This window comes from Ambystoma mexicanum, chromosome 6p (genome assembly GCF_040938575.1).
Source record: "Ambystoma mexicanum isolate Mex_15411 chromosome 6p, UKY_AmexF1_1, whole genome shotgun sequence".
Classification (NCBI taxonomy): Eukaryota; Metazoa; Chordata; class Amphibia; order Caudata; family Ambystomatidae; genus Ambystoma; species Ambystoma mexicanum.
Genome location: NC_090935.1, coordinates 1,237,080,809 through 1,237,152,897, shown reverse-complemented (window position 1 = coordinate 1,237,152,897; position 72,089 = coordinate 1,237,080,809). Strand labels below are relative to the sequence as shown.

Genomic DNA, 72,089 nt, shown 5'->3' with positions numbered 1-72,089 from the left:
CATTGGGCTAGAAGTAAATAACTGTAAGTGGTTAAAGGCAGAACATAAGCATGTTCCTACTATGAACGATGTCTCTGGAAGAGGTGTTCAGTGCAGATGAGACTGAACACCCCCCATTCTGCACTTCAGGAAAGACCTGAATACTCTATTCTTCAAAGAATGTATCACCAATTGCTGAGCACCCTCTTCAGCCCTAATTCTCCCCCTCTGGAACTCACCCTTCCCTTGCTTCCCTTTACATAATCCCTTTGCTTTCCCTTTGCTAATCTGTGTTTCCAAGTAATAACAATGCAGTAGACTGCATTATTTCAGAAACATTGTTACTTCCTGACAACCCAAACAGCCTTCTCACCATATTCCATGACTAATAGTATTTACCACCAACCTAACACCAGTTTAGAAGATTTGGGCAAATGGATGAATGGTAGGTCAGGAAAGTTGGAAGCCTAACATAGTTTTAGAAACAATGGTTTGTAGATTTACCTGTATCACAAATTACCACCTATGCAGCCCTACCTGTAACAACCTGGGTGCATCCCCAATGTAAAGCATTTCATTGCTTCCCAGCTAGGTTTGCATTTCATGCAGTCCTTAAATGCATGCATGCATATGTTCCCCAGGCTTCTTGACAGGTACGGTGTTCTAATGTCTGAGGGAGCGCAGACTGCGAATGCTTGTTTCCACATTCTTTCTAATTTGCAAATATTCTGCTCTAGCCTGGCTAGTGCCTGGCTTCTAGCGATGAACTGACTGCCAGAAATTGCACTCTGCCTGTCGGTAGGTGGCAGCATGAATGATGACAGCTTTGTATTTTATGCAGTTTCCTTAAAGGTGATCCATACTCGTTCTAGTAGCCAGTGAAGTTTGATGAGTCTCAGGTTTGTGCCGGAGACATTTGATGAGGCAGATAGCGTTGCAGAGGATGTCTCATATAGATACTAGGTTTATGGGGAGAAAGTCAGTGAGCAGAGTGGTCCTTTTTTCTATTGTGATTGGACTAGGGCTTGGATGTGGGCTCTAAATCTGCTGTTTGGTAGGATGAGCTTGATTGTCTGCATCAGTTGATATGATATTGTCTGAGTTTTCTTTGCTACATGTTTTTTGAAGGAGACATGGCTTTCAAAATGGACTCCCAGACACTTGATCAGGTGTCAAATGAAGGGTGAAGCCCTTGATCTTTGTGGTGTACAGACAGGTCTGGATGTGGGGGGTGTTCTGGAGTTGTTGGTGAGGCTCAAGAATTCTGTTTGCTGTTTTCTGCACATATAGGTCTTGATCAGTGTACAAGGTTGGCTTTGAAATGGTGGATCTCTATAATGTATATTATGTTCTGGTTCAGTTTTGTATTGACTATGGCCCTCATTACGACCCTGGCGTTGGACCATGGTGCTAATAGCACCATGGTCCATGCCGGTAACTTACCGACTCTGCCATGGCGGAATGGGGAATTACTGCCCCATTCCGAGGTTGGCGGGGCGGTAATTTCCCATGCCGCCATGGCCCTTCCCCATTCCCATTTTTGCCCCATAGGGCTCAATGGAAATGGGGAAGGCGCTAAGTACGGTGCCGCAAATTGCGGCACCGTACTTAGCACCAAGGTCTCTTTGCGGGTTGGTTTTTAACACCTGCAAAAAGCAGGCGTTAAAGTCTCCAACCCGCAAAGGGACCTCGTAATCAGGTGCTAAGGGATTACCGGTATGGGTACCCTTACCGGTACCGGTAATCCCTTAGCGCCAGGGTCGTAATGAGGCCCTGTGTATTGGTGGATGTGGATATTGTGGATGATAAGGAGTGTTTCTGGAGACTCCAGCTAGATGTTGAAGATCATGGGTGAGAGACTTCACAAGTGACAAATCAAAATGGTGATCTGGAGGTTTCCATATGGACAAACTGGTGGCGGATTTCTCAGCAACCAGCAGAGGAAAGTCTCCCTGATGCCATGGCAGTTGTACAGCATTTTGATGATGGCGGGGTGATCTTCTGTGTAGAAGGCTTCAGAAAGATACAGGAAAAAATCACCACCTACAAACACGAACACTAACGTCCAGTAACAGCATTTGTCTCTAACTGTAACAATGTACAAAGCACACCTTTGGGGTTCAGCATTTTCCTGCATAGCCGTAAGACTCTGGAACTCACGCCCAATGGAAATACGAATAGCAGAAGACCACCTAAAATTCAGGAGACTAACATTAACGCACAAAGGTAAAGAAAGAAAATGGGAGAGAGATGAAATGCCAACGCAACACATTAAGAATCTGCAAAACTGCATCCCCGAAAAAACTCAACCACAAAATTGATATGAGAAGACTAGACCACTGGATCAACCCAACGCACAGAAAAAGGCTCAGAAAACCCCACTTAATTTACTAAAAACTCTCTAATACTTTGCATACTGTAAGGAACTCATGGTGGCAACAGTAAAGACAGACACAAGTGATCACAGTTCAAGGGTGTTTATTAAACTGTATATGTGGATTGGAAAAATGCCTAAACTAAACCTAAATCTAAGATGGGAGCAAGCTACAACCATCAAATAATAATAAGGCAGTCCTAGTGGCTTCTTGTAAAAAAGAAAAAGGGCCTATACAAAAAATCCTATTGCCAATCCTTGCGCTAAATACAAACAATTAGCGTGGGATGAGGTTCACAGGAAAGAAAGAAGTGTTCACAAATAATAAGTCAGGATGTGGTATTCGAGGTCTCCCTTCTCCGTGTTTTGAGCAAGGGACAAGGTAGGACTCCGGAGCACAGTACACGCTCGAGCTTTCCCAGCACGAGCTAACAGTTCTGCTCTCAACTATCCCAGCCTTCGGTGGTTAGGTCTCTTTTCTACAAAAAGTCTCTTGCCTTCGAGGATCTGATGTGCTCCATAAATAATAAACAAAAGTTCCTTGCTGCTTGCATGTTGAGTGATGCCTTTTCACCCCTTTTCATCCTCCTCTTACGGGCACAGATCCCTAGAAAGTTTCTAGCAATATCAAGCCATTCAGTATTCAAGCTTCTTGTTTCCGAGGATCTGATGGGCTCCAAAAGATTAAACAAAAGGTCAACAAAAAGTCCAAAGTTCTTCTCTACTGGTTTGTGGATGTTAATTCTTCACCCCTGAGTCCCCCTCTTTCGGGCTCAGACTCTTTTTAATTGTTAGCCTCCCTCTGCCGGGTTCATTATGGCTTTCAACACAATTTCATCTGTGACATCTATTTCACCAATCTTCATGTCTTTTTGTACAGTTCACTGTGACATCCCTCTTCCGGGTTAACTCCTGTCAACACACTGTTAATCGGGACTTTTGGTTCTTAAGCGGCATCCCTCCATCAGATTCACTCTTGCCAACTTTTTTAATTCTCAAATGCGGGATTAATTTCCCTTACCTTCACCTTCACTTGTTGGTCAAAAAATTCCGACTGTACGGAGGATTTTGCTAGACCCCTGTATGACCACTTCGACCCGTCTCTTGCACCGTTTCCAAGGCCTTCTGGTAACAGTAGTTTCAAACATAGGGTATTCGCCCAGAGTTTCTCAAGCAAGAACCTGCATGGTGCCTGTCTCCCCTGTAGCTGGCTTTCCCCTTTGTATGGAAATAACAGTTCTTTGTACTTTCTTCAATTAGCTGGTTTTGCTACTTTTGTTCAAACACAGTTTGGTTTGTTATCGGTTCTCCCTTCGACTCACCGGCTGTGATGAACTGCTCGGCTTTGCTTTTCTCTGGAGTCAAGGCCGGTACCACAATGTTAAGCATCTCCCCTCAGCTTGCTTACCAGCGGAGGAGGGCCTTGTGTACAGTTGACATTTGCTGCAACACACGCTGGCTATTGTTCGCGGTCTTACAATTCCTTCTGTGGAGGTTTCCTGGGCCTGGCTCGGAAAGGGCAAGGTTGCTTCTCTCCTTGTCACCCTGTTTGCACCGTCTATCTCCTCCACTTGAACTGCCGTGCTGAGTTAGCTCTCTCGTCGTGCTGTCTGCCTTGCTTGTTTTGTGCTCTTGTGCTCCACCTTTTATCCCTGTGGAGAAAGGCAATGGACGTCAGGTGTGTGTGTGTGATTCTGGTCAATTTTCTGACTTTGCCTGAACCTGGCATTGGGACATGTCAGGTAAACGGCTTTCGTGTTTGTCCGTCATCTTTCACAATGGGTGAAAGTGTTTGTGTCGGAAAGGGGGGGTAGAGTGTTTGCGTGTCCTACGGGGTAGGATGGGGAAAAGGTATAAGAAGGGGGATACCGTGTCTCACCCATCGATGTCCCACTTCCACTCCCTGAGGACCTCCCATCCAGGTAATCTTCCCTCACTAGTCAACCCCCAGGAACTGGATCCAATAGCGATGGCTGTGTCCTGGCCACCTGGATGACAGGTCCCCAGGGATTAATAAGTGACACACCTTCAAGTGTCTCAAAATACCCACCACCCAACACTGAAGAAACAAGACACATACCTACGCCACAAAACACCCCAAACTACAGACACTCTACAACTCTCCACAACACCCAAGATGCACATAAAACACCAGCATACAACCACTCTCCAAACACCACACAAACATCGATCAACCAAAAACATACCAGCACACAGTGATCGTTTTTCCAGGCTGAATCATCCAACAGCACATCAAAGCTCTCTTAGGCTTTTCTCTCTCAATCCAACTAACCAACCTATCCTACCCTCTTTCCTGTTTTTAGATCTGCCAGGGTGCCCAGAGACCATGGCAATGGCAGAGATGTGCAGTATAAATCACAATAACATGACATCAAGGAAGCAGAGTACATCCTCAAACACATGGATGTTTGTTGTCGCTATGCTGTGTCTGAAGCCTGCTTGACATGTCTGTAAAAGTCATCAATGTTTGCTTCAATTTGGGTAGTTATGGATCTGCCAATGATTGCTCCCAATAAAAGAGGGTGTGTGATGGGATGGGAGTTGCCGAGGTCATCACTATCCAGCTTTGGTTTTTAAAACAGGAGAGGAATCGTCCTATTTTGCAGATGAATTAAAATATGACCCCCACAATGAATATATTGTTCTCTTCTTGCAGGATCGATGCTGCTTTAGCAACCTTGTGGCATGCCAGAGATAATTAGATTGTTTTGATAGCAGACTGTATCAGACAATAATGCAATCCCAGCAGGCTAAAGGCTTCATATCCTGCTGCATCTGTTCTCCTCTACTAGCCACGTACCCATGATAATTTGTTTAAACAAAGAAAGGCTTGCAACTTAATCATCACCCCCTCCCACCCACATCTCCCTGTCCCATTGCTGCTGGCTGCACCTCTTCCTCACAACCTGGCTGCTATGAAAATAGAAAAGTGCTCTTTCTAGCTCTCCAATTGCTTTCTTTTCATGATGTCCACCTTTTTTATTATTCTTAGTATTTATGGTTATAATAATACAAACCTTATACTTGAAATTAATTCATCAATAAAAACATCCCTTTAAAAATGGCATCCTCCGTTAAAAAAACTTCACAATCGTAACATATTAATTATACTTTCAAAGTCACATATTCTATTTCCAATCTCAATAAAGTGCTGTATTCAGATGGCATTGAAGGCACTTTCACTAAGTGATATAGTTCAGTTGACAGTCTATGATCCCTCATAATCAATCATAACATTTACTTGCACCTATATGCTTTATTCTAAGAATGGGAATGAGCTGAGTGTGTGCATGAAGCAGGAGTTCGGTTCACTGTGGTCAGTCTTTCTTCTGTCCGCACTGCTTGGAGGTGTGCCAAATCATTCATAGTTTTCAGTCACTGCGGAGCGAAGCAAAGTGAGCTGAGTGTTTGGAGGAAGCAGGAGTTAGTTTCACTGTGATCATCTTTCTTCTGCCCGTACTGCTTGAAGGCTGGCCAATTCATTCGTAGACCACAGTCATCGCGAAGTGGAGTGAGCTGAGTGTTTGCAGGAGGCCAGAGTTTTTTTCACTGTGGTCAGTATTTCTTTTGCCCATACTGCTCGGTGGCGGGCCAGTTAATTTATAGACCTCAGTCACTGTGGAGCGAAGTTGAGTGAGCGGAGTGTTTGCAGGAAACAGGAGTTCATTTCACTGTGGTCAGTCTTTCTTCTGCCCGCACTGCTTGGAGGTGGGCCAAATCATTCATAGTTTTCAGTCACTGCGGAGCGAAGCAAAGTGAGCTGAGTGTTTGGAGGAAGCAGGAGTTAGTTTCACTGTGATCATCTTTCTTCTGCCCGTACTGCTTGAAGGCTGGCCAATTCATTCATAGACCTCAGTCATCGCGAAGTGGAGTGAGCTGAGAGTTTGCAGGAGGCCAGAGCTTTTTTCACTGTGGTCAGTATTTATTTTGCCCATACTGCTCGGTGGCGGGCCAGTTAATTTATAGACCTCAGTCACTGTGGAGCGTAGTTGAGTGAGCGGAGTGTTTGCAGGAAACGAGTTCATTTCACTGTGGTCAGTCTTTCTTCTGCCCATACTGCTTGGGGGTGGGCCAATTCATTCATAGGGCCTCATCACGAGTTGGGCGGTATCCCGTATGGGATACCATCCAACTTTATTTGCGTTAGCACCGACCCGTCCGGCAGCCTCCGGATCACGGGTTGGCCACTAACCATTACTCCCCATTCCCCATTGGGTCCATTGGAGGGTCACCGCAGAGAGAAGCGTAGTCAGCTGAGTGTTTGCATTAAGCAGTAGTTCGTTTCACTGTGCTCAGTCTTTCTTCTGCCCATACTGCTTGGAGGTGGGCCAATTAATTCATAGACCTCAAGCACCACAGATCGAAGCGGAGTGAGCTGGGTTTTTGTTGTTTGGCATGTTGGCGGCAATGGCATTTGGAGGTTCAATTCCTGTGGATGGACGCTGAGGTGAGATTGTGATCGCGTATGATGTTCTTACTGAATATCATCTCTGTTGACGGCTGCTTCCCTGCATCCTTTCCGTGCCTGTTTGCTGTTCAACTTTATAACCGTAGGCTCCTGGTGTGCGTTTTTAAAAATTATATAACATTGTTTTTTAAGTTGCACTTTCTTTGACTGCTTTCAATGCATGTCTATGCCTTAACAAACAAGGTTTAGCACATGAAGTCATGTGGGGTCTATCTGGTTCAACTAATGGATCAGGCAAGGGTGCGCCCTCTCCTAGTTTCGCTGGCAGAGGTGTTGATTCAAGGTTAATGAAGAGTGACATTGTTAGCAATGTGAATGTTGTAAAAGATGTGATGAGTGATGGTAGCACTTTTACCCCTGGTTTTGTGCTATCCTCTAACGGTTGGGCCTTGGAGAGTCCGATTGTTATCGTTTGGATGAATGTCTCGATGAATAGCTTGGAAATCATTGGGCAGGTAAACCAAGAGGCACCTGCCATTCAGGGCAATTGTTTGGGGAACAATAATGAGAATATGGTTGTTACACTCCAATACCAACTGTTATTGGTATAACGAAGTCTCAGGAGGAGGAAGGGGTAATACCCTGTGCAAAGGTCGGGGTTTCTACTAGAGTATCTTTGATTATCATGGCGCCTAAAGGAGGTGGGAAACAGCCTAAAAGAATGAAGAACTTGCAAACGAACAAGGTTAATTTAAACTCCTCCAGACAATTCTTTGAAAACTTGACAGTGCCAAAATCTTTTTTCTCCAAACATTTGGAGGTGGGGGCCAGCAACAGTGGAGGTGATGTTCCCATAGCTGTTAGTGTAGAAGAATTTGCAGCAGAGTAGACAATAGCTCCCTGTGTACTGATTGCTCCTTCTAAGGTCATAACAGATAACTCAGTAGTGGAAGGTAGGGTGGCGATTAGGTCTCTTATTCATGACGTAGATGAAAAGTCACAGTCTGACCATGCCATGATATCAGAGTGCCAGTTTAGGGAGCACAAGAATTTGATTAAGGAATTAATTGATAAACTGGAGCCTTCCCATCAAATAAATTGTGTTATTCCTGAAATGCATGTTGTTGGAAAGGGATGACATACCAGACCTGGACCCCCATAAAAAGAAGGTTGGAAGATTGGGTGAGGAATCGCTAGTTTTGGCTTCCTTAGGACTGGCGGTCTGTAGTCAACATCATGGTAAGGTTGATGGTGGTATGAATAGATTGGGTGATCAGGGTTTCGTAAAGAAGGTTTTATTTTCCTCACGGGTTAATAATGTTTAAAAATCTGGAACCTCATGTTATCCTAAGGTGTGCTGTATATTACTGGTTTATGTTGAACATGGTTTTAATAGAATGGATGATCAGAGGCCCCTGAGAAAGGTTATGTTTTCCTGAGATGACAATCATTTTAAGATGGCTAGAACCACTGTTCCCCTCATGGCAGCCCCTTTGGCTGTTTCAGATAGGAATACGCATGACTCCTCATTTAAAAGTATTTTGAGAGGGGCTTGGTCTGTGGATAGAGAGAGCCTGGCAATACTTAAGACTGGTGTAAATTGGCCTGAAGATGTGAATGACCACTCTGCTATTAGGACTCACCAGTGTAGTTTGATATGTGAATACAATGGCCTCCTTGGGGGCGCATTTCCTATGAACCATGGTAATATCTTGTCGCTTTTCTCCAAGATCCCCTGCTTAAAACCTATCAATTCTAGGGACATGAACTGTATCAAATTTAAGTTTGATGGCAGAATTGACATTGTGGTCATAGAAATGGTAACAGGCTTAGCCTTTGATATGATAATAATTGAAGTGGAGTCTCTCAATTACTTTGGGGTGCGGGTCTCCTCTTGTAGTAGGGAGGAACTGGGTGAGGATAAATTTGAGGCCCGATCCAAAGATAGCAAGACCAGGTCCATTAAGGGGGCCCCCTTTGGGTGGAAAAAGCGGGGGACGCCAGTTGGTGAATCACTGGAAGGGGACACCTTGCATTGGACCTGGCTAAGTGCGGCTATAAACACAAGGTCAAGGAAATCTTCTCTTTGATGTAAATCCTGAGTGTGCAACATTGTCTTTTAGCTGAACCCGAGTTTGCTAGCTTTTTAAGGCACTTTAGTATTATTTTGCTTCAGGAGACATGGTTATCAGGGTCCGCTATGTTGAACAGATTTGTGGTGTTTTTTCAACATGCCCTTACAGGGACCCTGGGTCGACTGACAGGCGGGATCCTGATAGCTGTAAAAAACGAAATTATTTATCCAACTGTTAAAAAGTTTGCAGGGGCACTTTGGCAGTGTCTGTCCCTGTCATTATAAATAACCTCTTATGGAATTTCTTCATTATAAATATGTACTGGAATGAGGGGATTAGTCCCCTGAAGGAATTGGTAACTTTATTAGAAAGTAAAATGTTGAACTGGCTGGACACGAAAGGGAATGAGCATTCTATCTTAGCTGGTGACCTGAATTCAGATTGCCTTATTCTGCAGCAACAGTGAAGGGGCGCACTGTTGGGGCAAAGTCCTCGAATAAGAAAAATGTGGATGCATATGCTTACTTCTTTGTGTCTAGTTATGCTTAATGGGCATAAATTATGAGATTACACCCCTCCCCGGCCCCCACCCGAGGCATAAATGGAACAATGGTTCTTTGGAATCAGTCATTGATTATGTCTTTGTTGACTATTCTATGCATGCCTTTTGTAATACTTTTCATGTAAGGATGACTGAGGCAAGTGATCATAATATGCTTGCTTTCTCAGCTGATGTCCCAGTTAGGAACAAAGAGGTTATGATGGCTGTCCCTTTGAGGGCTAGCCAGGGTAAAAATAGGCTATATATAAATAATGGTACATTGAATGCTCTTAATGAAAATGTATAACATGTTTGGAATGTCAGTACGCTTAACTACTAAACTAAGCTGGAAAATCATTGGATTGTAAATAGATCAATGACCAAATCATGGAATTTAAGTGATTTAATGCTGGGCTGAATTCATTAAAATGCATTAAACATGCCTTTGCTTGCTCAGGCCTAGCAGCATTACCCCACAGAGTATAGTTTATGCCTAAAAGTACTTTAAGTTCTTTAAGTCTTTAAAGTACTTTAAGTAGTCAGGAGTAAACCAGTCAATATGTGAGAACAACTCAGGCTTCTGGAAGAGGAATGAGCAAACAGGACTTGCTAGATTAAAATGGAAGGTGTGGGAGGGGTTGGATGCCAAGACACATTTTACTAAAGGTAATACATTTTGGTATACCCCCTTGACCTCCATAAGGTAGCAGGGGCAAAGGACAGGCTATACTCTTCAAGAGAAATTCCAGGTAGCACACAAGCTTGTCCAAACAACAAATGTCCTCTGGTACCAAATTAAAAAAAAAAACTTTCACTTAGAGTTCTCTACAAATACGATACTTTAATCAAACCTTTATTCTTGCTTTGCAGGATTTTTGGCATCTAATCAGCAGTCTGTCTGCTTTTGGCACACAGCTAGGTTCGAAAGGGGAGTGGCAATGATCAGATCACATGACCCAGTCCCAATCAGCAGCGGTGATATTTTGCAGGTCAAAGATACTGGGAAATAGTAGGTGGTGTTGTGTCGGCAGTGCTGGAATGCTCAGTGGCATTGGATGCAGAGTTGCAAATTGTGCCTTTTGCGGCAAGCAGGCTCAACTGGCTTTAAACTTTTATTTTTGCTTTGAAGGATTTTCATCATCGAACTGGGAGTCTGGGTGCTCTCTGCGTGGGGCTGGAGTCGGGCAATAGAGAGGTGCATTGACCAGATCCCATGTGCGCTATATATAAGTAAATAAACTAAACTAAACCTGCTTAGGTACCCTGTGTGACTGTGAGGGAACCATGCCAGCAGTCAGGACAAGCAGACAGGTAGATTAGCAGGGGAGAGGGAGAGAGAAGGAAGAAAGGAAGATGAAGGTCTTGAGCGGTTTCTCGAACTTCAGGTGATCCTGCTCAAGTCTGAGAAGGGCGGTGAGGCCATTCCAGAGAGATCTACCCCCCACTCTCTGTTTGGAGACGCGTCTGACCCACAGAGAGTTTGAGGTAGCTGAGCAGAGGACTCTAGAAGGAAGGAAGGTATTTAGGAAGAGAGTGTTAATATAGAGAGGACCTCGACCCCAGACAGCCTTGTGGATGATGCATAGTGTCTTGAACTTGATCTGCACAGCCAGAGGATGCCGGTGGAGGGATTGGAGAGATGCAGTCCCCAGGCTTGAGGCCAAGGATAAGTGTTGTAGTCCTTTTCTGGATTAGTTGAAGAGGGCGAAAGGTAGATTTAGGAAGATTAAGAAAGAGGCTGATGCATTAGTCCAGCCTAGAGAGAACCAGAGCTCTTAAGACAGTGAGCATCTGGGGGAAGGTGAGAAAAGGTACGATACCTCAGAGGAGGTGCCGCTGGAAGTGGGCCTTCTTGGCAAAATCTGTGATGTGTTGAGAGAAGGAAAGAGTGGAGGAGTCAAAGATGACAACAAGGTTTATTGCCTCACAGGAGTGTGAGAGGAGTGGGGCCCAAGGAGGGAGGGCAGAGGGAGAGAGAATCTAGTGGTTTCCTTCCAGAAGCTTGGACAGCATTGAAGGTGCCCAAATTGCCATTGAAGCAGTTGAGAGATGCAAGAAGAGCCAGGGTTGCTTCCTTTGTTCTTTGGTTTCTAGGGGAGCTTATTCAAGGCCTCCAGGAGAAGGGCAAGCCCTTTCCTTTGCAATTCCCAGCACCCAGGCCATCACAGTGCCCCTAGTGCCACCTGACTCACTAGATGCCACCTGCCCACCTCCTCCCTGCCAGCAGGTACAGCTGTACCCCTCCTCTATGCCCTTCTGTATCCTACCCCCCACTGTATATCTGGTCTGTTGTTACCTCTGAAAAGCACTCTGTTATGCATATGTACGGTTGTATACCTCTGTAAAGTGCTCTGTTATGTATCTGTATTGTTGTATTCCTCTGTAAAGCGCTCCATTGCATCCCATCATTGCAAGGGCTTTGAACTACCGTGACTGAGATATGTTACTCAGGGCAGCGAGGGCCAACGGAGAACACTTCCTGGGATCCTCCGGGATCCAGTTATATACTGATTTCTCGGTATCCGTCCAACAGGAACATAAAACTTTCTTAGCAGCCAAGAAAAGATTGCGAGAGTTGGGGAAAAATACTCAATGCTATAACCAGCAAAGCGCAGGAAAAAACATTAAAATCAAGTCTTTTTCTTTACCATTCCTGAAGAGGCCTCCAAGTTTATCAATGAGCATTTCCCTGGATGACCATGCCTATCCTGCTGACCACCTCAATGCTATGTATGTCACCTGGAGATTTACGACGGGTCCGGGACACCCTTGAATCGTGTTGTCTTGAGCGCTATCATTCTAACTTTGCATTGAACTCTCATCTCCATTCATTCATAGTATAACCCCATGGTTGTGTTTTTGCCACCTGTTTTATTTGCTACCTGCATTCAGTATCATGACAATCCTTAAGTTGTTCCCAGCTTCGAAAGCATTGCCGCCCATGTCCAGTGCACAGGCCCCCAGGCGTTGATGCCGCTGTTTTTGGTTCTGTTAGATGGGAGTTGGGTTTACACTCCTCTGATAGGGAGAGGGCTGTGAGTGGGGGAGGGGTGGGTTGGGAATTCTGTTAAAAAATGCTTGACATGCAAAGAGGAAGTAGAGTTTGAGATTATGCCAAGGTGTATGCACTCTGACACAAAATATGATTACTGTTTTTTAGGCTCTCACCCTCGACTACTGATCCAACATCTTGTGCTACTGTGTTTCTTGACTACCCCAATGGCTGATAACAACCTGGTTTGCATGAGTTGGAATGTAAGGGGATTAGGTGATTACAGGAAGATGCAGAATGTACAGTTATATGTCGAACGACATGGTGTAAAAATACTTTTTTGCAGGAGACGCATGCTCGTGCTGAGGGGTGTGAGAGATTTGCAAAGATGTGGGGCCCCAGTGATACTACACAGATTACTCCACTCAAAATAGAGGAGTCATTATTCTGATTCACAGGAGTATCAAGTTTCAACACATCATATCTCACGTAGACCCCATGGGGCGATATGTTCTCCTCTACGGCACACTGCACAACAAAGATGTGCTACTCAACATCTACGGGCCCAACATTGATGACCCTGAGTTTTACACACACTTGGCTTCCCTGCTGGCCGGATTCCCGCTTGTACCGATTCTTTAGGGAGGGGATTTCAATACGATCCTTGACGTGAACGGGTATAGGTCTGGCTCCACCCCCGTCAACTTTCTAGAGCAGCTAAAGTTATTATTGATGTTCAATCTCAGCTGCCTGTCTCGGATGCATGGCGACTAGTGTATCCCAATTCCCGAACGTATTCCTTTCATTCTTCGGTACACGATTCGCATTCTAGGATCGATAGGTGGCTCACATCAGACATAATTATTAGAAACATCACACACATGTCAATCCTTCCCAGGACGCACTCAGACCACTCCCCAGTGACCATCTCCCTTAGTTGGTGTGCAAATCACAATAAAACTCGATCATGGAAAATGAAGTCTCTGTCAGACACAGCCTTTAATACGGACCTAGAATCTGCCATAGATAATTATTTTGAATTAAATACCGGTTCGGTCTGCACACAGGCCACCCTTTTGGAATCGTTCAAAGCTTACATTAGGGGTATAGCCATATCCAAAGAATCTAGGATTCTCAGAGCGATCCGCAGAGACATCTCGCAGACAAAAACTACACTCTCCTCCCTTGAGGCCAAATACGCTCTGTTCCAGACCCCCAATACCCTTTCCAACATTGCTATTGAACTGGATACATTCCGCATACATGCAGAATGGGAAAGGAAATTTATCGATAACCCCTGTCTTGCTCGGAGATATGGGGAGGGGGAGCGCCCTGGCCGTGTTCTGGCTAGGCTCCTCCACCAAGAGACGGGATCTCCTCACATCCCAGCTATAGAGAAATCTGATGGCACTTTGGCCCATCTTCCGCAAGATATTAACACAGAATTCCTCTCTTTATATCAATCCCTATACTCGAATGTAGATACTGTTTCTATGGCTGAGATTGACGCGTACTAAGACAGCCTACCTCTCTCCATTCTCTCTGACGAGACTAGCAGCTGTCTCGACATACCTATCACGGCTGAAGAAATATCAAAGGCCATTGACTCCCTAGCTTCAGGCAAAGCCCCTGGTTCCGACGGCCTCCCGGTCGAATTTAATAAGCAATATAAATCCTGACTGGTCCCCCAATTGCTGGCACTATGGAAGGAGTCCTACGAGGATGGGACACTTCCCCACTCCCTTCGCAAGGCAATTATATCTGTTCTACTAAAACCAGGAAAACAACCCACTCATACCTGCCCCTCTCCCTCAATAACTGTGATGTTAAGATTTACGCTAAAATGTTGGCCCTTCAATTGACCCCATACGTGTCCTACATTATCCACCCAGACCAGTCGAGATTTATTCCTGGAAGGTCCACCTCGCTCAACCTGCGTTGTCTGTTTAACATTACCAGCCAAATTGATCCAAATGCTCAGGCAGTGGCGGCCACCCTCAACATACAAAAGGCTTTTAACTCCTTCTCATGGAGCTACCTCTGGCGAGTCCTTGAACATTTTTATTTTGGGCCCGTTTTCGGTCCTGGGTCAAACTGCTATACTCGGATCCGATGGCCAGGGTCCACACTGAGGACAGGTGTTCACTTCCCTTTCATATTGCCAGAGGCACGAGACAGGGCTGCCCCTTTTCCCCTCTGATTTTTGCCATAGCCATAGAACCTCTGGCAGACAGGATGCAACAGATCCATTCTCACTGGAGCCTGAGATTGTCTGGGACGCCGGACATTATCTCCTTATAGGCTGATGACACCTTACTCTTCATTCGCTCTCCACCGCATAATCTTGCCCCTGTCCTGGAAGACGTCATACATTTTGGAGAAATGTCGGGACTCAGGGTAAACTGCTCTAAATCTACTCTATTCCCACTTACTGAGGCCACGCTTCCCCTCCCCGATCCTCTGGGGTTCACCTTTTCACAAACCGAAATCACCTACCTCGGGGTGGTGGTCGCCCACCAATCTAATTTAGAGTTCGAGGCTAATTAACAAAAATACTTGACTACGCTCACCAGGAAATGTTTGGGCTGGACAAAACTCTCAATTTCCATAGCTGGCAAGATCGGCCTTTTTTAAAAATGATTGTGCACCCTCAACTTCTTTACCGATTTCTCAACCTACCCATATGGCCCGGTAAATAATGTTTTCAATCACTTAACAGTACAATCAACATATTCATGTGGCACTCATGTGCAGTCTGCCTTAAACTTTATACATTGGCCACTCCCATGGATGGTGGCGGCTTTGGTGCTCCCCACTTTGGTAGATATTGGTTCATACTGGTTTATCATTATAAACGTCCTCAACTTGCTTGAGCGTCTTGCGGTCGAGGGACGGGATATCCGCTCCCTGGTCCTTTCTCCCCCATGTCTTAAATGTGACCCACTTGATCCTGTATGTACCACGTTCCTAGCTCTATCAAAAATATATAATCTGCCATGCGCTTCTCGTCCCTTTCACAGCAGCCTACCTCTCTGGAATTTCCTCCCAGGAGCACCCTGTATTCCCTCTTCTGTAGTGCGCCAGTGGGCTGATACATGCTTTGAGACCATTTAAGATGTCTTTGACAATGTAACTGACAATGTAACTTCCTAGAATGGCCGGACCTACCAGAAACCTTATGGCAGAAACCATCCGTCTGGCTTCAATACTCGGGCCTCTGCCAATTTCTCAAGGGGAGGTTTTTGAATTTTCCCACCATACCCCCTGATGACTCTATACATGCTGAAATCCTAAATGTTAATGCTTCCAGAGGGAAGGTATCCAGATTATATGCTTTAACACAGTCTAGGGCTACTCCTCCATTTGATAAACTCAAATGCTACTGGGCGGAGGACCTGGAGCTCGATATGACGGACCAATGCTGGAACCGTATATGTGCCCGCACCCACAATGTACCATTTAATTCCCGCTTTAAATTAATCCAATTTAAAATTTTACATAGATTTCACTACACACCAATTAGATTGCACCGCATGTCATAAGACCACTCCCCCAGATTCCCCAGGTGTGGATCCGAAGATGCAACATATATACACATGATTTGGTCCTGTCCAGGGCTGGCTCAATTCTGGGAGACGATCTGCTCCACCATGTCTAATATCCTTGACTACAATATTACCCCATCCCTGCTAAAGTCTCTTTCATAAATTCCCTGGTCTTGGACGTGACTCAAAAATATTGGCGGGGCTCTGCATGCTCCTTGCAGCACGTTGTATCCTGCTCTGCTGGCTCCGGCCCAGGGTGCCCACGCATTCACAGTGGCTCAATGCCATGACCTGGGCCTCCGACACAGAGGAGGCCTGGGTGGTCCAGCAGCCCCTGATGTCGAAACCCAGGAATATCTGGTCCCCGTTCCACTCTTACATTTCCTCTATCTCAGCCAATGATGATGATAGATCAACTGCACCTTCTTCTCCTATTAACATCTCCACTTGAACCAGAGACAGTGAGTGTTGCATTACAGGTGTCGTTTGGTGGGACAGTACCTTTACTTGATTGTTAGTACCGCATAACAACTGTTTGTGACAAATTGGTAATTGACAATCGTTACTTACTGCTCGCTCTTCTTTTGTTATGTCAAGCTCAATAAATAAAGTATAAAATAATAATAATAATAATAAAGAGAGCTTTTGCACGGTTCTGTCCCCTCCAGTAAGCAGGTTTTCTGTGAACCAGTATTTTCAGCTGCAGTGGGCATTCTTCAGCCAGCAGATCACTCCAAATGTTCCTCAGGCATGGTTACGGGGAAAAGCCTTGCCCTTTTCATGGAGGCCTATGTCTTCACTTCTATAGCAGAGGGCTTTGGAGCAGACTGTATTCCCAACATAGTTCCAGATGAAATCCTTCTTCCAATGCCCACATTCTCACTCACCCACATAAGCAATCCTTTTCAGCAGATGTTTCCCCTTCTGTAAGGGGTCCAGTCCTGGCTGCTTTTTCAGAATCTTCATCCTGGTGATGTCAGACCCAGAGTCCTTTGCTGGCAGGAAGTGGGTGGGGGATACAAGGAAGTTTAGGAGCCCTCAGAGAATCCAATTCTGTGGACTTATGCTTCTGCCCTAGCTTCTATAACTCCTTCTGCCCCCACCCCTGGCTTCTGTCTTCCTACATCAAAGAGCCTCTGTTAATTACCACTCTCATGTGATTTACTTTGGACTGGTAGTGCATGTCCTCTGAAGCACTGGACCTCTAATTTGCCTCTGGGGGCAGTTACTGTCTTCCAGGAAAGGTATAAACCTTTCTGAGGGAATTCATACCCTTTTGCTGTGGTATAGCCCAATTGGTTTCGAATGAAACTCAGTCTCAGACAGTGACTGCAAAGGAGGCCCTAACAGAAAGGTCACTGTAAACCAGGGTAACAAACTGTTTTCTCTCTCCAGTACAATTTTGGATTCCCTTAGACCACCGAGTCATAACCAGAAATGGCATATATTTAGATAAGTCATCTGCCACCAGGTTCTGGGAGGCAGATTATATGATGTATTTTAGGATCAGGCTTGCCTGTAGTTAAAATCAGATCCCGGCTGTTGGACCTTTGTGTTCCAACAGTCTGTTGGCAGGAATGTGCATGTTACTTTGTACTGTTATGTTGTCAAACTGCAAAGCAGCTTCTGAGAGGTGCCTGTAAAATAGAGGGGCCAGGCAGTGTTACATGCTTTCACTATGCTTCTCAGCATAGAGAATTATGAAATGGGGGTCTGAATAGCAAGCATCCCTTTCAAAGATAGGTAGTAAAAATCAATAAAGCTCAGGCTATTCTGCCCTCACAGATGGTATTTTTGTGGGTGTGGGCATGGGTGTGTGTGTTTTTTTGTCAACACAAATGTGTCTCTTTGTTAATTTGTACTTGACTCATATCAAAATGAATATTGAGTTTGAATAATATGACTTGTGAAGACACATAGAATTTGCTACACTAATGGGAGTGAGATAAGGTGAAAGTCCACTTGTAAAGTCTGAAGAATGTCGTTTATTCTGAGATACTCTGTGTAAAGTATAAGGAATCTACTAATCGAGTTTGGTGCTAATTGATTAATTGCTTGTGGGATGGTCTGTGGTCGTTGACTTAACTGTGAATAGATAATAACTGTCTTTTATAAATGTATAGATACTGTACATACTCCAATGTTCTGCTATGTCATTTGATCTTTGTATAGCACCTACTGCCATTGTTATGCACCTTGAACCAATAATGATGTGCCCATAATATCTGTATACTATCATACTATGGCAGTAGTTCTGATATGAACTATGTGTTTGTAGAAAAGATAAAATGACTTCTCCCATGACACCCTTAACAGTTGGGTGACACAAGTCATATGTCACCTACGTCTCCATGCCCTGCCTGACATTGTTTTTAAATCTTGAATGAAATAAAGGGTTTCTTTATAGTTGTTCGCTCTTGGACTGCCTCTCGTTTTGTGTTGAAGCTACCTCTCGTGTTAAGGGGAATGTTCTGGTAAAGGCTTTTATTGTCTTTGCGGCATGAGATAAGTCCTCAGAGGCAGTACTAAGTAAGCAAGTAATTATATCTGACAGAACGCTGTCTAATGTTCTCGATACTCTTGCAGCGTGTGTTGTGGCATTGCTTCTGAACAAAGAGTGTGCATTCGGTCTATAGATGTTTCTCTAATGATACGCTGTGGAAGTTAGCTGTAGTGCCTGTCAGTGGTCATATTTGTCTGATTTATTTTCGACTGCTCGCAGCTAATCTGGTTTCTGCTTCCAAGACTCCGGTGCATTCCATTGGGCACCAGGCTCTGGCCCAGAATGCTTCCTGGAGGAGCAGTCACGCTGAAGCAGCTTGACACACTGCTGTATGCGATTCATCCCACAGGGATGGCATTTGGGAGTCACCAGGGGTTGCAAATGCGACCTCTTAGAGTCCCTTGCGACACCTACTTAAAAAGAAAATGTGAAGTTGTGAGTGACTGGTGGGTGAATGGGAAGTGATGTGATGTGTGTTTCTGAATGTTCTGTGTTGGCGGGTGTGTGCCTGTGTAGAGAATGCAATGTGTGGATGTAATAGAAGGTGTGAGTGACTGGTGGGTGAATGGGAAGTGATGTGATGTGTGTTTCTGAATGTTCTGTGTTGGCGGGTGTGTGCCTGTGTAGAGAATGCAATGTGTGGATGTAATAGAAGGTGTGAGTGACTGGTGGGTGAATGGGAAGTGATGTGATGTGTATTTTTGAATGTTCTGGGTGGGTGGGTAGATGGGTGCATGTGTAGAGAATGCAATGACTGGATGGGTGTGTGCCTGAGTTGAGAATGCAATTAGTGGATGTAAGAGAATGTGTGTGTGAGTGACTGGTGGGTGAATGAGTATGACTATAATGGTGTGTTTTTGAATGTTCTGGTTGGGCGGGTATGTGCCTTTGTAGAGAATGCAATGAGTGCATGTAAGAGAAGGTGTGCGTGAGTGACTGGTGGTTGAATGAGTATGAATGTAATGGTGTGTTTTTGAATGTTCTGGTTGGGCGGGTATGTGCCTTTGTAGAGAATGCAATGAGTGCATGTAAGAGAAGGTGTGCGTGAGTGACTGGTGGGTGAATGAGCATACATGCGGTACTGTGTTTTTGAATGTTCTGGGTGGTTGGGTGTGTGCCTGTGTAGAAACTACAATAATGGATGTAAGAGAAGGGTTGAATGACCTGTGAGTGAATGATAAGTGATTTGATGTGTGTTTTGAATGTTCTGGGTGGGTGGGTGTGTGCCTGTGTAGAGAATGTAATGAGTGGATGCAAGAGAAATGTGAGTGACTGGTGGGTGAATGCGAAGTGATGTGCTGTGTATTTTTGAATGTTCTGGGTGGGTGGGTGGGTGTTTGGATGGATGGATGGATGGATGGATGAATGGATGGATGGATGGATGGATGGATGGATGGATGGATGGATGGATGGATGGATGGATGGATGGATGGATGCCTGTGTACAGAATGCAATGACTGGATGGGTGTGTGCCTGAGTAGAGAATGCAATTTGTGGATGTAAGAGAATATGTTTGCGAGTGACTGGTGGGTGAATGAGTATGACTGTAACGGTGTGTTTTTGAATGTTCTGGGTGTTGCGTGTGACGCCTGTGTAGAAAATGCAATGGGTGGAGGTAAGAACAGGTGTATTATTGAGTGACTGGTGGGCGAATGAGTATGAATGTGATGGTGTGTTTTTGAATGTTCTGGTTGGGCGGGTGGGTGGGTGTATGTGTGCCTGTGTAGAGAATGCAATGAGTGGATGGAAGAGAAGGTGTCAGTGACTGGTGGGTGAATGAGAAGTGATGTGATGTGTGTTTTTGAATATTCTGGCTGGGTGGGTGTGTGCCTGTGTAGAGAATGTAATGAGTGGATGTGAGAGAAAGTGTGAGTGGCTGGTGGGTGTATGCGAAGAGATGTGATGTGTATTTCTGAATGTTCTGTGTGGTTGGGTGTGTGCATGTGTAGAGAATGCAATGAGTGGATGTAAGATTAGTTCAGAGTGACTGATTGGTGAATGAGAAGTGATGTGATGTGTGTTTTTGAAAGTTCTGGGTGGGTGTGTGCCTGTGTAGAGAATGCAATGAGTGGATGTAAGATAAGGTGTGATCGACTAGTGGGTGAATGAGAAGTGATGTGCTGTGATGTGTGTGTGTTTTTGAATGTTCTGGGTGGGTGGGTGTCTTGGTGTGTGCAGCGCCTGTGTAGAAAATGCAATGGGTGGAGGTAAGAACAGGTGTATGATTGAGTGACTGGTGGGTGAATGAGTATGAATGTGATGGTGTGTTTTTGAATGTTCTAGGTGGGTGGGTGGGTGGGTGTGTGCCTGTGTAGAGAATGCAATGAGTGCATGTAAGAGAAGGTGTGAGTGAGTGACTGGTGGGTGAATGAGAATACATGTGGTAGTGTATCTTTGAATGTTCTGGGTGGGGTTTGGTGTGTGCCTGTGTGGTGAATCCAGTGTGAGCGAATGCGAGAGGAGATGTGTGGGTGAGTGACTGGTGGGTGAAAGGGGATGCATGTCTGTGTAAGGCCATAGGAGACTGGGGATCACTGGAACATTTTTGCCAAATCCTTTATTTACTTTGCATTTTTTACTGTTATTTTTGGGCAAAGGCAAGTTCATGTGTGCCATTCCCTGGATCGACTGGCATTTTGGTGCAGTCAGTCTAGCCATTTCTTAATGTGGCATGACATTTATTACTCAGCATCTTTTAAAAAGCAAGCATTATAAGTAGTATTACCTCGCTAGACTGATGTTTTGGCTTAGCAGCCTCTATATTCTTCACTGTAGGCTGACTTTTTATTAACTGAGTATCTATGATGAATCAAGCAAGATAAGTGTTCCTATGAGTCTAGACTGGTTTACATTGGAACCAGTTTTGACAGGTTTTCCTATTGTGACATGTCACTTTTAATGGCCAAACCAATGGGAGTATGGACTTACATAGGAGTACTGGCATATATTGGCAGAGCCAGTTTTGTGCCCAGTGCCAGTAATGATACTATAGAAAAATGTCTTAAAGCGAACATGAGTATGGTCTTATTTGGGAATAGTAGCACATGTTGGTGGAACCAGCATGGAAATGTATGGGCACAGCCAGCATACAAATGTTTTTTATACTGACATATATTGCAGGGACTGGCATGATAATGCATTGGGATATGCCCTGGGCACTTTTGGTGATTTATATCCATTGTACTTTTTTCATGATTTACCCTACAAAACCAATTGTTGGTTTTTTACCCACATTGTTGGCCTTTTACCCACATTTTCCCTGAAAGCGTGCTTTGTAATGCACCATTTTAACCCATTATTCAAAACATTTACTCTGAGGAGAGAGAAGAATCCCCCTGGTCCCAGCCCAACCAATTTTCGTTAGTTCGGGCTCCCTCGCTATGCTCAGTCACAATCACATACTTGTGGCAAATATTTACACTCTCCAAGAAAACAACTCACCAGCCACCAATGGTGGCTAGTATATTTATGGACCAGGCACCACCCCCTTCTCTCTATGTTACGTTTAAGATTTAAGCTTTGATTGAAAAACATATTTACTTCTTTCACTTGCAGTAGTACATGCCCCTGCAGAGGTATAATCATCATGGACATTCCGTACATGTGGTGGTCCGGACCGGCCCATAGTGTGGCATGCCCTGTGCTTTGTTAAGGAGCTTGCACCCCCCTACAGCATGGCGCACAGGGGAGCTGATGAATATTTTGCTATGCCATTGAGCACCACTGGGTGCGACCAAGGGGTAGCGTGCAGTGCGCGCCTTGAAGATTGCCAGTGAGTGACCGTGTGAGAGGCAACTCGTGGGTGTTTTCAATTTTAAATAACTCTGTGGTGCAATGTGTGCAGCAATGATATTAGATAAAATGGTGTTTTTTTTAAAGTCCTCTGGCACCCATTTTTACGCTTAGATAATAAACAGTACAGAGGGGTCTCCGGTATATTGAAATAAACTTTCCCAGGTATCATACTCCAGCAAAGATAATATTATCAGGTGTACTCCCCTCTGTGCATGTAGACCAATCTAATAGGTTTCTTCTATCCTAGTGGTAGCTGAATCATATATACATTTATAACCAGGGAATTTTGTTGATACAAAATCCTGGTCTATGATTTAATTTTCAGGCTACGCTTGTGCAGCATTTTTCTGCTGGTTAAACAGAGGTGAATGCATCCCCAGGTCAGTGCTTTTTTGGCTTGTTTAACACAGCAATGCGACAGATAACAAGTACTTATGTGTCCATTGATTTATAGATGTTTCATACACTAGCTGTAGTCTGCGTTACAGATTTCAGTTACCCTGTTAGAAATACTGCATTATGTATGTTTTACATATCGACCCCACATCGAATCAGGAAAAAATGTAATTCCCCAAATGTGTAATAGTGGACAAATCATGCCTCCTTCTGTGCCTCGATTCTTATATCTGGCTGAAATGAGAGCACCGGGAAACACGGGTGCTAGATGCATCTAAAAAATCTGAAGGTCGTTTGCCATCACTTCCTGTGATGTCACTTGGGGGGTGGTAACAAATTACATCACTTCTTGTAATGTCATCAGGGTCAAGGGTTGTGTGATGTCACGGCCACTACCCTTGGCATTTTGGTGAAATGATGTCCTTGCCACACCCGTGCATTCCAGTTCCCCTCCCCACCCCCGTGTTTGAACATTGCTAAGGTGGGAAATATTCTGTCGACCATTCTGTGGGGAGCCCTTTGGGGAGATTGAAAGAAGGAGTTCAGTGTCCCATATGTACGTGTTCCCCCACTCCATGTGCCAGCAAACTATCCCCAAAACCTCACGAGCAAGAAAAACATTACGGTGAGACTTCAGTCCCTTCCTCCCCTACCATCCATGATGTCCAAACTCCTAATTCCCCTGTATTTGTTTTAGTTTCTAGTTCCCCCTCTCTTTCATAATTATTATACTTTTATACAATAATAAATTATTAAGTCTGTTGTTCGTATATTCCTCTGTGTCTTAGGCAGTTAGGAAGTTAGGGAGTCTGCAGACAGCGCCGCTGTCCAAGATGTGCTCAAGTAACCAAAATGGGGGTGTCCCAAGGATACTATACCTGTTTGTATTGTTGGCAATCAAAATGAAAGTGTCCTTAGGACACACAAGATGTACGCCTGTCCATAATTAACCAAAATGGGAGTGTCCAAAGGACACTATACTTGTTTGAATAGGCCGTAGTCAAAATGGGGGGTGTCTGCAGAACACTAAAGACATCCGTATGTTTGTAGTTATGCAAAATAAAGTGTCCTAAGAACATTTCCCCTCTTCGCATTGTCCGTAACCAGAATGAATATGTCAGTAGAACACACAGCCTGCCCTACTGTCCGCAAAGTTTTGATGCACATTTATTTTGGTCGGGGACCTGAACACTGTCCGTAAAACACCTGCGCGCATGCATAGCACACCCTTGCCCCTACGAACATCGTGCCTGTCCGCAACTGTCCTCCGCACATGTGTCAGAATTTGTATTACTTCGGGGACTGAAACACTGTCTGTAGAACACCTGCGCGCATGCGTAGACCCCGCGCATTTGGTGTCCTACAGACAGCCGTCCCATTTGCCAACATGTCCTGAACCTCATCATATGACCGCCCCAGCATCAAGCGTACCAAACACTGTCCGGGCCCCCAGACACCTAAAAAGTGTCTTTTTCAGCAATCCAAGGTATGTTCCTAGGAAAATTCACCCTTGCACATCTCCCACACTATGTCCTTGGTGATCTGCATACATTTGGGAATTTTTTTAGCCCTTTTTAGTGTTTGTAGTGTCCTAGGACAGTGCGGGTGTCCACAAAGCACGCCCTAGTACCCCTATAAAAGGCCACACCCCAGAGCTGCTCCTTATTCTATTTTTGGGCTTCTTGTTGCATTGGATTGCTCCTGCTCTTTGAAACAGCTTTCCTGGTGGCATCCATGGCTGGTGCTGGTGCTACTGCTGTCTCAGCAGCACCCCCATCCCCTCCACCACCAACCCTTCCCGACGGCCTGCAGAGGGGAACAACCGTCAGGATACAGAGGAGATTGATGAAGAGGATGAGGTAGTGGAAGTCCCTACTCCTAGTTCTCACCATGAATCTGCGGTGTGGAGGTTATTTACCACTGTTGATGGAGTACCAAAAGCACGTGCACAGAAGGTGACCTGCAATCAGTGAAAGATGGTGCTGAGTCGTGGGAAACCGGGTTTCTACAGCTATGGTACTACCTCAATGAAGTGACACCTAAAACCGCTCCACGGTGAGGCTATTCGTAAGGTTGTACCTTGCGATAAACGTAGTAGGTTCAGTTCCCCTACAACATCCTCCGTTTCCGCTCCTGCCACCACAAGAGACATTCCTGTGGGGCAGCACATCCCTCCAGCTGCCTCGCAGGCCATACATGATGCTGTTGATCCTTACCTTTCGAAGGTGACAGCATTGTGCATGTACTGCGACACAGTACTCTGCAGGGGGGAGAACCTTCAAAGTGCTTTCAAGACTGTGGTCAAGGAGCATGAGAAGAACTGCTACCTACCTGAATAAGGCCCACCCTACATCTTTCTCTCTCCACCTACCCTTTCTTATACCCGGGATTGGTGTCCCTTCCTTACCCTCATTTCCCTTTCTTTCCTTGTGTATCATGTTTAAAAAACCCAACAAATATAAAACAACAAAAAACAAAAAATAAAAAGACTCTTTTCAGAGCCACCTTTCACAGTACAAAATGAGAAGTGTCAATGAAATGCGCAGGACCCTGTGCATTTTTAGAAGTCCGCGGACAGTCCGCGGACATCCAAAATCTGTGGAGTGCTGCCCTATCACAACCATTGCACTTTTCTCTGGGAGGAAGTGGTGGCTCTGAAAAGAGCCTTTCTCTGGTGTTTTTTTGTGTTTCAAAAACTTCAAATGGTCAAAACCTAATGCACAATGGATTGCTCTAATTCCAATAAAGGTTGCAATGCATTTCGTATATTTCGCAGAAGAAAAATCTGATTGCCGGCATAAGTAAGCTGTAATCCATCTCTGCGGAAAATGTGTGTACTATGAAACATAATGTTTCCATTGTGAAAAGAGAACATACCAACATCTTGCAAAAAGGCACAGACAGCCTTGTTAACATTGTGCCTTGCTTTCTCCATTTGTGGACCAAATGAAGAAGAACGCAGCCACATTTGTCTCTACACAATACAGGAAAAAATGACTTTGGATACATGTCCATGACTTTCCCATGTCCTTCTTTCATTGCAAATTGCAAAGAGATTCCAGACACATGTCCTAAACTGTTCCCTCCACAATGAATAATAATAATGTCTGGATGACACTGTGTCACCCAAGTAGCACAGAGAGGTACCAAATCCAGCCACTTCATTCCATGCACTCCATGCCAGTGCACTTCCACATGAGGGAATCCAAGATGTACAGCCACTCCGCAGCGATCTGCATGCACCTCCAACCAATTTATCCATGAATCTCCCAAAATCCAGACAATCTGCTTTCTGAAACACGCAGCCATAGATATCTCCTCTCTTTGAAGGAAGAAGACTTTCTGACAAACTCTCTGCTCACACGCCACACCCAGTAAACCCTATTGACCAATCCCTTCCTGTGCTACGTCTCATTTGCATCCCTCTCAACCTCGAAATCCCTGTTTGTAATACGTGCTGCCCGCGATAACCACTCTGTCTGTGAACACATCGAAAAATCTGAGGGTGTGGAATTAAAATTTAAATAGTGTGCCCCACCTCCACTTTGAGGTTGCCTCTGAAAAGAGCCTTTTGTTGTTTTTGTTTTTTATTTTTGCTGATTTTTTCAGGCTTTTTCAGATTTTATCTGTTACATGACTTCACAACAACTCACTGATTGAGGTCTGCATATTACCAAGAAATATTGCATGACCAAAATATGTGAAAGTCATTCCATTACATGAAAAAATTGCACCATCTTCCAAATGGTTCTCATTTTGGAATGATGACATGCCCACAGAATACATAAAACAAGATATTCCTTCATTAACAAGACATCTTGCTATGTCTTGTTGAGGATTAAATACATGACAAGGCATCCATGCAGGCCTAGGTGGTATTTGTGAAAAAAATTATCTTAGCAGATGGAAACAGGTGCATCAGTTCCTTTAGCAACTGCTTCAGTGCACCCAGCAAGCCTGTTGCACTCAGATAGCCCAAATACATTGTTCCACAATTCACCACCAGAATATCAGGACCATTAAAATAAGCCATATTTCTACAAAGTATATAAACACCTTGTAGTGCGCCCAGTGTTTAGTATGTGTGCTGACAACCGCGGTCACAGCGGACACCATGAGCACATCACGGCCTTCTCCCACCTAAACAAATACAGCATTTGACCCATATCTTACTCCCCCACCCTCTCCAAGCACTCATACACACCAACACACTGCCCAATATTGGATTTAGGCTCAATTCCAGCGAATGTCCGCGCATCCAATATGGCAGGCGCATCGAAACAATTTGACGCACCTCATGCCTCATCCCATGCCAATCAGAAAAAATAATGTGTGTCTGCGGACACGACGTAAACCGATTATCCAATCGGTGTCCTGTCCGCAGAGCGGACATCAATATCACTAATTTTGTTGCCTTATATTTTGGTTATTTAAATAAAAACTACTGGTCGGATTCACACCAGATTAACAAAAGCACGCTTTCGGGTCCAAGCCACTGCTCCTGCCACAAATCTGGTGAAAATCCGTCCAGCGGTTTGGGCTGTAGCCACAACAGAAATGTTTTCCCATTATCTCTATGGGAAAAAAAGAAATTTTAGGACCCCACCTATAACTTTGCCCCCCCTTCACCAAACCTCACCACACTGGCAAAACTTTTCCCTACTCCACCACTGTTTGCCTATAACAAGAGCAGATCAGTTTGAGACCATCTGATCAAGTCAGATTTCAGCCATAAGAGAACAAAACATAATTAGGGGAAACTACGTCAATCATCTCCACAAAGGTCATCGAATTGCACTGAAACATGCATCATCTTGTGATACCAACAATGTGATTTATAGTATAAAGTGCCCATGTGGGCTATACTTCGTTGTACCCTCTGGGAAGAAAGCCAAAACCCGGTGGGGGGGAACACAAATCGAATATTCATCAAGCATCCCTAAAATCACCTGTAGCAGAACATTTTAAAGAACTGAAACGTACAGTTGCTCAAATCCAATTTATAATCCTTGAACATGTTACCTTGTCTAGGAGGGGAGGCAATTTACCAAAGCTCCTTCAACAAAGAGAAATGTACTGGATAGACAAACTTGACTCTATGCGCTCACGAGGGATGAATCTTGACTGGGATCTTAATTGCTACCTGTAATTCTGAGTATCTGGATACATATTTCACATCAATGTTACATATAACAAACCAAAAATGTGGTTACTGACTGGAAAAATCTTGTCTCTTTATTAATTGGGGGAATAGAATTGAGAATTGATGTAAATCAAACAGTTGACAGATATATGTAACTCGCTGAATGTTCAACCCATATAATGTTTCCTTGCTGAAGTATGATGATATGAAGTGAATCCCCTGTGCTTACTGTGACAAAAGACTATGGCCCTCATTACGACCCTGGCGGAAATTGAAAAACGATGGCGGAAATGCAATACCGCCATCGAATAGCGCTCGGTGCGATTATGACCCGTCACCGTAAAGAACGATGCCATTAGCGACACCGTAGTGAACGCCAACGCTAACTGCACCAAGTACGCGCACGCGCGCCATGCCAAACCGTAATTACCACCATGGTGCAACGGTACGCGAATTCTGACCCTAGCGGACATTTACCTAACGCCATCAAGCATGGCGGAAAGTACCATTCCGCCATGGTGAGAAGTACGGCATCGCGAACCAACCGTAAAAGGCCCTACTGAGTGCCTGTACACCACTCCCTGGCCACATTGCACAACTCCTCGTAGGTGCAATGAAGTCACACAATGCAACCAGTGAAATGTACAAGTCACCCATGCATGCCAACGAACAAATGAATCTAGGGGCTCCAAGTGCCTTGTGAGTGGCCATCCATATTTGCCATGGCACCATTGCCGTACTGATGCAGCACAGGCATGTGAAGGTTCAAGTACAGCAACATGAACTGAAATATGAGACAAACAAAAACAGGCCCCTCATCGCCTGACACCAGTGTAAGGCAACATTCAAAGCAGTATCCTGAGTGAGACTGCACCAGCCCTGTACTCCTGCCAGTAAACAAACCAACCATCAGCATAAGCATGTACCACACAAGTTGGCAGAGTGACTGAGCAGCCAGGCTCATCTCAAGAGGGGCCAATGGGAGCTGCAGGGCACAGATGGCACGAATACAGAAGCTATTCCAATGGACATGACCTCAGTCTCCCTCCAAGAAACGCACGCAAACACAGGCACCTGTGACCAGCCATATTCTGATAATCACATCATTCCACCAATCCACCTGGCTGACCGGCATCTGTTACACAAAAGCTAATCCCCCGCCCCTGAGCATGACATCATTAAAACAGTCATAATGGTAGCCCCTATCCCTGACCTCACTGGGCTTCGAAGGCAAACGCGCCCAGTACAGTACCACGCAACTATACTCAGAAGCCGGAACCCAATGCAGATCTTCTCACAATACATCGCTCCACAAATAGGAATATGCTACATTACTTGCAAATAATAACGCTACACGGTCAATATCATAAACAAAATTTAATGCACAACAAAATCACCAAGCCCATACAGCTATTAGGTCATGAACTCCAAAATATATTTCATCATTGTGGGCTGCATCCGCAATAAATGACCAGCTTCTTCTTGTGTGACGCCCTGTTCCTTCATGGTACACAGGGGCTACATTCACGTTCAAAAAGGCAACATGGAAGCGCCTAGAACCGCAGGGCCATCCCATTAGGTAGGCACTAGTCCAGCTGAAAGGTCGATATGTTGCTCCTAGCCACTAGTACTGCGTAAGGGCATGTGGCCCATTGGCGATCGTCCCATAAGATCGTAATGGTGCTCCACTGATTAACACGAAGCAGCAGGTGTCGGGAGTAAAATCCATCTGCAGGAGTGGCATACAGATGGCAGTGGCAAAAGGGGAGGAGATACCTGTCATCCAAATGAAATGAAAAAGAATAGTATGGCCATCAGAACTTCATTTGAATTACTCACTTCAATGATCACACTAAATCCACAGCCATATGCATGCTAGCCCACTCAAAAGGATTATTCCTACCCAAAAATCACTTGCGAATCATAACTATATAAATCGAGGTGAAAACACTATTACAAACGAGTGTTTGTGTGCATGCGTCTGTTAAAACAGAATACATTAGATGGGATTAGTAACGTGCATAGACACAAGTGTTTGAAGGCGCGTCGAGACAGGGAGGGTTCAACAAGGGCAGATAGACGATGGTCCCACTATGGCAGCCCTGCATCACATAGCGCAGGGGAAGTGGATAGATTCCAAAAAGCCATGTACATGGCAAACTCACTATTAAATCATCTGTCCATGCATCCATACATCATTCCCTCATCCCGGTATGAAAACGCCTTATTATTTACTCACATAACATGTGAAATTTCCATTGAGTCTGTGCGTAATGCAGTCTGCAAAATCCACTGTGCTCCAGCCCGGAATTCCAGTGTTGTGAAGTAACATGTATTTGGGAACGTCCTGCCTTATCGTCCACTACGCTATTGCGCATCCCATACTATTCATATCAATCATTGCATTCTCGCCATGGCCCCTGTCCGAAGGACATTAAACAATAGAACTTTATATCTGCAGTCAGACCTGTGGGCGTCTCCTCGCCGCTAGCTGAAAACCGAAAGCGCTGTCCTTCGAATTCCTCATTTGCAACATCACGTCGAAAAGGCATCTGTGACCGCTTGAAATCACAAATCCATCCGTGTAGTGCGGCAGTGTGTGAAAATGGCAACTGGCTTCACTCACAAATGGGACGCCCCGCCCGTCGGTGAACCTCGGTACAGTGCTGCATGAGGGTCCACCGTTAATCGAGTACTACATTCCACTGACCCTTCACAAGTTTGTTCGCGACTGCAAAGATAGTATGTGAAACAATGGGACCATGGCAGAATGAACATATGAACCAATATTTCACTGCCATCGGGATTAAATACATGATTGTAATAGCAAGATGCCATGCGTCGAATTGCAGCGTTGTGTGCGGGACGTGCTCGCCCAAAGGGGATAGCAGCTTGCACAGGTGGAATGAATCACCACAGGTGGAGGCTATACAGCCTGAAAACACATAAATTGCACACCCAACCCCCTCCCACAACCACACCCACTCCAAAATGCTACCGGCAGGACTAGCGATGTTGGCCCTGGGGGACCTGATAGCACTGCAAGTACTCCAACTTCAAGAAGAAGACGAACACCAACTACTACAACAACCGACCGCACAGAGGAGACGCAGGAGGAGGAGGAGGGCAAGGCAGGGCCAGCAAGGCCCACCAGCACAGCCACTACCACCACGCAGGCAGCCCGCAATCCCACGCCTCCGAGCACATCCGTTCAACCTCACTGATGAGCAGATCCACACCCTCTACCGTTTGGACCGGGACACCATAACCGCCATTGTGGACATGACACACGCTGACCTTGTCAGCATGATAGATAGCCCAACCGCCATCCCACCCCTACTGAAGGTGGTGTCTGTACTCCACTTCCTGGCCACAGGCACCTACCAGCACACAGTCGGACAGTTGCATGGCATTTCACAGCCACTGTTGTCACGGACACTATTGCAAGTGCTCGATGCCCTCCTGAAGCACGCAGACGACTACATCTCTCTACCACGCTCGGAGCAGGAAATTACGAACACAAAAGTGGGATTCCATGTACTTGCCGGCATACCGGGTTGCATTGGTGCCATCGACTGCACCCATGTGGAATTGGTTGTCCCACATGCCATGGAGGCCCAGTACCGCAACCGAAAACAATATCATTCTCTTAATGTACAAATGGTGTGTGACTCCAACAGGATCATTACACATTGTTGTGCCCGATTTCCTGGATCAACCCATGATTCTATGGTCTTGAGGAACTCTACAATACCACGCTACATGGAGCGACACGCAGGGAACAGATCCTGGCTACTCGGTGAGTCTCATTTCATGCATGATTATGTGGGGTATGTGATGCGGCAATAACCTGGCAGGAAGGGGGGGATGCGTACGTAGCAATGTCATTCCACAAACATCCTTTATTGTCCACATACAGGTGATGCCGGGTATCCACTGAAGAGATGGCTCCTTACACCACTCCGGAACCCACAGAACCAGCATGAGGAGGACTACAACCATGCCCACTCACGTACCCGTGTAGTCATAGAACAGGCATTCGGCCTACTGAAGACTCGTTTCCGCTGCCTCAGCAGGTCTGGCGGGGCACTCCTGTACCGCCATGAGAAGGTTGCAAAGATGGTCATGGCATGTGTCATGCTACACAACATGTGCGTACGTAGAAATGTGCCCATGCCCCCTGACGCAGAACTGCAAGCACCTGAAGATGGTCATGATGAGGGTGGGGATGTGGCAGCACCTCAAGGAGTCCGCGAGGCACAGGAGGGCCGTGAAATTCGTCAGATTCTCATAGATTCATGCTTCTAGCACTCACGCCTGGTGGCTGATACATGGACACGGGACTTGAGGCACTGTGTGTGTCTGGAACATGCACAATATGGACTGTACGCCTATAAAGGACTCATACACAAAGATCAATGTCCACACATCTCATTGGATGATTGTGAAATGTTTATAGCATATGTGAAATTATGTTACACACCCCATCGACCCGCCACCCAAGTAAGCCCAACACACCCCCTCCACCCTCCTACCTCCCCCCCGAACACCAGTGTCCAAAGATGCTCATTGTCAGTGGGCAGACGCTATTGCAAGCCCCCTCTCCGGGTATCAGGGGCACCCCTGCCTGTGGAGCGCAGGTTCCTCCCAGATCTACGTTGGGGGCTGCCCTGGACGGAACTTGCAACGGATGATGTCTCTGCCTGCTCACGTCCATGCATGTCCCTAAGGGTTTGTGAGAGCTCAGTGAGCACACGGCGCACAGCGGCAAGTTCAGCACATACGTCTTTGGACGTCGCATGCAGTTCCCCCCTCAGGCTCTCGGTGCTTCTCTCCATTTGTACCCTCAGGCTCTCGGTGCTTCTCTCCATTTGTGCCCTAAGTGTCTCAGTAGATGTTTCTATGGCTGCCTTAGTACCCCCACATTCATCAGCATGGTCCTTGAGGAGCGTGGCCAGTTGCTGCTGTTGCACGATCACCTGGTCGAGGGACTGTTGCCTCTGCTGGGCCATGGCCATTTGCGGTGGTGTCACAGAGGGGCTGATCACCTCATGTTGCCTTGACACAGGGCTTGTGGGGGATGGCCAGTCGTCGTCTTGTGGGTGCCCCTGCGTGGTATCCTCATGGTGTACGGGATGAAACAAACAGGGGGATTGAGACAGGTCATGGATGGATCCTAGATCGACATCACCGTTTTCTGTGTCGGAGCATGCTGCCATTAATGCAGTGTCACCTATGGTGCTGCTGCCACCAGAAGCAGTGCCTTCTGTGGCATCCATTGGGGGGACCTGTGGTGGTGCTGTTGTGGGCATGCTGGCTGCTGGGGTGCCTGTTGAAGTTCCCTCCTGTGTGCTGCCACTTGATTTGTGCTGCTGCCGTGTCTTGATCCGTGCAGCTGAGGTGGAGGGTCTTTGGCCGTTGGTCTTGGCCCTCTTTGCAGGTGTGCTGGTAGGGGTGTCCTGGAGCTCGTCGTTTGAATCGGACCCTGTGGTGGAGTAAAGGAGGGCGAGCGTCATTAATGGGTCTGTGGAAATTGGAATGGCAATGTATCACATGCATTGGGGTGGTACCTGAGGGTGATTTGGGTCAGGGCCTTGGAGGTGGTTTCATTTTTGTGTGGATTGAGGATGCAGTTGTTTTGCAGCCTGCAGTTAGGGTGTGCCTGCTGCACGTGTAGAGGGTGTTTTTAGGATTTTTAATTATTTATGTATTTAATGTGAGTTTTAAAGTGCGCTATCAGGCCAATGTATGTGGACGTTCTCCTGGACATGTGTTTCTGTTGCACTATGTGGACACATGGTGCTTCACATGATTGGACATTGTGGATTTAGCATTGTTTTATTTGGCCCACCTACCTGATTCTTCAGATGTCTGCACTCCTTTCTCCATCCCTCCGACTCCCTCTATACTCTCCATTCCAATGGTGGAGGCACAGATTTCTTCCCAGGGGGTCAACTTGATGGGTGATTCCGATCCTCCCCCGGTAGCTGTGGCAATGTTACGGTTGGCGGATAGTATGCTCCGTACGCGTATCCGCAAGTCGTCCCATCGCTTTCTGCATTGCTGTGGGTTGCGGGGTGCGGTCCCCACCGCACTTACCCGCTGTGCCACCAGGGCCCATATGGCCTTCTTGTTCGCAAGTGCCGTCCTGGTCATTTGCGTCGAGAAGACGACGGCAGCATTCTCCTGGAGGGTCTCTGTCAGCACGGTGAGTTCCTCAGGGGAGAAGTGGACCTGCCGCTTGCGGTCGCACGCTTTTTTCGCTACTTTTCCCATTTTTATTGTTTTCACTAGGGTGGCTGACGGGTTGGGATGTGTCTCAGGGTAGTATTTTTAATGGTTGTGTGGGAATTCTGATTTTATAGGTGTACGGCGTGCTGTTTCCCGTTCCGGGACCATGTTTTTACTTCCGTTTCCGTATATTTACGGTCACCGTATTTTCCGATTGCCGCTCATTACGGTGACCGCTATGATGGGTGGCGGAATTGCACCTAGGGCGCCGTACGACGGCGGTGAGGGGCGTTTTGGGGACATTTCCGCCATCGCGGACTTTGCACTTCCGCCATGGCGTTGTGCTCGTGCCCGATGGGTCAGAATTAGCCGCACTTTACTCCGTCGTGCAATGGCGGAAACGCTATTTACGCTATGGCGGTCCGGTCGGTTACTTTCCGCCAGGGTCGTAATGAGGGCCTATGTACCTACCTGAATTAGTATTTAACATGCCCCTACTAATAGGTTTGAGATGAGAAATTGAGGAGTGAAATCCATAGTGAGTTGTGGAATAGCGTATAGTTAGACAATACCTATAAATAGCAAGTGAGCCACAGTATGTATGTTAATCTTACCATGATAAGAGATTATGGGCCTGATTCATGGAAGTGTTTTATAATGGCGCGATCCCACAGGAAAACGTTCCATGAATCAGGACCTATGTATCTAACGCCATTAATATGTAACATGCACCTACTAATAGGTTAAAGATGAGAATATGAGGAGTGAAACCAACAGTTAGTTGGACAATCGCATAAAGTCAGACAATACCTACAAGTTGCCTGTTAGACTTGATTTGTACTATAACCTACAACATTAACGTTAAAATTGCAGTCCACACAGGGTACATTCAATTGTAAATATCTTATAGGTAACATAGCGCGGAATAACAAACGCCCTAAACTTTTTGGTGATTGACCAAATGAATTAGGATTAAGAGATCTGAGATACAATACTCATCCAAAATAGCGACCAGAAACGCCAGATCCGAAACGCTAACTCTATAACTAGATGCAATGCGGCATGGTTGCTTAGCAACGTGCTGATGCGAGGAAGACACGCATTTCACAGTGGAGCTGTGTGAAGAAACAAGAATGGTACGAGCCATTGTAAGTAGACTGTTAGGCAGATATGGAACTTTATCTGTAAAGTAGCAGACCTAGAAGTGAGTCCTGACTCTAATAACCACGATTCTTGTCTTAAAACACACAGAATCGGCTACCGAATGCCTGTCGATAATTCATCAGATAGGACCCCAGTGCAATAGCATAACGCTGAGAATACAGTTGCCGCAACCAGTTACTAGTATGAATGACAGTGAAAACATTCCGGAGAGGAAAGATTGAATAACCTTAGTTCCTGTAACTGACATACTGTAACTCTGTTATTATTCAAAGTACTCAAGCTATGCTAAATGCTCGGCATATCACTTACTCAAGCCTTTAATTTACTCACACAGGAATGTAGTTCTTAAAGAGTACAAGCTATGAGCCCAGCGCATAACAATAAGGACCATTACCTTCACACAGAGGGAGTGCCTGACTGACTTATGCTACCAAATACTTGAGCCTGATCTCACCCGTGACAAAGAGGTATGTTGCAGAAGGTAATCAGTAATCTATCAGTGATTTGTATTGCCGATTACCCAAAGCTCACGGAGAGCTCCTAATGACAAACATACCTTTGCAGCAATCCCATCTGCACGTCCTTTCATCTGGATTATTTACCTGACACAGCAAGGAAACTGAAAACTGTTTGAACGCGGCGCACCTAACAGATACTAGGTGAGTGATTATGAACAGAAGAACATAGCCAAAACAAGAGATTGTTTGAATATAGGTGGGACACAGTGCTATTTCATCGACTTGTTCCGCTGGTGGTCAGTGTAATTTACAATACCGGAGTGTTTTTATTCACAGAATTTGTAATCTGAGCACAATTAGAAGAGTGAAGGGCACCGTCATTGGACAGGCCCATAATCACAGGTCAGTGCAGTTGAACTTGGTAATCCCCTTTTCCAAAGTTATAAACCAACGCATTCCTACTGACCATACTAAAATAGTACTTATCTCCATTATATTTACAGAAACACATCACTCCAGATATCTATACCTGAAGAAGGGCCCACGAGCCCAAAATGCGTAGGACGGATATGTGGACAACTGGTCCTTACAAAACTTAATAACTCCTATCAAGATATCAGGATGTCAATCACTTAATTGATTTATTTGCTTTGAAATGATATGTTGCATGAAGAGAATTGTTTAGTTTTGTATCAGTAAGGGAATGTATTGATGAATCATATACAGAGTAATGCTATTAATTGCTCATCATGAAAATTGATGTATGAGAAATGCGCCTAAATCTTTATACAACCCTATGATTCATTTACATAAAACGTTTTGTGAAAAACAATACCAAGCTTATTGTGAATACCTATGAATTAACACAACTGTTTAGTTGAAGTGAGTGCCCCTGTTTGTACCACGTTGCTTTTCGAGGTACCTACTCTTCTCTCATTTACCATATCCGGTAGCATGGATTCAACAGTGAGCACCTATAAGTTACTTTACCTGGTGATGTAATGTTGCATTAATTGAGGAATATCCAAAGGAAATTGAGTGCACCTCTCCACCCCACTAACCCCCACTAACAGCAAAAAAACGAACTGCAGTCATTCATGGAATCCTATTGTGGATGATGCATTAGAAGATCTGACAAAAAGAAACTGAAATCTCTTGCATGTTTTTTTTCAATACAGGAAGACCAATCGTATTTCCTACATTAAATATCATGATCAAAGCATGAACATATCAGCCCTCTCTACGACTGGCAGCACATTCTTTGCACTCCTTCAATCTGGAACAGCATAACGACTAGAGGTCTTGCTTTTAAAGGGAGACTACTATAGAGCATCAATTTACACTAACAAAGCCCTTTCCTATTAGCTAATGCACCCCCTCTATTAGTTATTGCTCCTCTTTCTCTCATTTAAGAATCAAGGAACATTTAATGTGTGACCTGTGAAATGTGAATGGTCCCTTTTTCAACATCTTGGCAGTCTGATCCAGATTTTGTCTTTTTGAAAGACTTCAATGGTTAGTACATTACTTTATAAGCCCCTTCTATACTTAGTCAAAGTGACACACTTAGGTGAATGTTCAGTATTTTTTTCAAACCTCCTTAAGAGAGGTTTGCATAGACATCCGTTGGTGGTATATGCTGGTTTAACAAATACTTGTTTTAATTAAAAATTCATTTTCGGTTGAAATTAAAATCGTACATATATAAAACGTACAATAAATGTACAATAAAAATGTACAATGACCATTCATGCATTTTGCTGAAGAAATCTCTGTTTTCACTGTCGAGATTTTAGCATACAACATGTCACAGTTGACATGATGTTTCAATGTCTCTGTTACCTTCCAATATCTCATATTCATTGCTGCTTTATTTTTGGGACCCAAGACCTCCACTGTTTCAAGCAGATTATTTCTGCATGCGATGAACACTTTTCATATCTCTGTTCGGAAAATTTTAAATTTACGGTTGTGTCTTATCATATGTTCGAGCAGACCATAAATATTTTGTAGCCGTCTGTAACGCTCACCTGATTCTCGCAGAGGCGCCGGTCTTGACTAGGCGACTACCTTATCTTCAAAGGTGATGTGTAGCACCCGGTTGGCTCTTTGGGCTGGACCTCTGTGCACTGTATGCCTGACGTGTAGAGTAAGATGTCTGCAGATAGAAAATATGGGGTTAATGAACTGGGGTTATTGGGGTGTCCCTATCTCTTTCCTCTTCTCCTCTCCTGTAGACCCCCAAAGGTTAACGCTCTCACCTTAGGTAAGTGAATGCCGAGCTCTCCATCTGCCTCGGGGCAGGGTGCTGTAACCAGTTTCTTCACTGGATAGGTAGCGCAGGCCTCTTGACTTCAGAGGACTGCTGTCCGTCGTTTACTGCACGAACGGTAAGTTTCGAGTCATTCAAATGTCTTTAAAGTCTTTAGTAATGATGTCTCTTGTTTTGCAGGGTTCCGGCGATGGCGGATGACGGGCTGAAGTGAGTTGAAGATGGAGCCCTTGTGATGAATAGAAGCGCCTGGAAGCACGTAAGTAAGCGCTTGTTGCCTGCTTCACTATGCGCTCTAACTGTCTTTTTATTATGCAGGTACGAGTTTGGAGCGGCTGCAGGGTGCCGGAATACCCACTGGATTAGATGTGGAAAGGAGTATGGCACGTGAGTATTAAAGTTCCCCAATGTCTTTAAACGCACCTTGTTTTGTCTTTCAGATGCCGGAATGCAGTGTGAAGACCTCCGGAGCGCACGAAGAGTAGGTAAGCCTTTGCCTTTCAGATGCCGGAATGCTAACCTGTTCTTTCTTGTCTTTATAGGTGTTGCTGAAGACTGGATTCAGGATGGTAAGCCTTTGCCTTTCAGATGCCGGAATGCTAACCTGTTCTTTCTTGTCTTTATAGGTGTTGCTGAAGACTGGATTCAGGATGGTAAGCCTTTTTCCTTAGGCCCTGGACCGGATGCAGAAGACACGATGAGCGTTCTGCTGCAGAGGTTGCAGAATAACGCAAAGCAAGATTCATCCACCGGGTGTGGTTTAAATAGCCTCCTGTAGTGCTTAGGTGTCTCCTTCCACAGCCACGCCTAAGTAAGAAAAGAGTTCCTGGTAAGAAAAGAGTTCCTGCCTTCCAGAAGAGTTCCAGTGTTCTGAATCTAGGGAGTGGCTCCAGCCCCACCCAACAGGAAAAGTAGTTCCAAACAGAAGAGGATCAGAGGCTCAACTGGCAGGCAAGTAAGCAGCATGGTCTGCTGAAGGTAAGTCCACCCAAGCATTATGAGCCCGGCGCTTCCAGCGCTGGGACTGGGCATATTTATGAGCCTGGTGCCACTGGCGCCAGGACTGGGTCCAAAAGGTCCCAATTGGGACTGGTTGGCACTCGGAACCTGGGTTATGGATCTGCTTCCAAGGGAGTTGGAAAACCCCTGACCTTTTGGAAGCAGAGATCATGACAGTACCCCCCCTCAAGGCCCCTCCCAAACCGGGCTTCTCCGGGGGTTTTGGCTTGTCAGGAAATGTTCGGTGAAATCTTTTGATTAGGCGAGGAGCGTGGACATATTCAGCAGGTTCCCAGGATCTCTCTTGGGGGCCGTAGCCTTTCCAGTCAATTAGGTAGAATAGTTTAGATTTGGAGATCTTGGAGTCCAGAATGCTTTTGACTTCAAACTCGAGCTCTCCATCCACTAGGATAGGTTTTGGAGATTTGGTTAGTCGGGTTTGAGGTTGCACGGGTTTTAATAGAGAGACGTGGAAGACCGGATGTATCTTCATGTGCGGGGGCAAGTCCAACTTGACCGCTACTGGGTTTACTATGGTAGTGATGGAATAGGGACCAAGGTATCTTGGGTTGAATGTGCGTGGCCCTTTTAGAGATAGATATTTGGTGGATAACCAGACTTGATCCCCTACTTGATAGTGAGGGGCTTCCTTCCGATGTTGATCTGCTCCTTTCTTGTATTGTTCTTTAGCCCTTTGAAGGTGAGAAACAGCTTCCTTAAAGGCTTGGGTGATTGTAGAATGCAGGTAGTCTACTGCTGGTGTTTCAAGATCTTGGAGGGGATCCAACTCCGAGGTTCGAGGGTGACTGCCGTACAAAAGAAAAAACAGGGTTTTCCCAGTTCCCGAATGGACAGAGTTATTGTAGGCATACTCGGCTATCCAAAGGATATCTTTCCAAGTTTTTTCAGTTTGTTGCAGCATGCAGCGTAAATACTGTTCCAGAGTTTGATTGGTCCTCTCGGTTTGTCCGTCGGTCTGAGGGTGGTGACTGGTCGATAGTCTCACATCAATTTGAGCCGACCGACAGCAACTTCGCCAAAAATGAGAAATAAATTGACTACCTCGATCCGAAATTAGAACCGAAGGAAAACCGTGCAGTCGGACGATGTTTTCGAGAAATTCTCGGGCCAGAGTTGCTGCTGTTGGCAAGCCTTTGAGCGGAATGAAATGCGCCATCTTGGAGAATAAGTCCACGATTACTAGAATCGTATTGTATCCGGAGCATGGAGGTAGATCGGTGATGAAGTCCATAGAAAGCGTATGCCAAGGGCGAGGTGGGATGTCAATAGGGCGTAAGAGGCCTGCTGGTCTTTCCTTTTGACTCTTGTTTTGGGCGCATACTCCACAGGACATTATAAAGTCTCTGATATCTTTTTTCCAAGACGGCCACCAGAAGTAGCGCTTGATCTTTTCTGAGGTCTTGGCTATACCGGGATGACCTTCCATTAAAGAGTCGTGATAACAAGAGATTACTTTTTTCTGTAAATCTGTGCTGGGTAGGTATAATCGTTCTTGGAAATACAATAAGTTGTCCTTTACTGCAAAGTCCTTTCCCTGCAGATGCCAATTCTGTATGTCTGCTGGAGTTACAAGTTGCCTGGCTTTATCCTTAACTTCCTCTATGGATTCTGTGGCGATTACACCCAGAATTCTTTGTTCGGGAATGATTGGTACAGGTTTAGGGTTGACCAAGTGTTCTTCCACTCCCATCTGAGAAAGGGCATCGGCTTTACCGTTCTTTGTACCAGGTCGATAGGTAATTATGAAGTCAAACTCGGCAAAGAATAATGCCCAACGGAGTTGTCTAGAGGATTGGGCTTTTGCGGTCTTCAAATATTGCAGGTTTCGGTGATCCGTAATCACAGTAACGGTGTGTCGGGCCCCCAGCAGATAATGCCGCCAAGCCTTAAAGGCAGACTTGATAGCCAGAAGTTCCTTGTCAGTAATCGTGTAATTGATTTCAGGAGGCGAGAATTTGCGGGACCAAAATGCCACGGGATGCAACTGATTGGTTACCGGGTCCTTTTGTGATAGAACTGCCCCCATGGCAAGGCTTGAAGCATCAGTTTCCACGATGTAGGGGAGTTCGGGGCGAGGGTGTTTTAAGATTGGTGCAGAGATAAATTTAGTCTTCAAATCCTGGAAAGCTTGTTCCGCCTCGGTAGACCATTCAAAACGTTTGTTTTTCTTTAACAAGGCAGTGATGGGCTGGACTATTCGAGAGAATTCGGGGATAAACCTGCGGTAAAAGTTAGCGAAGCCTAACATGCTTTGCACACCTTTTACGGAGGATGGTGATGGCCATTTGAGAACTGCATCGACCTTCTTTGAATCCATACGCACTCCGCCAGGTGATAATATGAATCCCAAGAATTCAACTTCAGTCACGTTGAAAACACATTTTTCCAACTTTGCGAAAAGTTTGTGTTGACGCAATCTTTCGAGGACCATTTTCACGTGTTTCCGATGTTCAGATTCCGATGAAGAATAAACGAGGATGTCGTCAATGTAAACAACAACACATACATCTATGAGCTCTCTGAGGACATCGTTCATAAAATATTGAAAGGCGGCCGGGGCATTACAAAGTCCGAAGGGCATGACCTGATATTCAAATAGCCCATACTTGGTGCGGAAGGCCGTCTTCCATTCATCGCCCTCTTTTACTCGTACCAAGTGGTAAGCTCCTCTAAGATCCAGCTTTGTATATATGCATGCTTTTCTGACTTGGTCCAGGAGTTCAGGGATCAAAGGTAACGGATATCTATTCTTAACGGTGATCTGGTTCAGGGAGCGATAATCGATACAAGTTCTAAGGTCTCCTTCCTTTTTTGGAACGAAGAACAAAGCTGAAGAAGCAGGGGACTTGGAAGGACGAATAAACCCATTTGCCAGGTATTGATCCAGGTATTGTCGAAGGTGAAGGTTCTCAGGCTCGGTGAGGGCATAAATTCTACTACAAGGAGGAGTAGATCCAGGTATCAGGTCTATCTGGCAGTCATAAGACCTATGAGGAGGTAGAGCGTTAGCCTGATCCTTCCGGAAAACATCTTGGTATTCTAGGTATTCGGGAGGTAACTGGGGAGTCTCTGAAGAAATTGCGGCCAGTGCAACACCAGGTGGAGGGTGACAAGTAGAGACACATTCTGGAAACTGGACCGTTCTTGCTCGCCAATCGATCAGAGGATTGTGTTTCTCTAACCAAGGTATTCCTAGAATAATCTGAAACTGAGGGGCCTTGATCACATCGAACACGATCTTCTCATGGTGTCCATCTTGACTTACTAGCGTCACCTCTTGAGTGGTATGCGTTACTGGCCCGGAGGCTATCTCCGTACCATCCACCGTAGTAATGACATCCTTTACAGCCTTGGGACAAAGAGTTAGATTCATCCTCAAAACCATTTCATGATCCACATAATTGCCGATGGCACCGCTGTCGACGTAAGCTTCAATTGCATGTAATCGATCCGGATTATCAGGGCTAATGAGGACCATAGGTATCACGAAATGCGAGGTCACGGAACTGGTTTTCACGCTCGGCAAGAGGACCTCTATTCTTGTCGGGCGAGGTCGTTTCCCTGCTCAGAGTTTGTAACTTTGGTAACTGCAGCTCCTACTGCCTTCTTGGCAGGTTTCACCGGACAGTCTCGAAGAAAGTGCCCTGAGTTTCCGCAATATAGGCATAATTGCAACTGTTTCCTCCTTTCCCGCTCCCTTTGTGTTAGAGGACCTTTCAGACCCCCTATTTGCATGGGTTCCCCGGAGTCTACTCCTTTGGAAGGAGTTGGCGGTTTGGAAAATACTCGAGCATCAAACTTGGAACAATCGGCCTTCCTGTTCTGCAGCCTGTGATCTATTTGAACGACCAAGTCTATATAATCCGAACAGTCTTGTGGGGGATTCACTACTTGGGCTAAAACGTCTTTGAGCTCTCCACGTAGACCTCTATAAAACAGCGTAATCCTTTTGTCCTCAGGCCATTGAGTTTCCACTATTAGTCTATTGAAAGATGCAATATAAGCCAAAAGCTCTTGATTACCCTGTCGCAACGAAAGAAGCTCATTGTCCAAGGCCTGCCCCTGTGAATGTCTTGCGAACAGTTTTTCCATACTAACCTGAAAGGCTTGAAAATCATGGAGAACCGGATCATCTTGATTAACTAGAGGGATCGACCAGTCTGCCGCATTGCCACTAAGGTACGAAAGTACAAAAGCTACTTTTGCTTGATCAGTTGGAAAGGCTGCTGGCCGGCATAAGAAGTGCAACCGGCACTGATTGATAAATACTGCAAACCTCTTTGGGTCACCAGAAAATCGTTCGGGCGGAGCCAGAGGTACATTCCCAGGTAGGTTGATCTGCACTGGATTCATAGAGGATGTTGAAGGAAGATTTTCCCCTGAAGCGGGTAACGGGGTCTGTCCGGCTTGTGACTGTAGCACTTGTCTAGCAAGATTGTCTGTTCTCTCCTTGGAAATAATTAGTTCCCTTCTTAGAGCATTCGTTTCCTGACGAGCTGCATGCACTTCTGCCCTTAGTTCCCCAAGTAACCGGGCTAGGGGGTCAGTATCCGAGGTTTCCATAGCGCCTGGGCGAGAGTTTTGCGGTAGGCTTTGCGTTCTGTAACGCTCACCTGATTCTCGCAGAGGCGCCGGTCTTGACTAGGCGACTACCTTATCTTCAAAGGTGATGTGTAGCACCCGGTTGGCTCTTTGGGCTGGACCTCTGTGCACTGTATGCCTGACGTGTAGAGTAAGATGTCTGCAGATAGAAAATATGGGGTTAATGAACTGGGGTTATTGGGGTGTCCCTATCTCTTTCCTCTTCTCCTCTCCTGTAGACCCCCAAAGGTTAACGCTCTCACCTTAGGTAAGTGAATGCCGAGCTCTCCATCTGCCTCGGGGCAGGGTGCTGTAACCAGTTTCTTCACTGGATAGGTAGCGCAGGCCTCTTGACTTCAGAGGACTGCTGTCCGTCGTTTACTGCACGAACGGTAAGTTTCGAGTCATTCAAATGTCTTTAAAGTCTTTAGTAATGATGTCTCTTGTTTTGCAGGGTTCCGGCGATGGCGGATGACGGGCTGAAGTGAGTTGAAGATGGAGCCCATGTGATGAATAGAAGCGCCTGGAAGCACGTAAGTAAGCGCTTGTTGCCTGCTTCACTATGCGCTCTAACTGTCTTTTTATTTTGCAGGTACGAGTTTGGAGCGGCTGCAGGGTGCCGGAATACCCACTGGATTAGATGTGGAAAGGAGTATGGCACGTGAGTATTAAAGTTCCCCAATGTCTTTAAACGCACCTTGTTTTGTCTTTCAGATGCCGGAATGCAGTGTGAAGACCTCCGGAGCGCACGAAGAGTAGGTAAGCCTTTGCCTTTCAGATGCCGGAATGCTAACCTGTTCTTTCTTGTCTTTATAGGTGTTGCTGAAGACTGGATTCAGGATGGTAAGCCTTTGCCTTTCAGATGCCGGAATGCTAACCTGTTCTTTCTTGTCTTTATAGGTGTTGCTGAAGACTGGATTCAGGATGGTAAGCCTTTTTCCTTAGGCCCTGGACCGGATGCAGAAGACACGATGAGCGTTCTGCTGCAGAGGTTGCAGAATAACACAAAGCAAGATTCATCCACCGGGTGTGGTTTAAATAGCCTCCTGTAGTGCTTAGGTGTCTCCTTCCACAGCCACGCCTAAGTAAGAAAAGAGTTCCTGGTAAGAAAAGAGTTCCTGCCTTCCAGAAGAGTTCCAGTGTTCTGAATCTAGGGAGTGGCTCCAGCCCCACCCAACAGGAAAAGTAGTTCCAAACAGAAGAGGATCAGAGGCTCAACTGGCAGGCAAGTAAGCAGCATGGTCTGCTGAAGGTAAGTCCACCCAAGCATTATGAGCCCGGCGCTTCCAGCGCTGGGACTGGGCATATTTATGAGCCTGGTGCCACTGGCGCCAGGACTGGGTCCAAAAGGTCCCAATTGGGACTGGTTGGCACTCGGAACCTGGGTTATGGATCTGCTTCCAAGGGAGTTGGAAAACCCTGACCTTTTGGAAGCAGAGATCATGACACCGGCTTCTTGGAGGCAAGCGGGCAAGGTTTTCATTCCAAAGCCATAACTTAGCCTTACATCACATTTAAATGTTTCTACCACTTGTAAAGCTGGTAAAGAACAATTCACAGAACTTAGTAACAGTAGGATGCATAGCACAGCCAGCTATCAGAGAGACTTTAAAGTACCCTTCTGAACAGCCATCCACCCTTCACAGCCCTATCAGATCTCTCCCTATAGGGAAAGTGTTCTCCCTGGACATCAACAAAAGTATAGCCATTGCCACCTGGAAAATGGCAGACTGTATGTACGAAAAAGAGTTGTACATGTTCAAAAACACAATGGGCCTCATTACGATCTTGGCAGTAGCCATGCCGCTATTGCCAAAATCGGGTCCGGGTTCCCAGAATGGGGAATTAACGGGCCATTCCGAATTCGGGGGGCCCGGTAATTCCTCCCTCCAGTAACCCGGGCCCGGACCTTCCCCATTCCCATTTCAGCCCCTATAGGGCTGAATGGGAATGGGGGAGGGAGCAAACAACGGGCCGATTACGAGCAGCCATTTGTTTGCTCCCTCTGCCCCTCGCGGGACCCGGTAAGCACGCTTGGTTTGACCAGGCGTTACTTACAGGGTCCCGCGAGGGGAACTTGTAACGAGGCGGAACGGGTTTAACGGGTCCGCCTCCTTTAGCTGGTCCCATTAACCCGTTCTGCCTCACTTGTAATGAGGCCCAATGTGTTTTCCCCAAGACTGACTTCCAGGTACACTCATGTATTTCTCAGTAAGGAAGGGTATGAGGTTGAGAGTTATTTGTTGGTCGCAGAATAAAGTTGCAAAACATAAAAAATCATAGACATGCAAGGATACACATGCTTCATAAGCCTTTGCAAACATTGCATACAATTTTAAACATTGGATGGTATTATACAGTACAGGCTTCTTGCACAAAGTAAAACGCTGTGCATGGTTTGATGGAGGGTGGGATTGAAGGTCCATGTTCTCCGGGCCTCATTATAAATTTGGTGGTATCTCGGTGGTAAATCCACTGAGACACCACCAAAAGGAATTACTGCAACCGCCAATTGGTCTGCAGTATTACCACCGGTGGTGGTGATGTTAGTCCACATTTAATTAGAGTCCATAGGACTTCATGGGGGATTTTGGCTGAATTACTGCAGCACTAATTCCACAAGCAGTAATTCCACCAAAATATGGCGGATTTACCTCCACCTCATAGCAAGAGGTGAATCCACCAACATTACACCAAACCCATAGTTGGTTGGGGCACTAATGCAGCGGTATATGGTATTACCACCACATTTTACCTGTACCGTCCAACTTGTAATGAGGCACAGAGCCTGTCTCTCTCTCTCTCTCTCCCCTTCCTTTCTATTTCTCTCTTTCTTTCATTCTCTTCTCTATTCTCTCTCTGTATCTGTATCTATTTACCTATTAGACTCTCTTTGTCAAATAGATGCATTGTACACATTGTGCATCAAGGATCAGGAACTGACAGGTGAGGAGAAGGGTGGCAGGCTAGCAACTTCCCTCATTTCCGTAACTGCCTTGCAATGGTGTCCGGGTGACTTGGACGATTAGGTTGAGTGAAAGGGCTCCCAGGGGTATGAAAGATTGTAGACCCCCATTTTTAGTTTTTTAGTATGCACAGTGTAGCACAGAGCAGTCTGATGCCTCATAATACCTTACACAGTTGCTTCGCCCAATGATGCCTTCCTGGCCTTTACTCAGGAGGGCAAAACATGTTTGTGTCTGGAATATCTCAGGAGATCAGGGTTGGCGTCTTTGCCCTAGTGTCTCCTGCAAGTTGCAAAAGTCTGGGTGTCTGAACCAGAAGGTCTTCATGGATTGAGTGGAAGGTCTGCCGGGGACAGTGAGTTTTCAGGATTTGGGACTGCCACCTAGCATTGCAAAGGATGCTCAAACTAATTTGCTCTCAGACAGCACTTAGATATCTACCATCGGAACTGCAAACATGCAAAATAACCCTGTTTTCTTTCCATCATATCAGGAATCGCCTTATTATGATGCATCTTTGTGGTGGTTAAATTGCATTTGCTAGCCTTTAAGTTTTCTGGAAGATGGGTGTGGGCACAATGGATTAAGTGATAGAAAGGGGCGATGTGGTTGAACATTGGATAGGATCAGATGGTGAAGAAAGGATGTTTTTATGTATGTTCTATGTGATAGTCAGCATATACCTACCTACCTGTGAATCAAAGGAGTGGTGTACAAAAAGAAGATATAAGTATAGGGAACAGGTATATGTAATGGTTAAAGGATAAACTATTAAGGGTACACTTGAAAGGACATGGAGGCTAGGAATGTAGAGAGTTACAGTTAGGAGATACATATTGGGATCGGAAAGGCAGACTCAGTATCCTTTAATTATTTGTAGTTGGGTCCACAGCTGTGTTCCCACTGATGATATGTCTCAGAGAGCTTCAAATGATCTGACCATGCTGGTGGCAATGTTCAGTCCCTACACCTGCCTCAGGAATTCCTTCTCTTCAACTTAGATTACATATATGGCCTACCTTAGCGGTAGAAGCACCTCGACTTGGCATCAATAATTATAAGAGATACTGCAAGGGCTTTAAGTGGGTTAAGAAATCGAAGGGGGGGGGCTCATTTGGGGGCGTGGCTTATGGGGTGAGCTTGGCCTAAAAAGTACACAAACCATAGTAAGGTAGGCAAACAAATATATAAATGCATGTGAGCATTTATATATTTGTATGCATACCTTACTATGGTGTGTGTACTATGCAAGCCATTTTTTATAAATATCTGTTTATAAAAGATGGCTTGCAAATTACACAAACCATAGTAAGGTACGCATATAAATATATAAATGCTTACATTTATATGTTTGTTTGCGTGTCTTACTATGTTTTGTGTACTTCAAGATGGCTTGAAAAGTACACAAGCCATAGCAAGGTAAGCACGAAATATATAAGATTCATATATTTGTGTGTGTACCTTATGGTTTGCATAGTTTTCAAGCCATCTTTTTTAAACATTTCTATGTTTATAAAAGATGGCTTGAAAAGTGCACAATTCAAGCCATCTTTTATAAAGCTTTGACGACGGACAAAGCCTGAGGCATCTTTGTCCGTCGGCAAAGCTTTATGAAAGATGGCTTGAATTGTGTACTTTTCAAGCCATCTTTTAAAAACCTCGAAATATGTCGAGGAGTCCCCATGGTCGTTGAGGGTTAAAGACGCCTTGGCGAACTGGGGAAACAAAGGGATCGTAACATCCTCTGGTGACTCCTCGCGCAAGGGGTCACCAGAGGAAGTTACAATGACTGACAGAAGTACCAACCAGACATAGCAACGCTGTGGCTGACTGGCATTTCAGTCAGTCGCCACACTTAATGATGGTCGCATCTCCCGTCGCGGCTGCAGCTGCAGCGGGTTAATGCATCCCGCCAACATTGTGGTGGGACCGGGTGGCCCCGGTAGGGCACTGGCTCAGCCCCACTTTTTGGAGACTGCTGGGGAACGGCACCGGTTGGGCCCGGCCCACGATACTGCAGACTTTGGAAAATAGAACATCTACCTGAAAGCAATCGACACGTGTTAACTTCATGCTTAACATTGCAGAATGAAAACATGTTACACTTAGGGAAATGTGTATATGACTTAGATCATATTAAGTTAGAGCACTTTTGCCATCGTTGTTTTTATGGTACTCAAATCGCTGTAACTATTGTGTTGGGCAATTTATGGGTCAACATTGAGAAAAAGCTACGCACATTGTAAACAAACGTAACTACGCATTTGCATTTTGATCTGTAGTTAGGAGGAAGAAAAGCATATTTTATACTGAAAATTAAATAATGGTGGATATACATGTGATAAGTAGTCACTTTTTAAAATAATATAACTGATCATTATGATTGTGTAATTGTGAATGACTGATTTTGCTAAGTGGTGCGTGGAACGTTTACTGTAAACTATAACAAACTATATATAAATAAATACAAATATTACATTGAATATATCACCAAGAAAGGTGCAAAGGTATATGAAATCAAAACGTCCAGGTGTAGAGAAAATGGGCAAAGAGACTGGTGAAGGTGCCTCCCTCATTATAAAATGATGTGCCTGTGTTAAAACTGTTATATCTTTGACCTTTGAGGGTGAGTTAAAACTGCATTTTGAAATGTGCTGGTAGCCTCTGTAGTCGCTGTAGCACACATTAAAATTATAAGGCTATTCCTAGGGCATGACTCGCCAAAATGAAAGCATGTAAGAGAGATATGATCAACAAAATGGAGGCAGCTGGAGGGTCTTAGTGTCCTTTGCTAGAAGCAAATGAAAGCACACCACAAGAAGGTGAGCTAGTTAAATGAAACAAGATAACAATTGGAAGGATAGGTTAAAAGTTAAAACAGGGCATAGTTAGCCATCGTTTGGGCTGGCATTTGCTTAACAGTAGTGCAGTATTGTGAGTTGCAGTCTGTGCCTCAGTCTGGGTTTCCACTGTGATTAGTCCTTGGTCAGGTGTTGAAAAAGCCATGTTTTGAGAAATGTGCAACATGAGAGAATAGTGGGGGCATTCCGAACCTATGTAGGGATCGAGTTCCAGAGGGTGGATGCATGACAAGAGAATGATTGTTTGGATGTCCTCTCTTTTCAGATTTGCTGTGATTTGAGCCAGTTTGGTCGTGTGCCACCAGATATGTGGACCTTGCCTCCAGGCACGCCTGTGTGCTACTCTTGACTGCTTGTAGACACACTACAGACTGATGAGAGGGTAGAAGGAAGGGTTATAACAGACTCAAAACCCCTGAAGAATTTCCTTCATGAATGTTTTAATATTTAAAGAAATTAAACATGTTGGGTGAATGAGGGATGAAGTGCATGATTGAGTGTATTGATTTTTAGATTTATCTGTACGAAACTGTATAATCTACTATATGCATCAAGTTATTAGACGTGCTGTTAAGCATGAAGCACTTTAGTTTTCCTTCATGCAATACTGTTATGTATATTTCCCTTCTGAATATGTTTTAGACAAAAGAAAATCAGATTAAAGACGATGGGCCTCATTACGAGTTTGGAGGCAGCCATGGAGCAATTAGCTCCATGGCTGCCTCCAAACCGAGCTCCATTCCCGGGTTCCTGCAATGAGGAATAACCGAGTCATTCCGACATAGGAGGACCCGGTAATTCCTCCTTGCAGGAACCATTCCCCATTCCTATTTGAGCCCCCATAGGGCACAATGGGGATGGAGGTAACAATGGGCACATTACAAGTGTCCCGTTGTTATCTCCTTCTTCACCTTGCGGGACCCGGAAAAAACATTTGGTTTTACCAGATGTCTGATCCGGGTCCCGCAATGGGAACCTTGTAATCGGCCCTGACGGAATGAAGGGGGCCTGTTCTGTACCGGCCCCCTTCATTCCATCAGCGCCAGGGTCGTAATGAGGCCCGATGTGTTTGTAGATCAAGCTTTGGAGTGTTTTTTTATGTATGTACAAATACAATGGAATTAAAGAAAGCAGGACCCCAACTTAAAGGCATGGTCTAGTAAAAAATGTTATTGTCCCTACAGGTCGGCCATGTTTTTTTGAGCCTAAGTGGCTCGATTTTAGAAAACTTTCCTATGGACCTTACCCGAGTTTTCATCCATTAAACGCACGCGAAAACAAGCACCAGGGAGCCGCCATTTTCTGATAATCCTATCTTTTCCCCGATCGCCCTGGCTGACCTGCTTTTGTGGCACTAAATCAATTCCCCCGCCCCTGAGCCTGACATTATCAAAACATTCATATTCCCCGCCTCTCCCCGTGACGTTACTGTGCTGCGTAGGCAAACGCGCCCAGTTGTCTTCTACGCGACTCCACACAAAACCCGGAAACCAACACAGATCAACTCACAACACAGCGCGCCACAATTCGGAATATGAAACTGTACTTTAAAATGAAACAGCAACACAGTACATTTGGTAAAGTACATTTATTTGACATTAAATGTTTAGAGAATATTCAGCAATTGACATATGAAATCCGGAAGCCATTTATTTTCTTTTATCTGTATCCGCAATAACTGTTCCGTTTCATCTTGAGTCACGCGCTGTTCCTTTATGGTACACAGGGTGTTCATTTTCGTAAAAAGAATCACTTTGGAAGCACGGTGAACCGCAAGGCTGTTCCATCAACTAGGCACTAGTCCAGCCAAAAGGTTGATATGTTGCTTCTAGCCACTAGTACAGCGTAAGGGCATGTGGGCCCTTGGCGATCGTCCCATAATATGGTGATCGTGCTCCAGTTGTTGACACGAAGCTGCAGGTGTCTGCTGAAGAATCCATCCGCCGGTGTCTCAAACAGATGGCAGAAAGGGATCAAAAACCTGTTATGAAAACAAAAAAATGATAATTAGTCTCGCTAGCCGAACTTCTAATATTACTCATTGTATTTATTATGGCCGATCAGAAACTATTTGCTTGCAAGGATAGTTCAATGGAGTATGTTCGTCTCTAAAATCAATGCGAAAAGAAACGAGATAAATCGAGGCAAACACACAATGATAAACGACAGTCTACATGTGTGAGGAATGATATGATATATGATATGGCATGTGTAACGCGCCTATACTCAAGTGTTTCTAGGCGTGAAGAGGCAGGTGGGGAACAAGGGCAGCAGACAACGATCCTACTAGGCCAGGTGTCTTTCTGATCGAGCATGGGGAAGGGCTGTACATGGTTAGTTGAATACAAATTAAATAATAGGGCCAGCTGGTGGCAAGTGCAAGGTAAATGCCGGGAGAAGGGGCTGAAGGATACAGAGACAGTCCCGTAGTGCAGGTAGGCAGTGCAGGGAAAAGTGGCTGGGCCAAGGACCGAGATCGGTGAGACCAGTGGACCTGCATGCCCATGTGCCCACTACAAACAGTTTTACTTGCTTTTCCTAGCTCTTCATTCATTCATTTATTCATGCATCCATTCATTAAATCTTCATTCCGGAATAAAAGCGTGTAAAGATTTACTTACATTATATTTGAAATTTCCATTGTGTCTCTTCGTAATGCAGTCTGTAAAACGGACCGTGCTCTTGACAACGATTTTTCGTATATTGACCTAAAATGAAACTCGGTCTAGTTTCTGAATTTTCTGCCTTATCGTCTCTTATGTTATTTGTGCACTCCCTTCAAATGTAGTTCTTTCGCCATGGTCCCTGTCTCAAGGTCAAAAAACAATAGACCCTTATACTTCCAGTGCGACTTGTGGGCCTCATCTGGGCGCTGTCCTTCGCATTCTTTATTTGCAACATCACGTAGTATAGGCATCTGTGAGAACTTGAAGTTTAGAATCCGTCTATGTAGTGCGCCTCAATGTGCAAATGCGAACTGGCTTCTCTCCCAAATGCCACGGCCCGCTTGGCTGGCGCGTTCTAAGTGCCCCAATTTTGTCCCCGTTGTCTGCAAGCTTTGCAGCCCAAATTGAGACATTTAATTTTTGGCAGAAGGTCAGGGAAAGTATAAAGTACCACAGGAGTTGAGTTAAAAGTGAGATTTATTGTTTTTTGTTTGTTTTATTATTTGCAATACGCAAGCCTCCCCTCCGTTAACAGTGAGCAGCATTTACATTTACATGAGATGAGACATGAGAAAAATATATACATACACATATGTGAGGTGAATAGAGAGAATTCAAAGACGACACCCAGCTTGTTCGCCACCCATGATGGTGAAGGTAGGGGTTAGGTTTACAGGTACACTGTACAATAACATTTATTTACAAAAAGACAATCGTATTGCAATTATTTAAACCGGGATTTGTACTTCACAATCAGCTGTGCTTCGGGTGGGCATGGCAGAGTCGCAATGTTCGGTGGTAATGGATCACTGCTCTGCACAGAAACGTCCAAAATTCCATATCTGTGCTTCTCTAACACAGCAACAATAAGGCCTTTCACAAAGTCGAACTGCATTTCATCATAGACTGGTTTGATCACCCATTGCTTACTTCGTTTTGAAAACACCTTAGTGTAGCGAGGCATCCTTACTTTACCCTTAGTCCTAGATTGTTCACGTCCGACATTGCTGTTATGGGCCAAGACCGCTAGTAGAGTGCGATGTTTCATGCCCCGAAAGCTAAAATGCAAGCGCTTTGGCCTGTACTTTAGGCACATATTGTGGAACACCTCCAAATCTCCCCTGTGACAGAATTTTGTCAGTCCTCTCAAATCTCTTGATAGAGTTTTGTCGAAAACAATCTTCTCAATGGCTTTGTGTGTCGGTGAAGATGGAATCAACCACTTCTTCTTCCGTGCCTCCTCTGGGGACAAAGGGCCATGTTCACATTGGTGGAAATGTTCATTTGCTGTCCAGCGGTGAACGTTGGTACAGTGGTGCATCAGTGACCGCCATTTTTCAAGTAGTGTTTCCACTGACCCCTCACTAGTTTTTGAGCTCCACCAAAGATGGTTGGTGATAGAATGTGACCATTGCAAAATACTTTCAAAACCTTTTTTTCCCTGCAGCCGAGATTTTCTTATTGATTGATTTAGCAAGATGCCATACGTCAAATTGATGTTTAATATGTGGGAACTGCTCTCTCATTGTCTTGGCAATTGAAACATGTCTATCCGTGGCTATGAGGTCGATGTGCATTCCCCTCGATTGTAGATATTCCACTGATTTTATAAAACCTAGTTTCTCCATGGCCACTGAGGATGTACATTGTGTTACCTGCACGACCACCGAACTCACAATTTTCTTACTATCCATGTCCTGAAAGTGGTAGGTGCAGTACTTGGCAGAAAATCCAGGGCTGTCGCACTGTCCATCGCCGGCTAGCTTGAAATCTTTGCCTTCGAATGTACTTGCTAGAGACAATTGTTCAATTTTCCAAGCATCACTAATGGCCAGAAACAGATAATCACGTTGGTATGTGTAGTACAGCGCTTTAGAAATGAAATGGAGTCCCACAAACTGAAAAAAAGCCTCTAACTTTCTAAAACTGGAGCCACTAAAAAGTGATGCAGCTGCACACAGTAGATTGCCTGCTGGCAGTTTCCGCAGCATCGGTTGTGCAGACCATGAGAACCTATGATTTAATCTACAGGCGGCATTTATTTTGACGTTACTGCCTTTTATTTGACGAGTCACATTAATCAATGGCTTCCCACATACTTTCCCTCTAATGGAATGCACATATTTCAGCATACTTATAATTTCCATCAAACAACTGTCGAATACAATGTATTTGCTCTCTTTCATTAGACTATCATCCTGCGTCAACGTTGTTTCGGCCTTTGACGTTGTGGAGATTTCAACACATTGGAAAGTAATATCGCTGATATCAAGTTCTGATGCGTCTATGGATGCTGCGGCTGGTTCATTCTCTGTCATTTCAACATCTATTACTTCAACATTGATGGGAGAACACAACAATGTCGACAGGTTTTTTGGTGGCAAATTTTTGGCGGGTGTAGATTGTGTAAATTGATCTGCAACTACTTCAGAGCTATCTTCAATACATTCAATAACATCTTCTTGTGGTGGTGCGGTCGCACTGTAGCTATGGTCCAATGCAACTTTGCTGTAGTCTCCAAACACAATTAATTCATGTTCTGGCCATTGGACATGAGCATCTCGAGCCTGAACACGCCTCGCCTCAATTAATAGTTCCTCCATAGTGTACACGGTCTGGCAAGCCACATCACTCATTCGCTTCACTGTCTGTGTGTGTATAGTTCTGACACCCACGGGTAACTGGAGGAGAGATTGGAAAAGGGATGTTCAGTTTAAACACAAGATGGAGTGTAGTAGAATTGACTGGAAAAAAAACATAAAATAGTCCCCAGCACAAACATTTTATTAAAGTTATGAACTGTTTGTAACTAACCTTTTTTTGTTTTTTTTTCTTTGCAACTTTTTTGACTCGACCTTCAACATCTGCACGCTGTAGCTCCGATTCGTTTCCGCATGTCCTCCCTTCCTCTTGCGCTGCAACGACTATATTTTATGTATCCGCATAGACAGCACGGAATGAGGCTCCATCGTCTCCCTGAAACATAGTACTTTCATTACTATGTATCAAAATATTGTTAGCATAAAACACGTGAGGACGAACACACAGGTACATCTCAATAGCCAAATACGATTTAAACATTGTGTGCAACAATCAAACAACAAGTATTCGACCAGTGATGATCTATTTCGATGGAACTGTCAGTATCCATACCTCTGGCTCTGCATGGACTGCCATGAATGGTTGTATTGGAGAGGAGGCATCCGCATCTCCCTGAACTGAAACACAGTACTTGCAATAGTATGCTTTTCAATATTGGAAACACAACATACACTTGGGGTCGATGGCACAGGTACATATAAAGAGATAACCGCAAATGATGCATTGTCCAAAAGAATCAAGGAAAATCCAAATATGATCACTTTTCATCGACTTATTTCAGCGATTCCTTTACATCTGCATCATCTAAATGAGATGTTGTGATTGTGGTGGAAGCTTCGTCGTCTACCTGAAACACAGCACTTGCGTTAATAGGGAAGAACGTATAGCAAATGGAATCACGTTATATGATCACGCATGATGGAGCTGTCATTATCCATACCTCGTGCTGCTGAAGAATATCTATGGATGTTGCAAATGTAGTGCGCACTTCCGAAAGCTGTTGCGCCGATTCGTATACTTGAATGTCAAGCTCTGCATCAAGTGCAGGGGTTGACGCTCCATCAACTGCCTGAAACATAGTACTTGCATTAGTGAGGATTACAATTGTGAAAACATAACACACACCTGGGGTCGACAGCACAGGTACATATCAACGGCTAACCACGAATGAAACATTGTGTAGAACAATCAAACGACAAGAATTCCAGCTCTGATGATGATGCTCGATGGAGCTGTCATTATCCATACCTCCTGATGTTGAAAAACATCTAGAAATGTTGTAGATGTGGCGGACGCTTCAGCATCTCCCTGAAAGACAGTACTTGCATTAGTATGGATAACACTAATTATAAATGAAAACAAACACCAGTGGACGATAACTAAGGTGTATATCAATTGGAAAGCAGTAATCAAACATTCGGTAAAATAATTACACGATAGAATAAAACTATTACTTGACATGCATAAAACAAGTATGTAGCGGATTAGCCTAGTAAGATTACCTGATACGCGCTAGAAGTGGTTGATAACTGCGACCACGTCAAGGATGTAGAATGTTCTTGCTTCAGATTCAAGGGATAGTCAAGAAGTTGTAAAGGTCAATTAATGATTGATAATGAAATGCCAATATTAAAAATAGCCATGTAAGCCGGCAGAATACTTGAAAAATGCTCAATACAGCACAGTTCCCTGTCCCCATATATATATACATTGCGTTTGTGGGTTATGAAATCGAAAAAGAATATATTGATAAATGTCATTATTCAAAAAACTATACACTCATATCAATATTGAAATTATTACAAGGGATAGAACACCTACAATACCAATTAATCCATTCGGCTACACACTACCACAAGGCCGAAAGCTAAATCCGGACACTCGACTCACCGGTGGCGGAATGTGGACGAATAGAGTGGGAATAGCGTTTTCGCGCAATTTCCGTGTCGTTCGCCGTTTATTCTTCTTTGTTACCCAAGAAGTTGTGTACATGTCCAAGGAAAAGTGCCGGCTGCAGATGCGGTATCGATCACCCCTCTTGTCCTCTAAGACTTGTTGGACTCTACTTTCCAGCTCATCCAGTGGATATCCGCAATGTCTGACCCATTCTCTTATTCGATCAACAGTTTTCGGGAATACATGCATTGTAGTTCCTTCAGATTTCGCATGGGTCTTCGAAGGGCAACCCCTAATCTTACAGGCAGGCATTGTTGATAAATCTGAAAAGTAAATATCGACATTATTATACAATCTTCAAGAGTAAAGATTTGATACAAAAGTAAATGAATCACACAATGATCAATGCAAGGTTTGTTTTGGTCGCAGGAACTATACCAGTTCATTATGTGCTGCTTAGTATTTGCATAAGTTGCAGAAATGTATAATTGATGTGACTGAAATCTGAACATGTGACTCGTCCCTTGGATGTTCTGTCTTGCACGAGAAGGAAACATGCTTACATTATAGAATGGACCCCCGAAGGATGCAATTCAATGACAATAGACACAGATGAAAATAAATAGATCTATTGATAGCATAGCAATGGAAACTCAAGTCAATACCAATGAGACCAATGAACATAGCACTGTTGTGTACTCGACTCGAAAATAGATAGAAATTGAAAAATCTGCGAAATATGACCAGGATACATGGCCTTACCTTGACCAACAAACAGTTGGATTCAGCAAGCAGAGCAGTATGTTGCGGGAGAATAGGTGGATGGCCACAGGTAGCGCACTGATGGGTATGCTCGAAGCGGTCACAGAAGTTCACGGATAGCACGACGACGAGCAGACTAGCATAGATCTCAGTGGTTCCAGGTAGCACGTTCAGGAGTTGACTTGCAAAGCACAAAGATGTTCTCATGAGACATATCGAGTGGTTTTTAAAGTATTAGAAACTGGGGTGTGTTTGTGAATGATTGACGTGTGTATGTCGTGGTATTAGGGGGGCGGCCTGCTTGAAGGGGAGGCCTGCCTGGAGACACGGGGTCTGAGGAGGCCATGTGACCGATGGCCCCTTGGTGTGGGACACCTTTTGAAGCGTACATGCAGTTTGGCACCTTGGCCGTTTGTGCCCGTCACAGCCCCCCATGCCAGCGCGGATCCACCGGCGCGAACCGCCTTTGATACAGGGGGGTGGGATGGATGGCCCTGGGGCGTGCAGATAAGGCACAGGAAGACTGAATGGAGACACACTTATGTGGATAGCAGGGGGGCGGCCTGCTTCAAGGGGAGGCCTGGCTGGAGACACAGGGTCTGAGGAGACCATGTGACCGATGGCCCCTTGGCGTGGGACACCTTTTGAAGTGTACATGCAGTTTGGCACCTTGGCCGTTTGCGCCCGTCACAGCCCCCCATGCCAGCACGCATCCACCAGCGCGAACCGCCTTTGATACAGGGGGGTGGGATGGATGGCCCTGGGGCGTGCAGATAAGGCACAGGAAGACTGCTGAATGGAGACACACTTATGTGGATAGCAGGGGGGCGGCCTGCTTCAAGGGGAGGCCTGGCTGGAGACACGGGGTCTGAGGAGGCCATGTGACCGATGGCCCCTTGGCGTGGGACACCTTTTGAAGTGTACATGCAGTTTGGCACCTTGGCCTTTCGCGCCCATGACAGCCCCCCATGCCAGCACTCATCCCCGGGTGTGAACCGCCTTTAATAGAGGGGGGTGGGATGGATGGGCCTGGGGTGTGCAGATAAGGCACAGGAAGACTGCTGAATGGAGACACACTTATGTGTATTGCAGGGGGGCAGCCTGCCTCAGCGGAGGCCTGCCTGGAGACACGGGGTCTGAGGAGACCATGTGACCGATGGCCCCTTGGCGTGGGACACCTTTTGAAGTGTACATGCAGTTTGGCACCTTGGCCGTTTGCACCCGTCACAGACCCCCATGCCAGCACGCATCCACTGGCGCGAACCACCTTTGATACAGGGGGGTGGGATGGATGGCCCTGGGGCATGCAGATAAGGCATAGGAAGACTGCTGAATGGAGACACACTTATGTGGATAGCAGGGGGGCGGCCTGCTTCAAGTGGAGGCCTGGCTGGAGACACGGGGTCTGAGGAGGCCATGTGACCGATGGCCCCTTGGCGTGGGACACCTTTTGAAGTGTACATGTAGTTTGGCACCTTGGCCTTTCGCGCCCCTGACAGCCCCCCATGCCAGCGCGCATCCACCGGCGTGAACCACCTTTATATCAATATACAGTATATCGCCTTTATATCAATGATAGTATATCGTTGCTTATCAATAACAAATGCCACATACCGGAGATTCTTGTGAGCACAGACTCACACTTCAACCGGTGTATTATAGTGGTCAAGACTGTATAATCCAATGGTAAATGTTAGTATAGATATATGTGTGACTTTTATAGAGACATAACCTACTGAAAGACTTTGAACAAGTGTGTTTTAGTGCATGCATTATCGAGAATATGTTATGTTAGCTTAGATAGATAGTGACCACCCTGCTTCACAGTAACCAGACCTTCACCCATTCGGAGCACAGATGTCTGACGTCCATCCTTGAATGGAGAGACACTTGATTCATTTAAAAAATCGAGACAACCGTTGTTAAAATATATGTGGTGTTTTATTTTGTACCTTATTTTCATGACACAAAAATACAAGACTTTAAAGATTATATAGGTCAGGTTGCAGCACAGCGAGAGAAAATCCCCTGTACTGACCGCTGTCACTCGGGAACGTTTCTCTAATGGCACGAACAACACAGGCGGGTATCACTCTTCGAACGCGGTGTCCAAGCCTCCCGTGAAGCCACCATGTAAAGGAACGATAGGCCACCAGCCTGTATCACCTGTGAAAAGGAATGAAACAAACTGTTTTTAAATTACCAAGATAAGTTTAATAAACGTTTGTTGTCAATGACAATTCTTGTAACTAATGGCATTTTACACGGACAAATGCTATCTAGACAATGCACACTATTCAACGACTTACCTGCGTTACAATGATATGTAGATGTAATTTTGGATATAGTAGAAGACCATGAAATAGGAGTGGCATGACAAGCAGAGTATACTTACTCGTTACTCGGATTACGAGGACGAACAGTTGCTCGAAGTTCATGCATAAGCACCATCATTATTCTCAACACGGCCCGTGTGAGGCAGGCTGCCCTGAATTCTGGCAGCTCGGTGATGCATTGCGGTCCTGGCTCGCCTTCCGAAATGTAGGCCAGGCATCCCGAGTTTTCTCGGCAGCAGCAGTTCTCGTCCTCAGTTGGCATTAGCTCGCACCGATTGCATGTGTGCCAGGTGGAGACGCCGTCCATTTTACTAGGCCCAGGCTCTTCATCTGTTGATTCGTCCTGCCAACTGCCGTCCGAATCCCCATCGTTTTCGCGTGCTTCCCTTTCCAGTAGTTCCTCCTCGGTAAACTCGGGCTCGTGCATGTAGGGCATTATTGTAGCCATTGTGTGTTAAACAAACTAAAATAATTTATAGCGGTGGTACTGGTATCTGTTCACACGGGCTACAAGTGGTGAAGGTAGCTGACCAGAGCACTGAAACGAGTCACAGAATACTCAAAGTAACACAGAGAGAGGAATGGAATCGAAAATCGGCTGCTGTGTGTTGTGAAACGGTCTGTTTATACTTATTGAGGAGAGAGGCGTCCTGCCATTTCCATGGCGACACGTCATTAGCTGAAGCGCAGCGAATGCTGACACGAGACGTGCTTTGGCGTTGGGAAATGGGCGGTACGAGTCTGCTGATGACAGGCTCAGGGGCGGGGGAATTGATTTAGTGCCGCAAAAGCAGGTCAGCCAGGGCGATCGGGGAAAAGATAGGATTATCAGAAAATGGCGGCTCCCTGGTGCTTGTTTTCGCATGCGTTTAATGGACGAAAACTCGGGTAAGGTCCATAGGAACATTTTCTAAAATCGAGCCACTTAGGCTTAAAAAAACATGGCCGACCCGTAGGGACAATAAACATTTTTACCAGACCATGCCTTTAAGCTTCAGTAACCACTTGACCAAGTGACATTGTAGATAGTTTAAGGTTAATAACCTGCAGGGGGGTTGTTTAACGGGGCACTATATTTTCCCTCAAGTCTCTTTTTGTGTTTAAAAGCTGCTTGTAGATGATACATGCAGTGTTGAACAGTATTGCGGCCTGAAAGTAAAGTCAATGCCGTTTACATAGAATAGGGGTGATTCGGTCAAATTTCTGCACACCCGTAATAAAACATGCTATAGTGTGGTGAACTACTTTTAGGAAAGCCAATTGAGAGGCTGGCAGCCCTTCCAGGAGGGCATTTCCCCCCATCGATGTGCAAGACCACAAGGGCCTGCACTACTCTTCCGGGAGTACTGAGGCAGGATGAAGAGTCTAATTTCACCAATAACCGTTGTATATCAACTTTTATAAAAACAAGTTATACGCTAGGAGTGGCCAGAGAGCAAACAATAATAATTCAGTCAAAGGCAAGCAGCCTCAGAATCAAAGGGCTTAAGCTTTTCAATGAATGAGTTTGTGCATTTATATTATGCATAATAATAATATTGCACAATACGTTTCCTCAAAGCGCCCTCCACATATCCATTGTGCATTATTCCTGAAACTGTTGGTGCTATAGCCACTCCCTTAAGAGGTCAATATTGGATGTCCCACCAGTGGTTGGAAGAACCTACCACACAATTTGGGGTATCGTCTTCACTGGACATCATGATTTCAGCACCTCCAACTGGGCACCTCTGTCTGAGCTTGGCATGCATCTGCCTGTGCTGTGCTCACTAGAATCTCTCAATGGAGGTGGCATCCCCAATGACACACTTAAACATGGCTTGGCTTAATTTGCTTAACCAATGTATTGGGTACAAAATCAGAGGGAGCATTACAATAGTCAAACCAACTATCCACTAATGTTTGTCACAAAAGCAGGGGTCTGCAACGTGCAGTTCTCCGGATGTTTTGCACTACGGATATCATGATTCTTCACCATTGACTATGCTAGCTAGGGCTGATGGGTGTTGTAGTCCAAAACATCTGAAGAATCAAAGGTTGCAGACCCATGGCATCAGATTTCACAGGACATGTCAAAAGTCATGTTCCTTCTCCTAATACACGGGGCCCAACATATTTCAAGAAAGGGGTGGCCAGACAGATTGAGGCTTCAGACTGAGGAAGCACAGTAACCATGCTCGACTGGCCCAGAGGGCAATGCCCGCAGTGCCAACCCATGTTTCTAGACGGGTGACACTTTTTTCACAGTATAGACCACTTTTTTGGTCAGAATAGGCAGTTTCATAAGGTAATAGTCTAGTTTTAACCAATGATACTAAGCAAACATGTTTTTAAATGCATTATTTGCAACATATTTTAATCAAAATCATCCCTTCAAAGAAGTGAGCAGAGGAATAGTCAATAATCCTGCTTAAAGTCCTCAGCGCCTAACCGCAAAACCAAATGCACACTCAGGGCCCGATTCAAAGGCCCGTTTAAATTAGAAATGTGATGTTCCAAGCAGGAACAACACTTTTCTTAAAAACATTATATTGTGAAAATGAAGAATGTGGTGTACTGCCATGAACACCTCAGCTTTTGCAAGTGCCTGATTTATGGCCTCACAACGGCCTGTTGTGCACGTAAAATCTCAAATATATTACCTGTGCGGTGCCGTTAACATCTCCTGCACCTGTTTTCCCTTCATAATTTAGGCTTTATCCAGACTGCAATACCACTTTTCTAAACTACTGAAAGCTTGAGGACACTTTTTGTAAAACAGATAAGTGGCTGACTTTTCAGACCTGCTCGCAATGATACTACTGCACTAGAACACTAGATTTTAGCAACTTTAGCAACTGGAAAGCTGGCATCTCCCTCCAAACCTCCTACCCTCCTCAGAATTGTGGTGCTGGAAATTAGAGAGGAGAATGTCGGCTTTCTGCACTATTTTTATTCAGAGCTCAGAATCAGGCCCACAGTTGTCAGAATAGTGAAAATCGGTGGTTCCACATTTTAGTGTCAGCTCCTCTTTTGAGAACGGTTCCAGCATCTCTTTTAAAAAAAAAATCCCTGGGAACTGTGCACATGTTTCTCAGATGTGTACGTTTGTACAGTGACAGATCATAACTCGAAAAAGCACGACTGGAACAACAACCCCGAGGCTGTTTGCTTGGCAAATGCCTCGGTATTCTTGTGACATCTTCAAGTGCAGTGTAGACGTGGGAGTGTGACTAGCAAGTTTTAAGTGCTTGCTGTTGTTCCGACGCTGAGTCAGAAGGTAAATGTGCTTTAGCATGCGGCTTTTGATCATGTAAATATAGGTTTTATTGCCATTATTCAGCCACCAGCACTACATGCACAAAAGAACCCCCAGCATGCAGCCGTTCTCTTGCGCGGTGTACTCGTGCTATTTGAACACATTTCTTCATCTCTGATTTGTTTGTTTCACCTGAGAAAGCTACACAGTTTCACAAAGAGCAGAGAGCACGTGGGCGCGCTGTAAACACAACTCGCTTTGATGAAATAGTATCATTAGAGGCGTCGCTAGGGCTACAGTCCTGGGTCTGTTGGTGTTAGACCCGGATAGAAGCTCAGAGGATACAACCGAAAGGGAAGCTAGTCCCGAGTCCGACAATCCGATATTAGCGTAGCACCAGATCTTTTCCAGACCTAGCAACACCCCTAACATTCATTTAAAAATAATGGATGTCCTATCTGCAAAAATACACGTCGTTCGACTCATGAAACCGAATCAGGACACTAGGGGCCTCATCACAAGTTGGGCGCTAACCCCGACGGTATTACCGCCGGGGCAATTAGCCCTACCGACAAACCCCCTGGCGCTGTTAGCACCGGATCACGGGTTTGGCGGAACGGTAAGTCACCATTCCCCATTGGGCCCATTCAGGAATTTCTCATTCCCCATTGGGCCCATTGAGGAATGTTCAGCGCTATTACTGCCGGTGCTATTACCGTTGGCTGTAATAGCGCTGAAAATCAGCAAAATCACAGCGGATTTGCCCCCAGCTCAGAGCTGGGGGTAAATCCGCCAAGCCTGTGATTTGGCCGACCCTTAAATACGGCAGTAATAGCATTACCACCGCATTTAAGGGTTACCGCCAAAGTCGTGATGAGGCCCTAGGTCTTGATGTTTAAGGGTCTGGTGGATTCTGAATAACAACCCTGACATTCCATGTTCAATTCAAAGGAAGGTAACCAGATTAGCTAGGGGTGCGGCCTGCCTAGAACCAGCTGAGTTTTGAGCACCATGCTGGAGCTAATGGTGTACGCCTTTGTCTGTCCGATCGTGCTGCTAGGGCCTTACATAAAATGATCCAAATTTGCTGTTAGAATCTTGCTTTCTGTGGCTGTGATTTCTGCTCAAAAGACAAGAATTGGCAAATCCAACAGTTTTGGCCTCTGTGTACACATGGGATAGGCAAATGCCTGCATGATACCTATACACAAGACAAAACTTTGTTTTTGTTAGTTCACACTCGCATGACGTTCTGCGTTGAAATGGGGCCATCAGCTAGGGTTGAGGCTGTCTTATTTTAATGGGCACTGTATATTTTATGCTGGATACGTACTGTACTGCAATAGTTTTCATGATCACAAATAGCCTATGGATGACTGTGGGGAGCAACGGGACTCTCATCTAGGTACATAGCCAGATAGGCCACTAACTGCAAGCCGGTTGTTCTTTGAAAAGCCACGCACCGCACATACAACAAGCTTCGATGGTGGAACTTGCAAAACACCACATGTTAAAGGATGGCCATCTGTGAGATGCACTCCTTTTAGAAAAACAGTCCTTAGCAAAGAAAGAATGAATTTAATTCTGCAAGGTAATAGTTCTCTTCTGGGTGCATCAGGATGCACAAAGCAAGTCTCTCACAAATATATTTTCTAGGTTCAGGTCCAAACCTATCTGACTTCCACTGGAAAACCCTTATCTGTGTCTTCAGTGTGCAGTTTTCTAAGGGTTCCTGAATCTCTTTCAATGGGTCTGCTTGCTCTCGGATCTTCGTTCAATTGATGTTCCAGTGCCTGGCACAGTCTCAGGTTGCAGACGAGATTATTGAGCTAGTTGCTGAGTCTCTTGAGCAGGCAGAGTTGCTGCCAGGGCTCCAGCACCAGATGGGGCCACTGGTAGGGCTTTTGTTTTCCTCCCTGCCCTACAGGCTTTATCGCAGGGGTCACTTTCACCTGGAAGAGTCGAACATATTCTCCCTGCCCCTCAGTAATGTTACACTGATATGTTCCTCCATGCTCAACTTATTTCTGCTCAGGACCAGTCGGGCCCACTGAAAACTGCCAGTGCACTAGGGATGAGGGGGGACTTGATATCCACCCTCTTCTTCAGGTTTGATGTAGGTATCTCCACCTCTAGTGGGCCTGTTGCTTCTCCTGCTGTCTGCTAGGGGGTTGGATTTGGCCAACACTATCAACCTTTCCTCTAGGAACTCCCCACTCAGATGGAAACCCTCCTCCAACAAGCAACTTCCTCAAAGATGGTACTACTCCTGCTTCAACCGAACTTCAACCGATCCACGCGACTGCGTGGTTCAGTTTGTTACCTGGCCTTTTGCTCTGTATGTTTTTGGAGTCCGGGTGTCTCCAGACTCTTCGCAGTCTGCTCCCATGAAGTTTGGTTGCCGCCAACCCAGAAACACTGAATCCCCTGCCTGACTTCTCTGTTCTATCGGGACATTACAAGTCCCGGCGGCGCCAGCAGTCAGGCCGCAGATTCGGTAACTCCCCATTCCCGTGGAGTCCCATAGGACTCCATGGGAGTGGGGAGACGGAAGCACCGGCACCATTGCTAATGGTGCCAGTGCTTCCATGAAAAGTCTGCCTGCAGGGGCTGCTGAGCCCAGCAGGTCTGACCCTGCTGGGTGCAACCGTCCCTGCAGTCAGACTTGTAGTTTGGTGGTCTGGAAAAAAAGGTGCCGGTAAGCTTACTGGACCCTTGTTTCTGCATCGCCACACATAGAATGAGGCCCAATGTCCCTGGATGACCAACTAGTTGTTCTACTCTTACCATCCTGTGCTCCATTTCACCATTCCACTTCTCAGTCTTTGTGTACACATGTTTTGTGTACACAAAGACTGAAATCAGCTTTACCTGTTGTTATAGACGCCGGTCATCATCACATTCTTAAGCAATGTCTTGGAGCAGCACCGTAAAATCATTTGACAGGAGCCAGAAAATGACAAGAAAAAATATCAGCACTGTTACAGCTAGCTCCAAGACAGAGCCCATGAAAACATCAAAGCCAAACCCATCTTAAGCACTCACTTCAGCTTCCTTTTCCATGGCAATACGCAAGTTGTGGAGGGCCCCTATGGCATGGGTTAAAGATCCATTGTCTGTGTCATTTGGGAGATAGGTATGTACAACACAAATATTCTATCTTCTTGCACACACACCCTTTCATTGCTGTAAGTACATCCGGAATATACTGATTCTGGAGGGTCATGAGACGAATAGCCCGCAATTCTGATTTTATTGAATTGATACCCAGCTCTGCCAGGTTTGCTATCTGGAGCATCTCCCACCTTGTAATCTGCAACCACTTTGCATTGGGTGCAGTTTGGATACCAAACAGAAGGTAGGTGAAAAATGCCTCTCTCTTTGTAAACAGGTAGAACTGTTTTGGGATCGCTCTGAGATTATCAAAGGAGTCTTGGGACCAATAATTCGACCTCTTGTCATCGAGCTCTTATTTTTTATTTTTTATTGTTCATTTATAATGCGCTTAATACCAATAAGTGGTTTCAAAGCACGGGAGCGGGATTCAAACCTGTGTTGCGCTGCATTGTCTTGCTTCCAAAACAAATGCGTTGCCCCAGAACTATCCTTCCTCCCCTTCCTTCTCTTAGTGAGCGGTGGAGAGGGGTTTCAGTTGTACCTGGGGGAGGCATGTTTATGACAGTAAAATGCAAGTTGGGCCCTATGAGAACAGGCAAATGCAAGGTGGTGAGTGAGCAGAGGCATCTCATGGATGGTGAAGGTGGAGATAAGCGTATTGTCCGAACAACCAAAAGAAATTAATTGATGCAGATGTGCCATTATTCAGGTTTTATTGCACCTTTCATTTGTGCCTACAAGTGCAATGCCATTTACCCTGAAGCAAATGGTGTGCCCCAGTATTTGCACCTTAACAGACTTTTCATTTAGTTAAATCCAGGTCAGTTTTGACACATAGGTACTCCACGTTTTAGAACATTTCTGTATGACACGTGTCACTACATCCTTCAAGAACTCTAGTAAATCCCCCGCTGCACAGCCCGCTAGTTCTTTCACCCATCTGTCATTGGAGAACTGCACACCTTTCAATTTCAATAGTGGTGTTATCTGCCAATGTGCTTGCTCTTTGTTTTTGGCACACTCGCTTTCATCTATGTCCATTATTACTGCTTGGACTGTGTGTCCTTGAAAAAAGGCTTCGTATTCTGCAAAGTACCAGGTGCACTAAATATTGTGCTGTAAGAGGTGGCATTTCTTGCGGGATAAACAGTTGGCCATGCCTGTGGCATGGGGTATTAGAGCACAAATGTAGCAGCTCTCATTTGACTTCGCTCTTCCCACATCCCTCATGTGGTTGTAGCACATATTATCTGTTTTGGGGTGATGCACATCCGCAATTGTATCTAAAATAACTTTTGTATCCATTATATTCAATTTCATTTTCTGTTTCCCTTCTATTTCCTGCCATCCCCACACTTCATGTTTCTGTGTCATTACTATACACCCCTTTATATGCACAAACCATATAGAATGACCTACAATAAAGGAAAAGAAGAAGTCAGAAACAGAAGCACCCTGTATATTGCACTACTTCTTAATCCTGCACGCTGTGGAGAAGAAGAGAACGTAGTATCATGGCACCAGCGGGGGCACATCTGTTGCAAGAATGTCACTATAAAAGTCATTATATTCACAGTGTCACAGTGCCTTAGGGCTTGCAGGAGGTGGTGATGTACCAGTTGCTTTTTGAACATCATAGAAGTTGATTTCATACCGCAGTTTTTTCACACGTACCGCAGAGGGGTAGCATAGACAACCTTGAACTGACCTTGATATCTACAGGCATTCCATTTTCTAACAAAGGAGCATATGTAGACGAAATCGCCGGCTGGAGCTGAGACACCTGTAGAGATGTTGGATCAACTGTAGGCAGCTGTTTCTTCTCTCTTGCGAGAGAGCTGTTGGGAGATTGCTTTTATACATTTTGTTAAATCCCTCAAATAATCTTGAAACTCCTCCCCAAAATGTCAGCTGACCTCTGTGCATCTGATGTAGTGCATGGAGTTGTGAGTGTTGTGTGCAACCTTTTCCCCATCACTAGCTTGTGCCGGGACAAGTAGTGGTCTTTACCTTCCTGGTTCCCAAGGCTGAAAAGAGCCAAAGGAAGACAATGAAGCCAGTTCCTCATTAATGTATGGCCCAACTTTCGTTTTTTGTTTCAATAGTCGGTAAAGATGTTTTGCAATCCTGTTGACTTGGTTGTGGTAGGTCGAGCACAACTTAAATTTAACCCCTAGTAGGGATGTGATCTCTTTAAATAATTAATTAAAAAAGTGAATCCCGTTGTCAGACTTTAAGACGTCACATATGCCCCAGCGATTAAAGAGCTTGCATACTAAAAATGTGGCTGCTGATTTAGCATCTGGTTGTGCGCAAGGGCCTGCCAACAGGAAAATGGACACACACCTGTTCATCACATCTACATAGTCTATGTGGAGCTCCCGAAAAAAAAGTCCTGTTGGATGAGACAATTTTCCATGCAACGTCCTAAGGGTTTGTCTGGTGCTATCGAGGTGGCAGCTAGTGCAATTTGCCATGCATTTATCAACTTATTCTTGAAGGTTGGGGACACACCATTCCTCCTGGATATCCACTGCAATATGCTGTTTGAATATATGTTTTGGGTAATACAGTTGTTCAAGGGCAACCATAAGCAATTCCCGTACCGGTAATACCATCCCAGTTTACCCGTAATGTTTTGTCTCCAAATAAGATTCGTCGGTGACAGTGACCACCCCCATTGCACCCACAAATCCTTCTCCACTTGGGATGCCTGGCCTCATAATTCAATTAACTGACTGTGGAGACTGCTGTGTAAGGTACTACTAGCTGCAATTGTTGTATAGCTACCTCAGGATATGCCATGACATCCTGCACTTCTAAATATGCGACTTCTTTGGCAGTCCTGTCTGGGGAATCATTACAGAGTGAAACAAAGTATGTGTCCAGGCTGTGGGTGGTGCATTTCACAACAGCTACTACAGGTGGGCGGGGTAAGGCATACATTTATCTATATAGCAATATTGCATGCTGCACAGGCTTCCCATCGGCCCTCTTGAACCCTCTCCTTTCCATTCTGAACAACCCTGAATTTACTGTGGATGTGACATACGCTGAATCAAAATATATTGTTACTAGAAAACCTTGTGATGCTTCTAGTGATTCAACCAGTGCAATGAGTTCTGCTTCTTGTGTGGAATAATGTCTTGGTAACCTCTTTTTAATTGCTACTTCGTACTCCCTGTCTATGAGGTGCACTAATGTTGCATGTGTATGCCTTTGGCCAGTCTCCTACTCAGTCGTCAATGATCCATTAATGAAGAGCACCTCCCCCTCTTTGAGTGTATCCTCCCTTGCATGAATGAGGTCATCCTCGGGACCTTCATATGTGACACAGTCATGCACCTCCTCCCTGGCTGAACGGGTACTGCAATGAATGTAGCAGGGTTCACTGTTTCACAAGTTACAATGTGAATGGAAGGATTAGATAGTATTACCTCATAACCTGATGCTCGTTGGATAGTGAGGGTGGATTTGGACCTTTCCAGAATTGTAAAAACTGTGTACTCCACATATAATGTTACTGAGCACCCCCTGGGTATTGCTAATGATATTTCAATTGTAAAGGCTGCAGCTGCTAAAGCCAATCCGCAAAGGAACTGCCCCTGCATTATTTGAGTCTAGGATCCCACTGTAATAGGCCAATGGCTTGTGTCCCATAGATGTAGCGTTAGTCAACACTGCTGTCAGTACTTCCCCATTAGCATGTAAGAGCAAATATAATTCTTTTGTGTAGTCCGGCTTTGCTAACACTGGAGCTTTACTTATAGCATCCTTAAGTTCTTGGAAACATGTCATTATTTTTGCTGTCCATGTGAGTGAGCCTTTAACTTTCTGCTCTTCTTTAATGCCTTGCAACAGGGGTTTTGTGTAGTTATAGTAATAAAAAACCCACACTCTACAATAGTTACACAATCCTAGAAACTGTTGCATGTGGTTCACAATGGTCAACTGTGGTGTTTTCTGGTGCAGTTGCTCTTTCAGAGATGAACCTTTTTCCTGCTAAGGATATAATCTGCCCTAAATATACCACTTCCTTCTGACAATACTGCAATTTGCCCTTGGCACTTTGTACCCCTTGTCAGCAAGTAAGTTCAATAGTGGCACTGAGTCATCTCTGCACTGCTCTTCGGTGTTACTGAACACCAGGAGGTCACCTACATACTGAATAATGATGCTCTGAATGTATATGTTACCCAAATCCCAATGCAATGCTCTGTTAAAAATACTATGGGAATCACTGTACCCCTGAGGGAGCCTTGTGCCTGCAATACATAAAGGCGATGAGCTACTGAGAATCAGGGTGCAATGGAATGGAGAAGAATGCCTTTTTCAAATCAATTACAATAAACCTACATTGTGGGGGTTACTGGTCCACAAGGTGCTGGGTACGTTTGCCATATCTTCCTGTAAGTGAGTGGGTACTGGTCTAGCAATGAGTGTAGTGTGTACTATTTCTCGGTGCTGCACCATGAGCTGACAAGGGATACATCTTTCAAAAACCATTTCGCCATCATCTTCAACATCGTCAAACAACCCCCTTAATGGCTTTGTGGGATCTATACACAAAACCGTGCACCACTCACCTCCATCCTCATTAGTCCCTAACAGTACTACCCTATCCTTGTTTATTATTTCTGCCTCTACATATACTGTGAGGATAGTCCCTGGGGCATGTTCTTGAGGTACTGCTTGCCGAAACAAAAACTCCACTGGCACTCTCCACGTTTTGTGTTTCATTCCTATTCCTGGAACCCATCCCAGCAACACTGTTACTCCATAGAGGAACAACTCTGCAACTCTGGATGTATAGGCACCCCTCTGGTAGCGCCATAACTGTAAAGTACTCATATTATCAAAGCGGCCCTAGCATAATGTATTCCTGGGGTTGAGCACACTACACCGTCCTCAGTAAATGCAATAGTCATGTTTAGCTTGCTTAGGAGGTCCCTACCTAGCAAGTTGACTGGGGTATCTTTTGAAAATAATAACAGGGCTACCACCTCTTGAGCACCTACCTTGATTAGTAAGTGTTCGGTAAATGGAACTGACATCATTGCCCCAGAGAACCCCTGCATGTCCATTACTTTTCCTGATAAAGGGAAATTAGCTTCCTTAATACAGGGCTTTGTAGCTCCCATGTCTACCATAAAGATGAATGTTATACTACCTGTTCTCACATCTCCATGGGGTTCCTCTTTTGGGTTGGCAGTGACTGATAGGACTGGGCATGTCAGGGCTCTCTGTGGGCTGTCCTATTGGGGATAAGTTTTCGACACCAGGAGTGGAAACATGTTCCCTCCTTGTGCACTCGCTCGGGGGTAATGGGTTACTGTACCTTGTGGCAGGGGCTTCTTGTCTCAGGGCTGAGACGGTGGCTGTGGGGACAGCTGCTGTATGCACAATAGTGTGAGATTTGGAACTGGGTTCTGCATTTGCTGGTGTCGAAGTAGCCGATACTGATACTGTGGTGGTTGTCCAGGGTTAGTTGCCTGTGGGGGTAAGGGACAATTGGGGGCATCATATTTAATGGCGGATGGGTTGTAAGTGCATATGCAGGTCCATTCGGGTAAACACAGGGATCATAAGACTAGCATCTGGTTGTGCACAAGGGCCTTCCATCAGGAAAATGGACACACACCTGTTCATCACATCTACATAGTCTATGTGGAGCTCCCGAAAAAAAGGTCCTGTTGGATGAGACAATTTGCCATGCAACATCCTAAGGGTTTGTCTGGTGCTATAGAGGTGGCAGCTAGTGCAATTAAGTGTTCTGTAAATGGAACTGACATCATTGTCCCAGAGAACCCCTGCGTGTCCATTACTTTTCCTGATAAAGGGAAATTAGCTTCCTTAATACATGGTTTTGTAGCTCCCATGTCTACCATAAAGATGAATGTTTTACTACCTGTCCTCACATCTCCATGGGGTTCCTCTTCCGCGTTGGCAGTGACTGACTGGACTGGGCATGTCAGGGCTCTCTGTGAGCTGTCCTATTGGGGATAAGTGTTCGACCCCAGGAGTGGAGAAATTCTCCCTCCTTGTGCACTCGCTCGGGTGTAATGGGTTACTGTACCTTGAGGCAGGGGCTTCTTGTCTCAGGGCTGAGATGGTGGCTGTGGGGACAGCTGCTGTATGCACACTAGTG

At 45.2% G+C, this 72,089-nt stretch overlaps 1 long non-coding RNA gene across 1 annotated transcript; it reads left to right on the top strand.

Moving 5' to 3' along the window:
• Positions 1–35,612: 35,612 nt before the first annotated feature.
• On the top strand, positions 35,613–36,457 carry LOC138511032 (uncharacterized). Its single transcript, XR_011280549.1, has 3 exons — positions 35,613–35,826; positions 35,962–36,027; positions 36,129–36,457. It is a non-coding gene; the product is annotated as an uncharacterized lncRNA (long non-coding RNA).
• The last annotated feature ends 35,632 nt before the right edge of the window (positions 36,458–72,089 follow it).